The following is a 72,089-nucleotide window of genomic DNA, read 5'->3' as shown; positions in this document are numbered from 1 at the left end:
CACAGGGCCAGTTCCCTAACCTCCAGCCCACGACTGCCCCCAACTTGTTGCAAAAGAAATCAAATTTGCATGCAGCGCTTTTTATTACTCCACTAGTTAGCCAAACCAACAGCTCGTATTTTTGATACATCGTATTGTTCTCGATATATAAAGTGATCTGCGATGTGCTGTTTACATCACATATTTGTGTTGGCGAATTTTTCCAGCAATTATCATTGTTTACAACGGATAAAATAAAAGTCAGGAAGCAGGAAAACATTTTTACTGTATAATAGAGTTTTGAATCTGTTTATTGTGTGTTAAGCCTTTGAAAACGATCGTTTAACCAGGCTTTATGGTTGTATTAATGAGAAGCACCGTGCTCTGTAAAATCACGAGTATCAATAGAGGAGAAAATGAATCGAGATCACAATAATAGCTGGCTAAAGAAGAGTGAACGGTGGAACAAGCAGCCGTTTAAACAGCTGTTAGCGTTAGCATGCTATTTATGCCGGCTACAGTTCAGCTATAGTCGCTTTTCTCACATCTCCCACAGGAAACTTTTCCGCAAAAAGTGGAAGTTTTTTGTAAAATGTCTCTAAATGTTTGATTTTTTTTACGAGGCTGAAGTCAGCTTGTCACTCGCCGGCTTCTTGTGCGAATTTTCCTGTTCCACCTTAAACAGTGCCTGAGGTCCCAGAATGTGAATGCTGCATTATTTAAGGTGGAACAGGAAAATTCAGACTCACAACAAGCAGCCATTCACACAGCTGTTAGCGTTTATCAGCATTTAGGTTGGCTGTTTCATGAAACTTGAGACAGCTGAGTTGCAAGTGATTTGCTGGAAACCTAACATTATGCAACTCAAGTAAGGTTGCACGTAAATTTCATGTACAAAGCCTGCCAGGCTTAACGGTCACATCGGACCCTAAATGATGGAAATGCTTGTATGAAAACAAATTTTGACTTCGAGTGGTCCATCTAGAGAGGTTCTGTGTCCCTGGCAGAGAGACCGCCTACCACAGCTTAAGCTGAATGATAAAAGGCAGTAAGTTGCGATTATTCTCAGACTTGTAATTAAATTTGCGGTGCAGTTAAAACACTTTTAAACGCCTCTATGGCTCTCGTCCCAGACGTTCAGAACAAAACAAGCTAGAACGAGCTGGCAAGGCCTGAAATTCAAATGAAAGTTGGCAGCCCTTCATTATTTGCCCACATAGGAAATGTATTTTCTATTAGTGTATCACTATTTCTGAAAGTCTGTGCCCGTTTTGAGCTTTTTTCTTGGAAATCTGTCTTACGGATTTCAAACATCTGATCTGAATGACTCTCCAAGGTGGGTGATTTTAACTGTTAATCAAAAGCACATCCCTGACTGATTAATTTGGCGATTGGCATATGGCAGCGCCAGTAGGTTCTTGTCAATCTCAGCCAAGCAATATCTGTTGAGCGTTACAGCAGTTTAATGTTTACCGATGAGCCCCTGGCATCCCCATGGCCTTTTCAGAGCATGCCACATGGTGGGTCGACATAGGCCGTGCCTAGCCTGTGCCAGGTCTCCCAGCGGCAGATGCCTGGGCCTCAGGCCAGCTGTATAGCTTTCTGCATAGCATTAGCATAGCATAGCTCCATCCAGCCTTGCATTCAGCCATTTGTCAGCACTGATCCCGATCTAAAGCAGCGGCCTTAAGCTCCACTGGTCCCTCCCCCCTTTAATGCAGCTTGTAAAGCGCTTTACTAGCAGCAGCAACTCCTCTTAAACAAAATATGGCCCTATATCAATTGCTGACGGAGGCAGCATTCCCACAAAACTCTGATTACAGCAAACTGCTGCTTCCTCTCTCGCTTTGACCTTTTGACTGACTTCTTCATTATGGTAGTTCCTGAACAATGATGTTATGAAATCTCTAGCCGCGCAGTGGTTCCCATTTAAAGTCAAAGTCTTTAGGATATCTGTACACTGTACACAAAAGAGAAGAGTACAATACACAGAGCTCTTAGCAGCAGGGCAAATTACTGTGATTTCCATAAACCAGGGGTCGGCAACCCAAATGATAAGAAGAGCCATTTAATCCTTTCAACAAAAATCAAACCACCTTGAGAGCCACAGCATTTTATGTCCATTTTACCATCTTGACTGTAAATATGTCTCAGTATGTGCTGATGTGCTAGTATAGGCTAAAATATAATACAAACGAAAAGGCTCAGCTGTAGCCCCTTTTCTCACATCTCTGGCAGGAACTTTTCCGTAAAAGTGAAATAGATTCTTGAAAAATGTCTCTCGATGCTGGATTTTTAAACCTTTTACAAAGCTGAAGTCGCTTCTCTTTCCCCAGCTTCTTGTTCGAATTTTCCCGTTTGGCTGCACCATTTAAGGTGGAACGGGAAAAAAATTAAGCATGAGGATAATCCTCAAACGTTGTGGCCTAAGAGCCCAAGTCGGGAATGACTACAACTCTATGATGCTCTTGTTTACAGATCTATTTGGTACCAGTTACGAAACCTTTTTCAACATTACTGTTATTAAATATAATTTAATTCAGTTTGTTCTTTTTGCTGGTATTGAGGCAGCACAGCAGGGTGCTGGACCCAAGACAGCAGCTCCAAATGTCATACAGTCACCTCATAATTTCATTCCTAATGATCCTTATACCAGACGGGTTGTTTCCTGGAGCACCAATATTTTGACCACCTGGGTCAAGAGTAAAAAGTGTGTGTTTTCACTGCTTTTCTGTTTGAAGGAAGTGAAGTACTTCCAGTTCCCTGGAGAGCTGCTCATGAGGATGCTGAAGATGCTCATCCTGCCTCTTGTCGTCTCCAGGTAAGAGCACTGATCTTCTTTCAGGGGTCGTTCTCCAGAGATAAACCCTTTAATAAAGATTTAGTTCATGTATCTAATATTTCTCATGTTGAGATTGTTGTATAGAACTTATCATAAGAATATTTAACTTGCTTCTAGACACACTTTACTTGTTTCAAATTATTATATCAATTAGAATTATCTGACAATATTGGCAGATACATTTGCTTGTTTTAAGAAAAGATTAAAACAATAAATATCTGAAAATAGTGAGATCATTTTATGTCATAGAATCATTTAAAATAAGTAAAACATCTTACAGTAAGCATGCAACAGTAGAACTGACACTCTGCAAAAAAATGTACCTTTTTGAGTGAAATTGTCTTAAATCTACTGAATATATCTAATATGTTTTCATTTGAGATTGTTGTAAGCTTAGGATAAGATTATATAACTTATTTCTAGACATCTTTTACCCATTTTAAGTGATTTTAGTAAGTCAAATGATCTTACTATATTGACAGATAATTTTTGTGTGTTGTAAGAAATATGCATGAAACAAGCAACATTATCTGCCAATACAGTAAAATGATTTTTCATGACTAAAATCACCAAAAACTAGTAAAATGTCTAGAAATAAGTTAAATAATTTAATAATAAACCAACAATATGTAATCTTAGATATATCAACTAATCTCACATTTTTTGCAGGGTAAACGCAAATTTGTTTCTAAAATGCGTGTTTTTCATGACGATATTTTAATGTTTACATAAAAAGAGGGAAGGGCAAGTCAAGCCATGATATAATGGACTAGTTTTTAAAACATTCACGTCAAATCTGTTGTGAACAAAATGTATAAAATTAATTACATTGTTACCAGATTAAATTTCTCTGATAAACTGCAAAAAGATGGTATGTTGTAGCATGAAATTATGCTACATCTAGTGAATTTATCTAACATTTTGAGAATGCTCTAAGCTTATTATAAGATTATATATCTTATTTCTAGACATCTTTTTCTTTGTTTTGTGATTTTAGTAAGGAAAAGATCCTATTATATTGGTAGATAATTTTGTATATTGTAAGAAATATGCATGAAACAAGCAATAGTATCTGCCAAGACAGGAAAATCATTTCACTGACTAAAATCACCAAAAACAAGTAAAAAAATGGCTAAAAATAATTTAATCTTAGAATAGTAAATAAAATTAAATATATCAACTAGATTTGACATCATTTCACTTGCCAAGATACCATTTTTTGCAGTGAAGCTATTTCAGGGTGAAAATGGAAAAAATTAATTGAATTGCTGGATAAAACTTTATGGTCACTCTAGAATCTGTTGGGAAGATCAGAAAAAGTAAGTTGTCATGTTGCCAACATGCTGATTGTGGTCAATCGTTGTTGTGGACAAAGACTTAGGAGGAATAAATACATTTGGTAAGGTCACTTGTGGATAATGTGGCAAGAGGGTCACTGGGATCGCGGGTCTATTCCTAGTTCCTTCATCAGTCCAAGGTTTTCATTTCTTGGGAGTGAGGGCATTGGTGGAGAAAGGAGCTCAGGAGGACAGTGGGGGTGTCTAACAGCATCAAGTTGCTGTGATTTTGTGGTGTACAACTCACAAAAATAGGATAAAAGCACTCATATCGAATGATTACATGCTGAATGCTTTGTCAGAATAAGCTACTTAAATTTCCTGTGGCAGCAAAGACTAGAGAAGTTGATCCCTGCCCTTCCCAACACGCACACACTCACGAGATGCTGAACAGAAGGGCCAGGTGAGTGTTCCAGTTACCTGGTTTAACAGTCACTCACATAAACACACACACTCACTGTGCTGCATGGGAGAGTGGTTCATGCTCGTCCACGAAAGAAGGCCCAAAGTCAGAGCCCTTCGGCACGTGAGGGTCAAGCCATTAATTACTGCTAATCTGGGAGAACCAACTGCACACACCCTCCAGCCAAAGCCTCCCACCACAAGTGGGAAAGAAACACCGCCAAGTGCAATTAATCAGAGAAAGCAGCCACCTTGCAGTCCAAATATAGCATTGGTTTTATCAACCCAGTAACAAATGGAAGATAAACATCAGCATGGAGCTGCTGCATAGAAGAGCAACCCAACCTTGTACCTTTGTTACTTGTAGAGATACAATTAGGCTTGAACCCAACAAAACTCTGGCAGACCACAACAAAATCAGAGAACCAGCTGGAAGATTAAAATCAAAACCGTGACAACCATTCTGTCTGAACCCGACCATAGCCCAAAACATTTCTGATCCCGACTGTAGCCCAACAAAATTCTGAGTCTGACTGTAGCCCAACAAAATTCTCTCTGAACCAGACTGTAGCAGAAAAAAATTCTGAGCCCGACTGTAGCCGATTGTGGCCCAAAAATGTCTGTCTAATCCCAACTGTAGCCAACAGAATTCTGTCTGACCCTGACTGGTAGCCCAACAAAATTCTGTCTGAACCGACTGTAACCCAACAAAATTTTGTCTGAAACGACTGTAGCCCAACAAAATTCCGTCTGAGCCCGACTGTAACCCAACAGAATTCCAACTAAGCGTCACTGTAGCCCAACACAATTCTGTCTGTTCCGACAGTAGCCTAACAGAATTCTGTCTGACCCTGACTGGTAGCCCAACAAAATTCCATCTGAGCCCGACTGTAACCCAACAAAATTCTGTCTGAACCGACTGTAGCCCAACAGAATTCTGTCTGAACCGACTGTAGCCCAACAAAATTCCATCTGAGCCCAACTATAACCTGACAGAATTCCAACTAAGCGCCACTGTAGCCCAACAGGATTCTATCTGTACCCGTCCCTCACCAACAGAAGACAGATAAAGCAGGGGTAACTAGGTGGGAGAAGGACTATGAGAAGCCCCACTGAGCTGATTCCTGTTAAAGCAGTGACCTACGATAATGCACCTGGGTGTTTATCTGGGTCACTAGTATCAACCTGATTTATCCCTCAGACATAACACAGCACAGGCCAGGAGCTGGTCTCACCTCGGCCACTTTTTTCCCACAGCGACAACCGACAAATTAATCAAGTTGCATGCTAGGAGCTTAAGGGGCTAGTGCAGGGTCCTGCACACCATCCATGTTTCTGCACCATCTGCCCACCAACATGCATGGAGAGACCAGATTATAAGATGAGTGCATGGGGGCAAGCAAGCGAAGGCAGGTCAGCGTTCCATTATACCTCCTCGCATGTGTCATGAAAGAGTTCTATCAGTTGTTTGGGAGATGTAAACCTGAAAAAGTAAAAGTGATGTAAAGGTGAGCGTCTGTTGTTTGGCCACATGATATTTAAAGCTGGGTCATGTTATTAGAGCTACTTAACCTTGCTAGCAACATGGCCTTGATTCTGATGACCATCTTGGACAGGAGGGATTTGGAATACAGCTTGAGGCACAAAGCCTTCATTGTTTCTGTGATTCAGCAACATTTAAATAGAAGAAAATGCTTTTTAAATATAATATATTTAATACACTGATGATATACATTCCCAGTAACAGGGATGAACAAAGTCCGAAATATCCATTGTATTCTAACATAGTGCAAAACCATGTGCTAAGCTGAAGGTAAATTTTGTTGCTGTCCAAAAAACAAGTAACACTGAGATTAATAACTGATCACATTGATTTATCAGTCTACTCAGGCTTTAGCAGAGCTCAGTAACACTGAGATTAATAACTGATCACATTGATTTATCAGTCTACTCAGGCTTTAGCAGAGCTCAGTAACGCTGAGATTAATAACTGATCACATTGATTTATCAGTCTAATCAGACTTTAGCAGAGCTCAGTAACACTGAGATTAATAACTGATCACATTGATTTATCAGTCTACTCAGGCTTTAGCAGAGCTCAGTAACGCTGAGATTAATAACCGATCACATTGATTTATCAGTCTACTCAGGTTTTAGCAGAGCTCAGTAACACTGAGATTAATAACTGATCACATTGATTTATCAGTCTACTCAGACTTTAGCAGAGCTCAGTAACGCTGAGATTAATAACAGATCACATTGATTTATCAGTCTACTCAGGCTTTAGCAGAGCTCAGTAACGCTGAGATTAATAACCGATCACATTGATTTATCAGTCTACTCAGGCTTTAGCAGAGCTCAGTAACACTGAGATTAATAACTGATCACATTGATTTATCAGTCTACTCAGACTTTAGCAGAGCTCAGTAACACTGAGATTAATAACTGATCACATTGATTTATCAGTCTACTCAGGCTTTAGCAGAGCTCAGTAACGCTGAGATTAATAACCGATCACATTGATTTATCAGTCTACTCAGACTTTAGCAGAGCTCAGTAACACTGAGATTAATAACTGATCACATTGATTTATCAGTCTACTCAGACTTTAGCAGAGCTCAGTAACGCTGAGATTAATAACAGATCACATTGATTTATCAGTCTACTCAGGCTTTAGCAGAGCTCAGTAACGCTGAGATTAATAACTGATCACATTGATTTATCAGTCTACTCAGGCTTTAGCAGAGCTCAGTAACACTGAGATTAATAACTGATCACATTGATTGATCAGTCTACTCAGGCTTTAGCAGAGCTCAGTAACACTGAGATTAATAACCGATAATCACATTGATTTATCAGTCTACTCAGGCTTTAGCAGAGCTCAGTAACACTGAGATTAATAACTGATCACATTGATTTATCAGTCTACTCAGGCTTTAGCAGAGCTCAGTAACGCTGAGATTAATAACTGATCACATTGATTTATCAGTCTACTCAGGCTTTAGCAGAGCTCAGTAACGCTGAGATTAATAACCGATCACATTGATTTATCAGTCTACTCAGACTTTAGCAGAGCTCAGTAACACTGAGATTAATAACTGATCACATTGATTTATCAGTCTACTCAGGCTTTAGCAGAGCTCAGTAACGCTGAGATTAATAACCGATCACATTGATTTATCAGTCTACTCAGGCTTTAGCAGAGCTCAGTAACACTGAGATTATAACCGATCACATTGATTTATCAGTCTACTCAGACTTTAGCAGAGCTCAGTAACACTGAGATTAATAACCGATCACATTGATTTATCAGTCTACTCAGGCTTTAGCAGAGCTCAGTAACACTGAGATTAATAACCGATCACATTGATTTATCAGTCTACTCAGGCTTTAGCAGAGCTCAGTAACACTGAGATTATAACCGATCACATTGATTTATCAGTCTACTCAGACTTTAGCAGAGCTCAGTAACACTGAGATTAATAACTGATCACATTGATTTATCAGTCTACTCAGGCTTTAGCAGAGCTCAGTAACACTGAGATTAATAACTGATCACATTGATTTATCAGTCTACTCAGACTTTAGCAGAGCTCAGTAACACTGAGATTAATAACTGATCACATTGATTTATCAGTCTACTCAGGCTTTAGCAGAGCTCAGTAACACTGAGATTAATAACCGATCACATTGATTTATCAGTCTACTCAGGCTTTAGCAGAGCTCAGTAACGCTGAGATTAATAACCGATCACATTGATTTATCAGTCTACTCAGGCTTTAGCAGAGCTCAGTAACACTGAGATTAGTAACTGATCACATTGATTTATCAGTCTACTCAGACTTTAGCAGAGCTCAGTAACACTGAGATTAATAACTGATCACATTGATTTATCAGTCTACTCAGGCTTTAGCAGAGCTCAGTAACGCTGAGATTAATAACTGATCACATTGATTTATCAGTCTACTCAGGCTTTAGCAGAGCTCAGTAACACTGAGATTAATAACTGATCACATTGATTTATCAGTCTACTCAGGCTTTAGCAGAGCTCAGTAACGCTGAGATTAATAACTGATCACATTGATTTATCAGTCTCAAGGTTTACAAGACAGTAGTGCGTCCTGCTATGATGTACGGTTTGGAGACTGTGGCTCTGTCTCTGTCTAAAAGACAGGAGGCTGAGCTGGAGGTGGCGGAGATGAAGATGCTGAGATTTTCGTTGGGAGTGACGAGGATGGACAAGATTAGAAATGAGCAGATCAGAGGGACGGTGAAGGTGGAGCAGTTTGGAGATAAAGCCAGAGAGGCCAGGTTGAGATGGTTTGGACATGTGTTGAGGAGGAATAGTGGATATATTGGTCAAAGAATGTTGGAGATGGAGCTGCCGGGTAGAAGGAGAAGAGGTAGACCTCAGAGAAGGTTTATGGATGTAGTGAAGGTGGACATGGAGATGGTTGGTGTGAAAGTAGAGGAGGCAGTGGATAGGGCAGGATGGAGGCAGATGATCCGCTGTGGCAACCCCTAAAGGGAGCAGCCGAAAGAAGAAGATTGATTTACCAGTCTACTCAGGCTTTGCTGAAGTAATATTCAGTAAAGTAATGATATTAATCGCAGTGACACTGAGATTAATATCTCAGTATTGGTCAGATTATTTTTTGTTGATTTTATCATTTATAATCTTGTACAGGGAGCTAAAATATTGCATTTTACTGCAGATATCTTTATTTGGGAATAAAATTTTGGAAAAATCCTGGAAAAAAACAACAAATAAAACTATATAACACTTTAATTAAATCAGATGAATAAACAGTGAGTGAAATCTGCTAAATGTACCATTTAACCAGGATTGCCCAAACATTAGACTGTATGTAGCATCATAAAACGCCTTCAAATGGATCATAAGTGTATATACTGAATCCTGCAGTAATAAAGAAGAGCCTGAATTTGCTGATAATTCTACTTATTAGGGCAGAAAAAAAGACTGAGGGAAGAAAAGAACGAGCGACAGAAACATGGCTGCTAGGCACTGGCTCACTAATGAACTATGAAGCCTTTTGGTGATTTATGACTGCGGTTTCTGTAGCTGCTGCAGCCGAGCCTCTCATATACTTCCTTATTATGCACTTGGTCACATCTCAGCAGCACCTTACTTCACAGATCTGACACAGACACTGCTGTCATTCAAAGTGCTTCATATATGTGTTGTATATGGTTCACAAGTGGTTGCTATGGAGTTCCAGGTGGTTGATAGAGTGTTGCTAGGTTGCTGCTATGGTATCCCAGGTGGTTGCTTGGGTGTTGCTGTTTGTTATAGTATCTCTGGTGGTTGCTAAGGTGTTTCTAGGAGGTTGCTGTGGTAGCCCAGGTGGTTGCTAGGGTGTTGCTAACCATTTGTCATAGTATCTTTGTTCGTTGCTAGGGTGTTGCTAGGTACCTTCTATGGCAGCCTATGTGGATGCCTGGATGTTGCTAAACATTTGCTATCTCTGGTGGTTGCTAAGGTCTTCCTATGTGGTTGCTATGATGTTCCAGGTGGTTGTTAAATGGTTGCTGTTTTTTTATCAGGTGGTTGCTAGGGCGTTGCTAGGTGGCTGCTATGGTATCCCAGGTGGTTGCTTGGGTGTTGCTAACCATTTGCTATAGTATCTCTGAAGGGTGTTAAGGTGTTGCTAGGTGATTGCTATGGTGTTCCAGATGATTGATAGGGTGTTTCTAGGTAGCTGCTATGGTAGCCCAGGAGATGGCTTGGGTGTTGCTAACCATTTGCTATAGTATCTCTGGCTGAGTGGTCACTAGGTATCCCAGGTGGTTGCTAGGTCGTGCAATGGTTCCTCTATTTACTGACTTTTTAATTTCAATTTATCTTATAAAACTTAAGGCTAAGCTCATTATTAATGCTCATGATGGCAAGACCACTCAAAGACTGTCTAGTCTGAGGTAGATCTTTATGAGTCGGGCTAAATTAGCTAAATTTACTGAACGTTAATGACAACGACCGGCTACCACAGCATGAAGTTTAGCTTCCCATAAGCTCCCGATTTCTAAGTTTGTCAACCATCCAACAGTAGGCCATTAACTAATGTTAGCAAACTGAGGATAAGCTCTGTTGTCCCCCTACTCTCTATACAGGACACTACTTTAATCATGAAAGTATAATATCTACACCTAAACAATGCATTATACATTCATATATTGGAAGCTTTGAACCCCATGAATCCCTTTTCTTGCATCTCTGGCAGGAAAGCTTTCCACAAAAGTGGAACAGTTTCTTGTACAAAATGTCTCTCAACATTCAACTTTTCTTTAGCTTCTCCTTCACCAGCTCCTTGTTCAGTTTTTGCTGTTCCACCTTAAATGGTGCCTGAGGTGCCAGAATGTAACTGCTGCACCATTTAAGGTGGAATTGGAAAATTTGAATAGGAAGCTGCTAAATGAGAAGTTTAATTAATTTTTAGTGTTTAACAGATTCTCGTTTTAGATCGAATGTATCAGGAAACCAGCTGGAGTGATTATAAACACAAATAAGTCCTTGCTGGCTTGGCAAGACTGTTGTCTGTGTCGCTATGGTGACCAGCAGTCAGCACGCTGATCTTTAGAGTTTAATGGTGAATTAGCAGTTCTACATTAACTCCAGCATTTATTTTCAAAACTATGTTAGAACTAAGCCAATGTAAATACAGTAAAGTGTAAATACAGTCTATGGCACCGTTACAATTGGTTTTGTTGTAACTGTAGCACTACGCTGAAGATTGTCATCTCAAAGTCCAGCATTTTCTGCTGATATCAGTTGGACACTGACTCCGAAATCGGATTGGTGCCATCCCCAGGCGCTATGCCACAAAACGCCACAATCGATGACTCAGTGAGACTTTCCACTGGGGTGATTATGTACTTTTCTTGTTTGTTTGTCTGGACAGTTGATTGCTTTATCAGATGCATCAGGAAAGAGGAAGCTAATAGCTCTGAGTCACACCATGGCAATTAAACTCAAGCAACTCACAGTTCAGTCCATCACAACATTCAGTCACAGCACGGCTGACCGCTGTGGAGGGAAAACCCAGGCTGGAGGCCTGAGCAGGAACCTTCCCATCTCCAGGCAGGATTAGAGTAATGCTCTTGCGGAGAGAAGGTGCGGACAGTAAGCTCCAGATGGTCCAGAACTTCTGCTGCCAGGCCACACCAGGAACACGCAGGGTCAGACAGCATGGAACCTAATCCAACCTCTGACATCACACACATAAAACTGCCCGAACCTGCACGGTATGCATGGAGAACTAAGTTAGACTGGAGATGCAGTAAAACCTAAGATTTTAATACGTTTGAATATGAGTAGCATTTGACAAGAACCATGACCAAAAGAACGGCAAAGAAGCACAGCCTGTCCGGTTTAAATGGGGATCCTGTCTAATAATATACAGTACTGTTCAAAAGATGAAGCTTGTTTTTATTCAAATAATCCCACTTTTGTTGTATTTAGAGTTCTTAAAAACGAAAACCCAGAATGAAGCTCTCATAAAAATGAAGCTCTAATAAAAAGAATATAAGAATAAAGCTCTAATAAAATTAGCATCCAATATGAAGTTCTTACAAAATTAAAATCTTGAATACATTTCTAATAAAACAATATATGTAATGAAATTCTAATAAATTAATATCCTGAATAAAGTTCTAATAAAATTAATATGCAGAATGAAATTCTAATAGAAGTAATATGCAGAATGAAGCCCTAATAAAAAATTACAAAAATATTATGAATAATAAAATTAATATCTAGAATACATTGGTAATACAATTAATATGAAATTGAAGTTATAAAAAAAAAATATTATTATGAAAAAAAATCTAATATAACATAATTATATAATTGCAAGAAAATAAATATGAAGAATGCAGTTCTAATAAAGTTATCACCCAGAAAGGTTTCTAATAAAATGAATATCAGAATTTCTAGCTCTAATAAAGTTCTAATATATTTACTATGTATAAAGATCTTTTCACAGAATTTACTTAAGAAGAGCTAGTGTGAAATTAATGTCCCGAATGTAGTTCTAATAAAATCAATATCCAAAATGAAAATGTAATGAAATTAATATCTAGAATGAATTTAGTATTTCTAAAAATGCTAAAATCCAGAATGTAATTACAATAAAAATGCATATCCAATGAATTTATAACAAAAGTAATATCCAAAAAGAAATTCTAATAATATTAATATCCAGAATGCCTTGTACGGCAAAAGTGGTGATCAAGCCTAACTTGACAATAATAACTATAAACAGATTTCAATGACGGCGCATTATTTGTGATTTGTTATTGCATTAGACTGAGGTCAGACTGACTTCGGTGTAAGTGACTGGTCAGTTGAAACGTCCAGATTGCTGACACGCAGCCACCAGCATGCTCGCTTCAGCGGCTGCCCTAAAATAGGAAGCCCCTAAACTGGGCTGCGAGGTCATTATTGGGAGATCACTGCCACATTCACGGTGTCCAGGCTGAAGGAAAGCAGGCACACAGGCCGTCACTGCATGAAGAAGCACAGTTAGTGAGCTCACCCTGTGGCTGCAGGTGAACAGGTACAAAGCCCTTGGGACTGACAGGTACGTAGGCCTAGAGGCTTCACATCTCACAGTGCACCGGATGCACCTCAAACTCAGTGAATGGTAAGACAGGAGTGACGGAGACTTTTGTCGTGACAGAAGTTTGTTAATGAAGTTGCAGGTGTCACCAAACCTGCTGTGTGTTCATGGTGGCCTCGTGTCAGTTTCCACGGCCTTGAGTGCTTCTGACAGCGCTGTAATTAAGGCTTCTGTCAGAAACAGACGCGCTGAGTGAGAAGCTTTTAGTTCTACATGCAGTGGGTGCTTCTCAGTGACTGATCTACAACCTCAATTCCAAACAAGTCAGGACGCCATGTGAAATGCTGATAAACGCGGAGCCCTTAAGGTGACATGGTGGTTAAATTATTTTTATACATTTCTTTAAAATAATGTATGGCAAAATTAATGTATTGAGGACATGAGTTAAGTTTCTCCGATATTTTAACTCGTGGCCTCAACATATTAATTCATGACCCCAATATAGTAAATTATGGCTGCACTATATTCATTCGTGGCCTCAATATAGTAATTTGTGGCCTCATTATAAGAATGTGTGGCCTCGATATAGTAATGTGTGGCCTCAAGATAGTAATGTGTGGCCTCAGTGTAGTAATGTGTCGATGTAGTAATGTGAGCCCTCAATATAATAGTCTGTGGCCTCAATATAGTAATGTATGGCCTCAATATATTAATTAGTGGCCTCACTATAGTAATGTGTGTCCTCATTACAGTAATGTGAGGCCTCAATATATTAAATAGTGGCCTAACTATAGCAATGTGTGTCCTCATTACAGTACAGTGTGGCCTCAGTGTAGTAATGTGGTTGGTGGTTGGTCAGTGTAGTGGTTAACACCTCTGCCTTCTATACTGTAGACTGGGGTTCAAACACCCTACACTATACCAATAAGAGTCCTTGGGCAAGACTCCTAACACCTCCTTGGCCTCCCTGTGTGAAAAAATGATCAAATTGTAAGTCACTCTGGATAAGAGCATCAGCCAAATGCCATAAATGTAATGTGTGGCCTCAATATATTAATTCATGGACCTCAATATATAAATTATTTGGCTCATTATAGTGATTCATGACCTCAACATAATAAATTGAGGTCACAATATATTCATTTGTGGCCACAGTGTAGTAAATTGTGGCCTCAATATAGTAACCTGTGTCCTAAATATATAGTTTGTGGCCATGTATTATGAAAAAATAATTGCCATGTCACCTTAGGGTAAAAAAAAAACAAAAAAAACACAAAACCGCAGGTACAAAAACGCAGTACTGTATGTTTTAATGTATGAATTTCATTGTTTTTGTAAATACACACTCGTTCCAAATTTGATGCCTACAACATGTTCAAAAAGCTCAGATAGGAGGCTGTTTACCACTGTGTTACATCACCTTTCCTTAAACAACACTTACCATCATTTGAGGACGAAAGGCTCAAACTAAACCAGTTTTAAAAGCAGAACTTTTTGCTATTCTTCTGTACTACAAGTCTGCAGTTGTGCAACTGTATCAGGCCTTTGTTGACATGTTTTGAGCTTAATAAGACACGTTTTCAGTGGGAGGCAGTTCAGGATTTCAGGAAGGTCAGTCTAGTAGTGTTTACAGATATAGTATACTTAAAAAACAGATTAGGGTTACAATTTAATTAGATTTCAAAATAAAACAATGAGTTATTTTAACAATTACACCTTCTTCAGCCTCAATTTAACAAAATATTGGTTTTTAAATCAATTATGTAGAATTCCAAACACAGAAGAGCTCGTCCTCACAGTCATGTGTAAAGGGTGAGCAACATATCTTCAAAAAAGATTTTCTGCAATTTTAATTGCAATAATCTATGCATGACTGTATAACATATTATTTAAATGACACAAAAAAACAAACTGCAAATATTATAAAATATGTATTGAAAGGTCCCCAGGAGTCGTGTCACCGGTGTTACTATCTAACAAAAAAAATCTCTTATTTTGAAATAAAAGTCACACTGATGACACCACTTGACTTCCTTTTGCCTATTTTCTGAGGATCTATGAGGAAAAGCTCATGGTGAGTCCACAGTGTCTTTCAGTTCTCAGAGATTTTCTCATTCAGCTCATGATTTCATATGAAGCTTTTAGCTGACGTCACTGGTGTGACCGACTTTATGCTTAGTTAACTGTGAAAAATAGAATACAAATGGATTAAATTGCATATTTTAGTGGAGATTCCATGATTGACAACATTTGGTTTGATGCTGTGCAGCAGCCGTTTTATAAAATGCATTTGTAAAATTTCATGTAATCATGTAAATTTCACTGGTGTTCCCATTATTATGTGTGACTATGGACAGATAAAAAAGTGGACGTTTCTGTAGAATGACCCCACTTAATACCCCTTAAAATGATTTCAAATGAAATGGCTTTCAAACTTTACACTGGTAACAATTTGCATGGTCCTTTTTCCCTTTGGCCCAGAGAACACAATGACGATTATTTCCATAAACAATCTGAAAGCCTCACTCATCAGACCACAGTACATGTTTCCATTGAGCATCAGTCCATCTGAGATGAGCCTGAGTCCACAGAAGTCAGGAGCAGTTCTGAATGCTGCAGATATTTGACTTTCATAGTACAGATTAAACTAAATCAACCAATGAAGAGAGTTTATTGACATTGGTTTGCCAAAGCATTCCTGAGCCCATTCGATGGTATCCATTGCAATTACATGTTGGTTGGTTAAAGCAGTGCTGTCTGAGTGGTTTGAAGGTCACAAGTATTGATCTGTGGTTATGCACAGATAGTTCATCAGATTCTGTGGATCTTTTGTTGTTATTATGCACTACAGAGGGTGAAATGCCTAAAATACTTGCCATCACTCACTGAGGAACTGTTCGATTTTTTGCTGGTGCATTTTTGGCAAAGAGGCGAGATCGACCCACCTTGCTCATAAAGTATTCAGCCTTTCCTGGATGTTCCCTCTCTATCCAAACATTGATTGCATCAACTATTAAGGATGTTTTCAAATATTTCACAATGTTCCCAGTCATAAATTGCCCCATCACAATTTTGCTGTAGCCATCAATTTAAGAATGAGTGTATATTTACAATAAAACAGTGAAGTTTATAAGATAAAACATTACATATTCTGTCTATCTACTCTTTTTATTCAAATACATGTTAAAGTAAATGTATAAATCACTGCTTTTTGTTTTTATCTGCATGTTAACTACTGTCCCAACTTTTTTGGAATAGGGCTTTTATATGTTGATAAGAAGTAGGCCCTGAAGTGATGGGAAATTGGCAGTGTAATTATGAATCATTATATTTTCGATTATTTTTAATCCATTGGTTATACTATTGAATATCTCCTGTACAAGCAATGAACACTGTGCTGTCTATTTATCCAGAACATCTTGGAGAGATTGAGTTTGAATGCACTGGTCTACCTATATAATTGTTGTAGGTTGATTACAATATCCAATCATTTTTACAGTGTATATATCAGTAAGATTAAAGATTCAAGAGTTTTATTGTCATATGTACAGCAGAAACAGGCAGTTACACTGTACAATGAAATTCTTACTTTGCTCTTCCTCCATTCACCAAATTTAATCTTAATATAATCTTAGAAAAAAATGGAAAACATGAGAATAACACAAAAAATAATAGTAAAAAAGTTAAAAAGTAGTTTTACGTGCAAAGTTGAAGGAAAAATTAAAGTTACATGTGCAAGTATGGTGCTGTAGATGCTGATGTCAGTACATAAACATTCATAAAATACTGAAATTGGGAGTGAATATACCCAGATTAGCACAACAAAGAAATGACATATGTAACTATGTGCCTGTATTTGGTGTACTGCGATATTAAAAATTCGTGGTAGCACCACCGCAAACATTTTGAAAGAGCATCACTGCAATTCAATCAAACAAGCTGCAGTTTCACCTGAGATTTTTTTAGATATGCAGAGCAGCTCTGCTTTCACAGTGTCCCGCTACACTGTTCCATGGCAGCCACAGCACGGCAGAAGGAGGGGCAGACAGAGAACTGTTTCGCCCTCAAAAACGTGAAAGGTCTTGAGGGATTACTAGGGAAATGCAACCAACTTCTAAGACTGAACTTTGGAGGTGTGTCTGCAGATTCTTTGAGAAACTGAAAGTGAGTCTCCTGAAAAGAATGGAAGCTGTAATAAAGGCCAAGAGCACTAAATACTAAAAAAATGGTATATTGTGTTGTTGAGAGCTCGGTGTTTCTGTTAAATCCATTTTCTGCTTTTTTCCTGCTGAATAACTTTATGGCCGTTTTGATTGGACATTAATCCTGTGAAATGGTTACTGTACAAATGACAGAATGGCTGTATCCCTGGCAGATTCCTAATAACAAACACACCTTTGTTAACTATTGATTGTATCATAAAACAGACCAAACCAAATAGAAAAAGAGATACAAAAAAATTACCGACTTTATCAAAAGGCCTAGTTTTAACGGCCACTCTCGGCTCACTCATGGCACATCTCCTGTCTCTCCTGCTGAGCGGATGGAGTAATACCCACAACCCCCTACTATCAGGCTGTGCTGGGATATGTCTGTGGCTGGCTGGAGTCTTGTTGTAGATCAGTCCTAATTCTTCCAAAAGTTCTCAAGAGCTGTGCTGTACTTCCAGAATCAGCAGGAAAGTGGAGAAGCCCATTCACTCAAAATGATTACAGGGATGGCCTGTTTGGTCTCTCAGAGCAGAGTGTTGGAGGAGATGTACTGGCCAGCTGCCTTAGCCAGTGTTACTTGCTTTAACTTTTTCATATGGCTTGTTTTTCCCTGTAAAACAGCATTATCCATCACTCTGTGCCTTGATGTTGCACTGGTGATTCTTCACCCAATTATACTTGGAAAACTTCAGGCTCTCTGTACTACATTTCAGATGAACATACCCTTTGACTTTGGTTTTCTTTATCTGAGTAATCATTCGTTTAGGTCGACTTAGGTCAAAATGATAAGAAATTGTTGAAAGCCTTGCTGGCTGCAAGTAAGAAACCAATCACCAAAAATTCTGTAGAACCCCCTAAATAGTTTGACTGGTATGCCATTGTTCATAATATTTATATTATGGAAAAGCTAACTTCCTTAAGAATTCAGACTGACAAATTCTGTCAGATTTGGTGTAAGTGGCTAGTATATAAGTATATGCGACCAGAACTTATGTAGGTCTTTTATGACCTGCCTCTTTATTTCCTCTCCTCTTCATCAAAGAATATGCTAATCTGAAGGGAAAGTCAGACATGTTTATGTTTTTAGTTGGTAACCTCCCCCATTTGTTCTTTTTTTATTGGTATTTGTATTTTCCCTTCTTCATTTATAAGCATTATTGACATGGACGATATTATGTTTATCATAAGAAGAACAAAAATTGGGAAAAGAGGCTTGTGTGTATGTAGGTATTTATGTATTTATGTGTACATAAAAACATACACACATTGAAAGTAAGGCAGCTGAATAGGCCCATAGTGGAAGTGTCCTTGGCCATAATTGTAGTGCTAACTGAAGTACTGTTACAATTGTTTGATAGAATGTGAATTGTTTTATTTTCTCTATGTTCTTTTCAAAAGACTTTCCCCAATAAGAAGAAAATAAAAAAGAAAACCTCATCACTGCTGTGATCCTCTGCCACCATTTAATACATGCCTAAGTCATTGTTTCCCAGCTCCAGTCCTATAGCCCACCGTCACACCATTGGCCTACAACCAAGTCCTTCTGCAGCTCACTCAGCTTGGTTAGCATACGAACAATACAAAACTGGGCAGTGCAGGTGGACGGCAGATCTGGACCTGGGAAAAAACTGCCACATTTAGGTCCAACATCAGAGAAACTAGGCCTACTTGGAGGCTGCATCAAATTAGAACAGCCAAGGAAATCTGTATAGTTGGTTTTCAGCCATGGTTGGCTTTTGGAAAACAAACACCATTTGAAATCTGAATTCATACACTTGAATGCCAGCTGTGCCATGTGCCTTCCATGACTCATTTCATGTGTCAGTGACAACCAGAACCTCTAATCTGATGACATTTAGGGCCAAACACTAGGATGTGGCCATTGCTCAGTCATCAGAATTTCAGTAATTACCACTGGGACATTTTGGTGCAAAGCCAGTGTTCCATTTGTGCAGTCTGTTTCAGGATTTGGCTGATCTAATGGCAATTATCATAATCATAATTCTAAAATAACTGACACAATATTACAAACAGTTCAGAAGTTCACATCCTTCAGAAGTAAACCGCTCTGTAAACATCATTACACAATGTAATGCTGAAGCCCTTTATAAAGGTTTACATCTTTATTTCTACAGTGTGAAGAATATGAAGCTCAAACTCATGGAAGCTGGTGAATTTCCTTTAGGGATTATGGGAGTAATTCATTGAGGCTTCATTTCACTAGTTTTTAATATGCTCTCAACAACACTGACTCATCGCTCAGTGTGTCACACTTACATTATAAGAACGGAGGACAGGGCAGCAATAAATCCTAATTAGCTAGAAAAGTAAGGGGACTGTTTCAGCAGCTAGTCATGCATACAGACTGCATAGTTTGCAACCTAAAGGCCAGCAAATCGAATCTCATAGTTTAAAATATTACACAGTAATAACTATTTTATTATAAGCAACTTGTCAGACATATTTTATGCCAGTAGCAATGTTTAACTGGGCCTCAAGATGGAAGTCTTTTCACCCCAGTAGTGAAGTTTGACTGGGGCACAAGCCAGGAGACGTTTCACCCCAATACTGGAGTTAGACTAGGCCAGAAGCTGGCAGACTTTTCACTGGGGTAGCAAAGTTTAACTGAGCTGGAAGAATTTTCACATTAGTTTGAAGCAGAGTTTGAATAGGCCATGAGCCAGGAAATATTTCTCAGCAGTAGTTGAGTTTGACTGGGCCACAAGCTGAGAAACTTGTCATTGCAGATAACAGAGGTTTCACTGGGCTGTGATCTGAGAGACTTTTCACTGAAGTAGAGCAGTTTGGCTGGGCCATGAGCCAGGAAATATTTCACTGCAGTAGTTGACTTTGACTGGGCCACAAGCTGAGAAACTTGTCATTGCAGACAACAGAGGTTTGACTGGGCTGTGATCCAGGAGACTTTTCTCTGCAGTAGTGTAGTTTGACTGGGCCACGAGCTGGGAGACTTTTCACTGCGGAAGCAGGGTTTGACTGGACCATGACCTGGTAGACATTTACTGCAGTAGTGTAGTTTGACTGGGCCACGAGCTGGGAGACTTTTCACTGCGGAAGCAGGGTTTGACTGGATCATGACCTGGTAGACTTTTATTGCAGTAGTGTAGATTGACTGGACCATGACCTGGTAGACTTTTACTGCAGTAGTGTAGTTTGACTGGGCCATGAGCTGGGAGACTTTTCACTGCAGAAGCAGGGTTTGACTGGACCATGACCTGGTAGACTTTTACTGCAGTAGCAGGACCATGACCTGGGACACTTTTCACTTGCGGTAGCGGGTTTGATTAAGCTGTGAGCCAGGACAATTTTCCTGCAGTTGTTTAGTTTGTCTGGGCCACAAGCTGGGAAACTTGTTACTACAGATAAAAGAGGTTTGACTGGATTGTGATCCAGGAGACTTTTCAACACAGTAGCAGTGTTTGACTGGGCCACAATCTGGGAGACTTTTCATGGTCACGCTGTGGTTGACTGAACTTTGTGCTAGGAGACTTTGTATGCCAGTAAAAGAGGTTGACTTTCAACAGTGTTCTTTTTTATAGACTAGCTCATTTGTTATGTTTTATAGTCATTTTACGATTAATAAGTGCCCACAAAAGGAAAATGGGGAATTACATTCACCGGTCACTTTATTAGGTACAATTATTAGGTTCAGTTGCTTGTTAACACAAATAGAGAATCAGCCAATCACACGGCTGCAACTCAATGCATTTAGGCATGTAGAGGTGGTCAAGACGACTTGCTGAAGTGCAGACCGAGCATCAGAACGGGGAAGAAAGGGGATTTAAGGGACTTTGAACGTGGCGTGGTTGTTGGTGCCAGACGGGCTGTACTGAGTATTTCAGAAACTGCTGATCTACTGGGATTTTCACGCACAACCATCTCTAGGGTTTACAGAGAACGGTCCGAAAAAGAGGAAATATCCAGTGAGCGGCTGTTGTGTGGACAAAAATGCCTTGTTGATGTGAGAGGTCAGAGGAGAATGGGCAGACTGGTTCCAGATGATAGAAAGGCAACAGGAGCTCAAATAACCAACCAAAATCTCTGAGGAACGTTTCCAACACCTTGTTGAAAGTAGGCCACAAAGAATTAAGGCAGTTCTGAAGGCAAAAGGGGGTCCAACCTTTTACAAGCAATGTGTACCTAATAAAGTGAGTCTATTTCTCTCATATGAGAGAGATGTAGGTCTACTAGGCCCATGACAGTTCTTATTATTATACCAAGAGGCGTTGGCAAAAGCCAATCTATAAATGAATAACTTTTTCCAAGAAATGAAAATTGACAGAGAAAAGCTTAATGGGTGGCAGCGTCTCATTAGAGTGACTAAGGATTATTCTGTGTAGCAGAGTTATTAATATTCCCTATTACTGACCATATATTTCTCAACTTCCTTCTCAGTTTGATGTCGGGACTGGCAGCCCTGGATGCCAAGTGCTCCAGCCGGCTGGGCATCATGACCATCTCATACTACCTGTGGACAACCTTTGTAGCCGTAGTTGTGGGCATCGTCATGGTCATTATCATCCACCCGGGTGGAGCAGCACAGAAGGAGGACGCAGAGGACAGCGGAAAGCCAATCATGAGCTCAGCGGATGCACTGCTGGACCTCATCCGGTGAGAAATCACCTCCTTTTTTAATGATTCAAGGTCTACTGACCACCTCAACTCTAAAGATCTAATGAGGCTTTACATAACAGTTTCCTATCAGTTACTGGATACTTCAGAGTTGTTTGGGATAATAGCCTCCATTCAGAATGTGGGGCCAATCATATGAGGTAGAGTGGTTTGTAGAATCGTGATAGTTGCAATGATATCCCACACGGGCTGGAGATGTCCCGCATCATTGCAGATGCTCCACCACTTCACCCCTACATTTTTACACTCCCTTTCATGTCAGTAAAGTACAGTACTGTGCAAAAGTTTACTCTTTCATTTATTTAATTTCCAGTCAAAACGGTTGATAATTACAAATTTGATTTTAATCAGAAAAAAACAGAAAACATATTTAACAGCAAGTTTCACAAAAGCCTCAACAATTAAAGATGTCACATTTTCCAGTGTTTATTGCGTCCACAATTCTTACCTTTATTCCAGCTTCCAGTCTTTTCAGGAGACTCACTTTCAGCTCCTCAAAGAATCTGCAGACACACCTGAAAAGTTCAGTCTTAGAAGCTGGTTGATGATTTTCTGAAGTAATCAAACCCATTCAGTGGTGTTGAGGTGTGGACTCTGGGGCGGTCAGTCCATCCTTCAGCTTCTTTGTTTGATGTGTCCATCTCCTTTTCTCAGTGAGTTCTTGATTAGCTGCACATCCTTTCAGACCCACAGCGCTGAGTGGTCTTCTCACAGTGGAAGGATGGACAGAAACACCTGTGGATGTTTTTAGATCTGAAGCAGCTTGATTTTCTCCTCTCTGTCAAATATGAAAGCTTTCAGTGCCGTTTATCTGATGGGGGCAGTTTTGGGGTCTACCAGGTCCTGCTCGGTTGTTACTAGTAGGTTACACAAAAGCATTCCTCGTTCCTCCCTTAGAGTCCCATTCATTTTCACCCCATCCCCAGCCCTGTTTTTTCTTTGCCCAACAGCCACCAAACTGCATGTACTCACTCAGGGCAGGTCCTCAAACAAGAATCCACAGCCACACTGACCCGCACTCCTCTATGTGTCGTTTTTTCATCCCCATAGACTCCCATTCATTTTCAACAGCATGTAGCTACCACTTGGCAACTCCCTACGAACAACTAAATACACACCCCATACACCATAGGAACTACTAGCAGCAATTAAGGAACCGCATGGGATACCATAACAACTGCCTAGCAACAATTTATCAACCACTTGGGATACCATAGTAACCGAATAGCAACAACCTAGCAGGAAGTGGGAACCACTGTGCAATTCTGTAAGGAAATGCATGGTTCTAATTGAATTTATTGACAGCAAATTAATTAGCAATTATTAAAGGTAGTATCTTGTACATTTCATGGGGTTAGTTTTTCACCAAACGTGGACCTTCTTAAGTGCACGTCTCCTTCCCAAATGTGATGGAGATGGAGCCCTGAGTAGAGTAAGTATTGTGGGTTCTAATGAAGCCTTGCACTCATGCTAAGCTAATTAGCTGCAGCAAGAAGAGAGCAAAGGGATCAGCTTGTCCTTGACATGGCACAGTCCCAGTGTCATTGTGTCACTGTTCCAGTCGGTCAGTAGGACATGCTAGTAGACTTCCTTAATGGCTACTTGCTTTTAAGCCTTTCATATCAAATGGAAAGAAATGAAGAAAGACTCGAGGAAGATTAATTAGGCATTCGAAGAGTGTGTCATGAAGGATTTGGAAGGAATCCTGCTGCCGCTGAAGCCCTTATTGATCAAACCGCACTAAACCCCACTAGTCTAGAGATTTAACTTTAACTTTAACCTTCATTTTTACTATTTATAGTGTTTATAATGTTTATACTGTTTCCCGTTTCTATTACTGAGTGCCTTACTCCTGTTACTCTGCTGCTGCTGTAATACTGTGAATTTCCCCGCTGTGGGACTAATAAAGGATTATCTTATCCTATCTTATCTTATCTTATCTTATCTCAAACAACAGTGAATTTAATGAAAAATGACCTACTTCACACTGAATGAAATGGTGCAGAACCAAACCAAACACTTGCATAAGGCCACACAAGGTGAGGATACCTCATGCAGCTTCGGGCTCAGTGTTTGTGCTTCTGAAGTGTGGAGCGGATTACGCAGCTTCCATCTGGGGAGAGAAGGTTAAGAGTTTAAGGCACGGAGGCAGCTACGTGAAAGGCCCTATAAGAAAAGGAGGCTTAGATGTGGCTTTGCCTTGCGGTGGTGGAGAAGAACGGACTTGTCCTGTCCCACCTGTCACAGCCCCTGTGTATGTGTGTATGCAGCGGAGCGTGGCCCCGTGTCACAGGAGCGTGTGCTCAGAGTGTGAGCCAGGACCTAATTACTGCTCCTTACTGATCTGAGCCATATGGCCCTCATGGAAGTGATGTCTAACGACTTACCGCTGAGTTTAGCTTCAGTGCGTAGTCCATTACTGGAGGTCTGTTGGGGAAAATGTTAGCAGCACGGCTAAACTATCCAGTCATGGACTGAACCATCCACAGGTTCAGTCGGACCATCTGGAATACCAGAACTGCTTGACCCACTGTCATTTCTAAGGCAGTCCCATATAAATTCACTAGACACCACCCAGGACAAGTGACATGTGATAGGCAAATACTGTGGTACACATACACTCATCGGCCACTTTATTAGGTACATTTTATTAGGTGCTAGTAAAAGGTTGGAACCCCTTTCGCCTTCAGAACTGCCTTTATTCTTCTTGGAATACTTGCAACAAGGTGTTGGAAACGTTCCTCAGAGATTTTGGTTGGTTATTTGAGTTCCTGTTGCCTTTCTATCATCTGGAACCAGTCTGTCCATTCTCCTCTGACCTCTCACATCAACAAGGCATTTTCATCCACACAACTGACCGCTCACTGGATATTTCCTCTTTTTCGGACCGTTCTCTGTGAACCCTAGAGATGGTTGTGTGTGAAAATCCCAGCAGATCAGCAGTTTCTGAAATAATCAGACCAGCCCGTCTGGCACCAACAACCACGCCACGTTCAAAGCCCCTTAAATCCCCTTTCTTCCCCGTTCTGATGCTCGGTCTGCACTTCAGCAAGTTGTCTTGACCACCTCTACATGCCTAAATGCAGTGAGTTGCAGCCGTGTGATTGGCTGATTAGCTATTTGTGTTAACAAGCAACTGAACCTAATAATTGTACCTAATGAAGTGGCCAGTGATTGTACCTTGACATGTTAATGACCCAATGTATCCTTAATGTGTGGGCAAATGTGACTGTAAGGGACTGGTCTAGAGAAAAGCTAAGGGCTAAAAATAGTTCCCAATCCAGTCCTGGCTTCTGTATTCTCCTTTAGTTTTGATTTCTCTCAGTGGTTCTTCTTCATTGTCTTACAGTCTTGAAAAAAGATGTTTCTTCAAGGCTTGATGGAGAATGTGTTTATATTGTTCTATGGAAAATGGTTTTATACAGCAACAAATAGGATTCTGTCAAGCTTACAACAGTAGAAGAACCCTTTTTGGGCTATACAGAGCCATTTTAAAAATATACAACACATTCTCCATCAATCTGAAGAACTATTTCAACATGCATAGAACCATGGTCCTTTAATTGTTCATGGCTCTATATAAAACCATTGTCTTTACTAAAGAACCCTTGAAGAACTAGCAAATCTTCCTCATGCTCCAGTTTTCCTGTCCATCCTCGCTGGGGGCTCGTCCGGGATTTCTGGATGAAGATTTTGTTCGTAAAAAGTTTCACACAAATAAAATACAAACAGTACAACCAGTACATTTTGATTCTGTTGGCCACAAGTCCTTGACCTGATGGTTTTTGCTGTCCCCATAGCTCACAGAATGTGCTGATAAGCCAGGTGAAAAAAAATCTATGACGTTGGGTTAGGTTTTTACCAGGTTCCATGAACAAGATCCATGCTGAAAAAGTAGCTTCAGAATGCAGGAGGCCACAGTGATTTCGATGATTTTTAGTTTTATGAGTGATTCTTCAAACATAGCACATACACTATATTACTAAAAGCATTCGCTCGTCTGGCTTCACACGCATATGTAATTGAGTGACATCCCATTCTTAATCCATAGGGTTTAATATGATCTCGGGCCACCCTTTGCAGCTATAACAGCTTCAACTCTTCCGGGAAGGCTTTCCACAAGGGTTAGGAATGTGTTTATGGGAATTTCTGACCGTTCTTCCAGAAGCGCCTTTGTGAGGTCAGACACTGATGTTGGACGAGAAGGCCTGGCTCACAGCCTCCACTCTAATTCATCCCAAAGGTGTTCTATCAGGTTGAGGTCAGGACTCTGTCCAGGCCAGTCAAGTTCTTCCACACCAAACTCCCTCATCCACGTCTTGATGGACCTGCTTTGTGCACTGGTGTGCAGTCATGTTGGAACAGGAAGGGTCCATCCCCAAGTTGGGAGCATGAAATTGTTCAAAATCTCTTGGTGCTGAAGCATGAAGAGTTCCTTTTACTGGAACTAAGGGGCCGAGCCCAACTCCTGAAAAACAACCCCACACCATGACCCCCCCTCCACCAAACTTTACACTTAGCACAATGCAGTCAGACAAGTAACATTCTCCTGGCAACCACCAAATCCAGACTGGTCCATCGGATTGTCAGACGGAGAAGTGTGATTGGTCACTCCAGAGAACTCGTCTCTACTGCTCTAGAGTCCAGTGGCGGCGCTTTACACCACTGCATTCCACGCTTTGCATTGCGCTTGGTGATGTAAGGCTCAGATGCAGCTGCTCGGCCATGGAAACCCATTCCATGAAGCTCTGTATGCTGTTCTTGAGCTGATCTGAAGACCACATGAAGTTTGGAGGTCTGTAGTGATTGACTCTGCAGAAAGTTGGTGACCTCTGTGCACTATGCCCCTCAGCATCCGCTGACCCCGCTCTGTCACTTTACGTGGCCGACCACTTCGTGGCTGAGCTGCTGTCGTTCCCAATCGCTTCCACTTTGTTATAATCCCACTGACAGTCGACTGTGGAATATTTAGTAGTGAGGAAATTTCACGACTGGACTTGCTGCACAGGTGGCGTCCGATCACGGTACCACGCTGGAGTTCACTGAGCTCCTGAGAGCGACCCATTCTTTCACTAATGTCTGTAGAAGCAGTCTGCAGGCCTAGGGGCTCGGCTTTATACACCTGTGGTCATGGAAGTGATTGGAACACCTGGATTCAATGATTTGGATGGATGAGTGAAAACCTTTAGAAATATAGTGTATATAACTTCAGTTTTGTTACTCTGACAGTTAATTATACAGTCTCTGTACCATTACTCCAGAAAATGATTAATGTTATTTATACAATAATATACAAATGACTATACAGTTCCAGCTTCATATGGGGAAGTTCTGAATCATGTTTTTTATGCATCTACTGGAAATAATTGTACAACCCCACATGGTAATTGACCTATTAAACTTGACAAAGCCTTTAGTTTTGTTTCCTGAACGTTCTTGTTGCTAATAGGGGCCTATATTTATTAATCGTTTCAGAGTCAGAACACAACAGTGATTTTAGGGCTTATGTATTCATAATCAGTACATAAAGGGCACAAACTGTTCCCAGATCAGCATTCTTACTGACAGGTTTGACAAACATGGGCTGAGATGTGAAAACTGTTAGCACTCAAACATGATGAGATAAAGGGTTTTTGGTATTTATACAGGATGTTATTGAAAGATTCTTGATGGAAATTACTTTTTGGTGGTGATTCTGAAAAATATAGACAAAATAAGGTCAGTATTAAGATGAAACTAATATATATATAGATAGATAGATATGTGGGTTATTGTTAGTGTCAATGACTTTATATAAATTTGATTTCTGGTTAGACTATGGTTTCAAAAAAATTCTGTTCCTTCAGAGGGAACATTTGTAAAGATATAGAGATGACCGGATTCAAATACTTCCTTTAAATCCCTGTTCATTCTGTTTCTGGTAGCTACACGGTCACAGATTAACTAACTGAAAAATAATATTTCTTCTTTCTCTTCAACAGCAACATGTTCCCTGCCAACCTAGTGCAAGCTACATTCCAGCAGGTGAGTTCCATTACCAGATACTATTTACAGACAGGTTAAAATCAAAGCACTGAAGCTTAAAATGTGCAGTTTCATTTCCAGTCAAAACGGCCATTTATGTTAAATATAGAAACATACATTTACCATAAAGTTACATATTCTGCATTATTTGTGAGCATATTGCAGTATTTATTGTGTCCCTCTTTACCTTCAGTCCAACTTCCGTTCTTTTCAGAAGACTCACTTTCAGCTCCTCAAAGAACCTGCAGACACACCTCCAAAGTTCAGTCTTAGAAACTGGTTGATGATTTTCTGAAGTAATCAAACCCATTCAGTGGTGCTGAGGTCTGGACTCTGGGGTGGTCAGCCCATCATTCAGCTTCTTTGTTTGATGTGTCCGTCTCCTTTTCTCAGTGAGGTTCTTCTTGATCAGCTACACGTCCTTTCAGACCCACGGCGCTGAGTGGTCTTCTCACAGTGGAAGGATGGACAGAAACACCTGTGGATGTTTTCAGATCTGAAGCAGCTTAATGTTCTCCTCTCTCTCAGAGATCAAAGCTTTAAGGGCTGTTTATCTGATGGGGGCAGTTTTGGTGTCTACCAGCTCTTCCAGGTCTTTGTTAGGAGATGTTTTTGTAGCTTTTAATGTAGCTGTTTTTTCACTTTGACTTTCACCTTCCTTGTGCAAGTGGGTCTTACATCTTACATCTTGATCTTACATCTAATCATCTTCAGATGATGAGTACCTTGTACATCATGGTTGTTTTGACTGGAAATGTCAAAAGTGAAGGGCGGTCTCTGATTTCTGCACAGTGCTGTGTATGTAGACATGAAATAAAAAAGAATGGATAAATTCATTAAGTGAACTTTTCTATAGAGACATTTACGTATCTGGATTAAGAGCGGTCAGTAAATTGTCCATATCCAGTGCATTCTAGATACACAGTTGGAGAGTGAGGGAAGAATTGGTACTGTTTTCATTTCTGTGCATTTATAGCCATATATATTTCAACTTTGTGTAACAGTAAAACAAACAGCGTAAGTGCTGGTTCCAAATCAAGAGCATTAAAATAGTTTTTACTCTTTTCGACACTGTACCTACCTTGAGCTATCATTGGCTATGCTTACATGCAAAGATTTCTACCATACCGATTGAATACACTTTGATTACAGATTAAGACTGAGGTGTTTACGCTCCCTCTACTCAACAACCGGATGGAAAATCTCTGTTTACATGCTCACTACAAGTAATCCAATCCAAAATTACACTCATGCATAAAGAACCACCTAGTGTAGATGTAACCATGACAGCGAGCATCACGAGTCCAGTCAGAGTGAGATGAGCAGCAGTGAGCAGTGATTGTGTTTTTAATCACTTTAAAATGACGTCAGACTCAGGAAAACGTCCTTCACACGTCCTTATTAAAGAAGGCCGAGAGGAAGACGTCGTGTTCTGAGACACATAAGCTGGACGTCCGTCCCACCGCCGTCTTTTAAAGATCAGAGCATGAACTTCGTCTCCTCTGCAGACCAGTTTCTGCTCCGCCGTGTCGAACGGTATAAACTCTCACTGTGACGCGACGCACATGCAGAACGGACTTAAACTTTCCGATAGGGAATGTAATCGGATACAGGCGTTTACGCTGATATTATTCTTCTATTTAACGGATTATTTACCCACCTCGTTCAATCAGAAAGACAGTGTATTCTGAATGGCCTCAATCAAACTCGTCTATTCAGATTAAGGTGTTTACATGGACATATTCTATTCCGTTTGAGCTATTAGTCGGATTGTTACTGGATTATCAGGCTGCGTGTAAATGTGGCAAAATTTTTTGCTTTGACGTCATTGTATTAATCTACCTGAAGACTCCAGTGACCTTCAGAAAGAAAAAAAACTAAGCAGATGCTAAAACATACCCAATCTAGTACGGACACAGAAATCGCAAGAGTACAAGAACACCCAGCAATGAGACCCGCTGAGAAAAATAACTGTAGTCAAGCATAAAAAGCACCAGACCAATGAATAAAAGCCTAAGAGAAACTGAAGAAATTCGCTCAGGGTGCAGGAGCGAGGTAGACCACACTACAGGGTGTATGCCCTCATAATCAAAAAGAGGACGCCCAGATCGCAGTAAAAAGACATGAGAGATGAGATGATGAGAAACCAAGTGAAGAAAAGACTATGCACAAAGTGCTCTGAACTGCCTGCTCTAATTTGTGGCTGCTGGGTTCACTGAACTGTGCTTCCCTGAACAGCAGGAACCCACATGACACTGCGAGTACAGAACTGCGAGTATAATGAAGCAAATGTACCACTGAAATCAGAAAGCTGCACTAAAACCAAATGCAGGGTTTTAGGGGATCCTAGCTTTGATTATTATAAGATGTAATAGATTTAATCATATTTTTTCCTGCTAATTCTGAATGCTAACTATGGTTTATGTTAGAGTTCCACAGAACGGACAAACCAAACTCTGGCTCTAGAGCCGCCTCTCGCATTTTTACATTGAAGCAGTGGCCGAATTTGGTGGTGCTGTAGCTCCAGTTGGAAGACGTAGAAAGAAGAATCGGTGGTTGTTGCCGGCGCTGGCTGACCATTTCGTGTTGTGAGAAGTTTGAGAACCAAAAATTTGTCAAATGGAGAATCATATTTATTATTTAGCACAAGAAAACGCGAGAGGGGGAATCCTTGTCGTCCAACAAGCGAAAGATCAGGTTGAACCTTCTTAAACTGCCAAGAAACATCATGGATTTAATGAACTGAAAAACAAATGAAAAACTAGGTCAAAATATAAATAAATAAAATATATAATAAAATAATTGTGCAATATATAAGTATATGCATTTAAATAAACAATATCAAAATAAGAAATAAAAAAGTAATAATATAAAAATAATAATATGGTAAAATCAATAATAATGATATTTTAGATTAGATTTAGTTTTATATATTTATGATATGCTACATATATATCGGTGCTGTCGGAACAAAACCTAGTATCTCCAAGATGGTAACTTTACAGGAGAAGGAAAAACAGACATTACTTTTAATGTAAGTCAATGGAACCAGACGGTTTTTCCATGTAATTGTGGGCCGTTTCTTTTGGTCCGTTCATCATGAAATTTACACACAATGTAAAGAACAACAGACATTTTCAAATTATGTCAAAAAAACTGAAAAACAACAAAAATGGAGATACAAGGTTTTGTTCCGACAGCAGCGATATATTCATATATGTATATTTATACATTTTCTCTATTTATATTCATAAATTTGAGATATTTCTAAATAAGACAAACAAAGTTGCTGTGCACTTCCCAAACACTTCCATTACTAAAGGAAAGGGGTGAACTGGATTTATAACACAAGACAAAATTAAACAGATTGCAGTTCAGTTATGGTTTATATCCATTCTCTTGTTTTCAGAATCGTTGGAAGCCAAATTTTTAATTGAAAATAAAATTTGATTAATCGCTCAGCCCTGACATGAATTTCTCTGACAAACTAAAACATTCCCGCACAACATGACTGGGACCAAAAATTCCTAGCATGAAAATGACATTATTTATGCTGCATACCTGATCCACTGGAAACCAAGGCAAGTAGGAGATTCTCAAGGGCTCAGACTTTTCCCAAGTGGTTAATCCATGATTTCATTTCAACATAGAGGCACCCATGGAACCACATTTGTTTACCATACACTTTGTGCATGATGTCAAAAAAACACACAGGGAATTCTTGGATAACGGAAAATTAAAGTTTGTCATTATGTGCAAGAATTCTGATCAAACTGCACAGAACAGCACATTTTCATGTCATTTTCCGGGACTATATTAATAGAGATCTGACACAGCACGCATCGACTTTTAATATAAATGAAGCGCTACCCTAACAGCTGTTTAATTCGTACGCCAAGACTTTTAAAGAGCTTTTTATAAGCACACAGCAGGCAAACAAGTGTGTATCTTACAAATATCTTACTGTGAATGCTTTTTTTCAAGTCATACCAGCTGATGCATGAACGTGGGAATGGTAGGAGATACCAAGTTCGAAAATTCTGAGCTGCCACTTGTCTGTAAAATATACACCATTGAATTAATTCAAATCAGGTTTCTAGATTTTATAAATAAAAATCTATTTTTTCCCCATAATTCTGAGAAATACAGAAACTCAGGATGCTGCTGGGTAATTGACAAATTCACTGTTGATAGAATTTTAAGCTGCTGTATTTATGCCATTATGTATCCTATCCTTTTGGTAGTATCGCACCAAGAGCATCCCCATCCTGAAGCCCAGGCCTACAGTCAGCCAGGACTTGATGGAGACCACCACCAGGCGGGTTTTCATCTATGGCATCCAGGATGACAATGGAACCGACATCCAGAACTTTTCTCTGGACCTGACGCCACCTCCAGACGTGGTATTCAGGACGCTCCCAGGCACCAGCGACGGGATGAACGTCCTGGGTATCGTCATCTTCTCAGCTACAATGGGTGAGTGAATAGGCCTACCAACTTCTGTGAGGTTTTCTGCTGTTTAAAGGCAGTTGTGGTTTGCCTCACCCAGACAAAGCCAAACTTTCTGTTCCATAGAGATTGGTTCTAGTTGTTCTCACTGACTCACTCATCAACAGTATGAAGTCAGTTCCATTGATCCTGCTGAAATCCTGCGCTGACTCATTTATTTGTCACAGTAGCCTAGAGACGTCTCTCAGTCTACTCACTTAGAACTGAATGCAGTTTTACATGTGACAAATTGCTTTGCTTGTGCAATGTATCATCATCTGCTTCAGGCAGCTGGATGTCTGTCACAACTCAGTCTAACAAAGGGGAAACATGACTGTGGATTAGCAATTAGCCACAATATGCCCATCAGAGAACATATATTCTGAGAATCTGTTCCCATTTCTGACATTCTCTCCAGGACAGACATGAAACAAAAAGCACTGAATCAAGGTCACTCCGGCTTCTAACCACAGTGTCTTTCAAACAACCCCTACTGACCGCTCAGAAAAAATGAATTTACATAAAACAGCACTGAACATTTCTTTTTTTGAGTCCTAGCTTTATTGCCGAATTCCCAGATTCCCTTAAATGCATTCAGTACCCACCTTTCTAACACATCCACATGCCATGCGTTCTGTATTTTAGGCATCATGCTGGGGAGAATGGGACCCAATGGCAGCGCCCTGGTCAACTTCTGTCAGAGTCTGAATGAAGCCGTGCTGAAAATTGTTGCCATTGTTATCTGGTAAGGACCGGCTCTCTTGATTAAGGACTCGATAATCGATAATAGATCTCCATGCTTTGCACCCTTGCTCCATAAAATTCTCATAGATAGACTTGAGAACTGGTTTGGACTCTTAGGAACCGTCCTAAAATGGTTCAGTTCATATGAGAGAGTTCCAGTGACCTGTGGTGTGCCCCAGGGTTTAATTGTTGGGCTGCTGTTATTTAATTTACACATGCACCCTTTTAGCCAAATCCTTCAAGACTGTGGGATATCTTACCACAGCTATGTAGATGACACTCAGATTTACTTTACTCTCTCCAAACAACTATTGTCCCCTTGACTCACTTGAGTGCTTTAACCACTAACTAACAGGATGGGACAAAACTTTCAGAAGGAAAATAAAGATAAAACAAAGATTGTTTTATTCAGGAATAGCAATCAGAGGCACATACTAGCTGCCTGTCTGGATTTGAGAGCCCAAAAATATACAGAACCGCTACTCTGTGTGATATTGTCCGTCTAATTCCAGAACAATGGCCATGGGGGCTGATACCTTTTGAATCTCATTCACAGGTACTTCCCGTTTGGGATTGTTTTCCTGGTGGCTGGGAAGATCTTGGAGATGGATGATCCCTCAGCCATGGGGAAGAAGTTGGGCTTCTATGCCATCACTGTCGTCATGGGACTAATTCTCCATGGCCTCTTCATCCTGCCTTCCATGTACTTCTTCATCACCAAGAAAAGCCCCATAGTCTACATCCGAGGCATCCTGCAGGCCCTGCTCATCTCACTCGCCACTTCTTCCAGGTGAGATCGCGCATAATAATACATAACAAACCAGTTTCAAAATGTACCTTTCACTCCATTCCATACAGGCCACGCATGGAAACCAGTAAATGGTCTTAAACGCTGGAGTTAATGTAGAACTGCTAATTCACCCTTTAACCCTGAAGATCAGCACAGACTGCTGGTCACCATAGCAATGCAGACAACAATATCACCCAACTAGTAGCTAAAGAAAAGACAAAGAGAAAGATTTAAGACGAACATCGATAATTTGGAGACGAATGGACTCATTTTCTTTATAATCACCCCAGCTGGTTTCCTGCTATGTTAAATCTGCAATGAGGAACTGTCAAACACTAAAAAGTCATGAAGCTGAAGTCGCTTCTCAATCGCCAGTTCTTGTTAGAATTTTCCAGTTCCACCTTAAAAGGTGCAGCTGTTACATTCTCAAGCATTTAAGGTGGAACGGAAAAATTTGAACAAGAAGCTGGCTTCAGCCTCGTAAAAAGTTTTACAACTTTGACAGTTTCCTAAAAGCTTCCTGCCGGAGATGTGAGAAAAGCAGCTCTAACTTCTAAAGGACAGAGAGAGGCTGCTAAGTGGTCATTCACAAAAGAAACACGGCTGCTTTCGGTCCATAAAACCACACAAGTGGACCTGGAAAAATACAAGAACAGTGTAGGAGTTGGGCCCATTAGACATGAGTGTAGAAGTAAAATGAAAGAAAAAAAGACTGAAGAACAGAAAAACTCACACAAAAATGTAAGAACACTGTAATTCATGTATAAGAGTGAACAGAGAGAACCAAAATAAGCGCATTACACTAAATCACAGCATGTAGTGGAGCTCATTTAATGGTCCTCTAGATGAAGTGTCTGTCTCTGATCTGCCTGTGTGCATGTGCTCTGCTGCAGCTCTGCCACACTGCCTATCACCTTCAAGTGCCTCCTGGAGAACAACCACATTGACCGACGCATCATCCGCTTCGTGCTGCCTGTGGGTGCCACCATAAACATGGACGGAACGGCGCTCTACGAGGCCGTGGCGGCTATCTTCATCGCTCAGGTCAACAATTATGAGCTGGACTTTGGCCAGATCATCACCATCAGGTACGTCTGCTGTCTGAACTCGGCCAATCGAAGTGCGAGATGATTTAGACTTGCGAGACTGAAGAATGGCTGCTTACATATCGATTCTGGGGAACTGGCTAAAACCTTAAGGAACTTTGCGAACTGAATTAATTCCTCAGCGCTCGCTTAAATGGCTTTGCATTGTTTTGGTGACAGGAATACAGTACAGGACTGATTGTGGCCTTACAATTGGAGCGCAAAATCCATATCAGATCCTGCGTTACTGTTTCATCCTGTCCCACCACTTTAATCTTCACTTTCCTCTGTTGTGTCTGTTTACAAAAAATACATTCGTATTTTAACGGGAATTTCAAAAGTTCTGCATAATTCAAGCACAGACTGAAAAGTCATTCAGAGTGAAATGTGAAGCTGGTGAAATGCCGTTTTCGGGAAAAACATAGCGAGATTTCTTTCCAGTGGTGGTGATAGGAACCAGGGGTCTTGATTTCTACACAATATTTTATTTACAATCCAAAACCTAAAATGAACTACTGCCTTCTCTCCACACTCATTACCCATTTAATCAGTTGTTTTGCCATATAAGTGCGCTTCCCACCTTCATTAATGGTCAGGACCCCACAGGACCACCAGAGCAGGTATTATTTGGATGGTGGGTCATTCTCAGCGTTTTTAAATACTGTGTCCACTCACTGTCCACTCTATTAAACATTTCCACCGTGTCGGTCCACCTTGTACATGTAAAGTCAGAGACAACAGCTCGTCTGCTGCTGCACAGTTTGTGTTGGTCATCCTCTAGTCCTTCATCAGTGGTCACAGGACGCTGCCCACAGGACGCTGTTGGTGCACCATTCTCAACAAAGACAATTTAGTCATGTAAACTTCTAAAGAAAATAGCTTGGCATGATTTTATGTTTGAAAACTTTAAAATAAAAACCATTTTGCGAAATAAGGCCAATTTAAAAGTGCACAACTCACTGAAAAGGTTTTGTCCGCAAGTTCTTACTTCCTCAAATATCAGGTGGCGCAAACAAACGCAAGTGACTTTTATTTTGGCATGTGTTATTATTATTATTATTATTATTATTATGTTTATGTACTTGAAAAAAAGGTTTAAACTCAAGTTCAGGGACAAAGGTTTCTACAGTGTATATGCCAGTTTAATTTGATACTAGTCTGAAAAGTCAGGTGGCGCAACCGGTCAGTCAAATGGTGCAATCAGAAGCTTTGGTAACACTCATTATATTTAAGATAAAAAAACGCACAGAGATGTAAATACAAATATGCAGGTATAAAAATGACTCATATGTATGAATATGTGAGCTGAATGTTGCACTGGCATTGAGTTTAAGTTTCATGCTGACTCATGTTAACAGTACCCCAGTCTTTGGTTGGATATCCCAATATTTTTAAGTTCATGTCACACCAAGGCACATCAATTAAGATTAAAATAGCTTTTTTCCGGTGCAAATCCAAGTAAAACATTTAAAAGGCTTGGGCAGAAGAGTAAAAACTACCCATGTGTAACTTCGTCAGAGTGCACTTGATAGTGCATGTAAGAGTGCCTTGGTGTGAAGTGAATTCTGAGTACTTGGAACAATCTTCATGACCTTAAAGGACAAAAAGGAACGAGCTGCTAGGCAGCTCAGCAAGTTATGAATTGAGAGAGGTCAACAGAGCTGGAGAGGTCAACTCCAACATAAACAATAATCTCTGTGTTTCTCTCTTCCAGCATCACAGCCACGGCGGCCAGTATCGGTGCTGCAGGAATTCCTCAAGCCGGTTTGGTAACCATGGTGATTGTACTGACCTCGGTGGGCCTACCCACAGATGACATCACGCTCATTATTGCTGTGGACTGGGCCCTGTAAGTAAAGTTTTTGGAAATTGTGTAAAACACACAGAGCCTACACGTTTTCATCCAAGACATTCACCAAACAATGTGTCCATCTTTATTTCAGGGACCGGTTCAGGACCATGGTAAACGTGATGGGTGACGCTCTGGCCACGGGGATCATGGCGCACATATGTAGGAAAGACTTTATTAAGGAGGGTGAAGAGGTAAGATCCATGTGAACATGGTGAGGAAAAATGCTGTCACTTAAGTACGCTACATGGCCAGAAGTATATGGACATCACATCCATATACCTCAATTCAAAACCATAGGCATTAATATGGAGTTACACACCTCTGCTCTGCTAGAAGATCTAAAACTCTTCTGGGAAGGCTTTGTAGTAGATTTTGGAGCAAAGTTGCAGGGATTCGCTTCAATACGGCCTTCCAAAACTGTTGGAAGCACTCAACTTTGTAGACAATAGCATTACGGTTTTCCTCTGTTGAGCACAAAATATGAAAACAGCTAATTATTCCTCCTCCACCAAACTTAACAGTTGCCAATCTACATTCAGATAGGTTTCGTTCTTCTGCATTCGCAGAACCCTAAGATTGCCAGATGGTGACGCATGATCCATCACTTTAGAGAACGTGTTTCCACTGCTCCAGAGAGCAATGGGGTGTGCTTGGTAGTCTGGAACTCTGTAGTGAGTGTAGCGACCGAGGATAGATAATTTTTACACACCTGGCAACCTATTTCTGTTGCCTTTGCAGCCGAGCAAAGGTATCACAGTAACAATGCAGAACAGTTAGGGCAGCTCTATTAAGGCAGTACTTACCAAGGCAGCTCACATTTGACAAACTAAGTGACTGGAAAGGAGACAGTGCCACAATGAAATTCACTGAGTTTCTCAGTCTGACCCATTTTATTGCCTGTACTTGTCTATGGAGACTGCATATTCGTTTGCTTGATTTTATGCACCCGTTATCAAAAACCTTCCTCACTAATTAGAAGGGGTGTTTACATACTTTTGGCTAAGTAGTGTATTAAGTGTTGATATAACTCAGTGGTTCCCAATCCTCATCCTGGACATCCAGAATATGTAGGCTTGGATACTCCAGGACCCAAACTGGAAACCACTGATTTAGATCGATTTTCTTTCGCTAGCATTTCAGTTCTGGAAATTAAACATACGTGTCCTCTCCTGACGTCCTTACACATAGATCCCTCTCATTTGTGAAACTAAGCCCATGATCAGTATCCAGCAGATGATGTCCTACCAGAAAAACGGCTGCTTCCAGCCTCCTCCACCAGGCCCCCGAAAGCAGGAACCGCTCTCTCCAGACGTGGCCCGCCTCATGCAGCTGGAAGAAGGCATCAGGCCTGCGGACAAGAAGAAATCCTCGCACTTGTCGCCGCGTCACAAGAGGGAGAACAAAGACCAGGACCACTGCACCATCGACATGAATGGCCTGGAGACCAACGTCTAGACTTCCTCAGACCTGCTGGGCCTGAGAAGACGGTGCCTAACGTGCAACCTCCCCCTCCGAGTAGTAAAAGACACGACGGGCTGCTGGGACAGAAGCGTCCAGCTGTTCGTTTAGGTTTTTTGATGTCCATAATTCTTTCACAATGCAAGTGCGAGTGCTGCCATTGGTTGGATCTCCCGGGTAAGAATGTAATTGGACTTTGTAGGCTTTAAGGAAACGTCATGAAAGCAGGGATCGAGGGTTGCGGAACTCTGGACCTACCTCTGGGATCTACTCTGGCCGCTCAATATCACAGAGCAATTATCGTGGGCTCATTCGGCTGAGCCCAGTCCAGGCCTACCCATATGGGGAGTGGTCTGTATACGTTGTGGGAGTGCCACAAGAGGAAAGGACTATTGGTATGTCAGCCCACTCATATCGAACATGACAGCTCCTGCTTGGGACAAGGCCAAACAAGATACACTATTGTTTTTGTCTTATAAAGATATGTTGAATGAGATATTTCATACGTTGGTGACTGTTTTTTCCACTTTTGGGGGGATTTTTATAACCTTTTCATTTGTTGGCTCCTCTGTTACAAAAGGACGAACGACTGGTCTTCTTGAAGTGGGCTACTGGGCGGCTGCAGGCCTCTGCAACCTCATGCCTGAAGAGCTACAGTGTTTGCCGGCTTTTGTTCCAGTCGAGTGGAATAATGCCATAGGGGTGTTGGAATACAGTGATGTACTGATCCACAGGGTTGAGTGACGAATGATTAAATGAATGTATCTTAGGTTAATTAAATTACTGCAATTTGGTCATAATATATTTTATGGTTATATGGCAATAAGCAAAACTGTTGAATTGACTAATGTACTGTATCATAATAAGGCGAAAACGATGTATCGCACCAGCACCGTGAGTTTCGAATCTGCATCATGTCACTGTTAAGCCAATGTTTGCTTGTTTGCCCATTCGGAAAAAAAGTTCTGCTTCTAATACAGAAAATACAACCAGGTTAATTTGGAACAATGTACTGCAAACACAAGTTCTTCGGGAAGACGGTTGCCTGCACTGCAATGATGATGATGATGATATCTAGCAAGTGAAACAATCTTTAATCCAGTCAATATATTCTTCTCATTTTGAGATTGAGAGTTCTACAATTATATATTTCTAAACATTTTTAAACTTAAGTCTTTTTATCTAGTGATAGTCACCTTTTTCCAAGCATCATTTCTTGAAACGATCTGTTTATAGAATAAAACAACTTGTCTAGATGACACTGCTTAAAAAGGCAACATTTAGAAATAAGAATTGTCTTATAATATTATTACAAGCATCTCATAATGGGGATATTAGATATAATGACTAGATTTTAGATGGTTTCACATGCCAAGACGCACTATATGTCTAAAAATACCCAGACACCTCTTCTGATTCACACAGATTGTATAGTCTTCGCTTCTTCAAATGACCATGTGAACCTGAGGTCACTATGCTTAATGCTATGCTTGATCAGTTTAAAGGGGGGATGTAGCCCCCCAGCGTTGGGCTGGGTTCTCTGGAGTGATGAAGCTCCATCCAATACCTTTTGATTCTGAACTGACCATCCAACATCTGTTCCCGACCTCATTAATGCTCCATTAAGGGGGTGTCTACAAACTTTTGGACATCCAGTGCACCTTTTTCCTGCAGTGTTCTGCTGATGTGCTTTGTGGCCACCGTCTGTTCAGATTTCAGAATTATTACTGAAGCGGAGAAATCAGGCCCATGTGGAGCTCGGGCTCTTAATAATGATGAAGGATCCCAAAAAATTAAACTATTATTAGTATGTGTGAAAGTGTGTTCATTTGTCCTTTCCGATTATATCTGGACACGGTTACTTTGCCATAGGCTACCAGGAGGTTTCCGGAACAAACTTTTCCATTTGTTGTCGTTCTGTTTATTTATTTATTTATTTTTTTTACCTTTTCTGAAGTCGCCCCAGGTCTGGCTCCCCAAAGGGAGAGAGAGAGTTCAACAGCATTTCAGTGGTAAACCAGCACTGATAACTAATGAAAACCTGTTGTGTCTTTTATGCCAGATCATGCACAGCATGTGATCACAACCCGCACACAAGCTCAACATCAACAAAACCAAATGATCCTTATTTTGCATATATTTTTGCAGCATCATCATCATATCATATAATAATGACAACACTTCAGATGCACCATCTCGTGCCGCTTTGAAACGTAATCACCTGAGATTACGCTTGAGAAACAGACAACAGATGGGGAGGGTTTTAGGTGGAACACATCCTCTTAACAGACAGACTGACGGAGAGGCAAAAGGAGCAGCGAGGTACTAGACAACAAACCAAAAGAGATACTGACAGCTACTGAACATAAACGCTAGAGAAAAACCTTAAAACTGATGCACTACTGGAGTCCAGTAAGCAGAGAGTGCCTGTTCCTATCAGCAGCAATCAAACAACTAGACCCACTGGGTGTAACTGCTTGTGAGAACTTGCTTTTAATCCGTCAACATACCACTTCAGAACTTCTACAACATTTTGAGATTCACACATCCTGATGGCGGCGCTCAAGAACCCCCAAAACGCACCTCCAAGTGACTACAGCCCATGTGTCAAACACAAGGCCCGCAGGCTGGATCAGGCCCGCCACACAATCCTATCCGGCCAAACGAATAGATTGGTTTAAAAGACAGAGCACCTGGGGAAATTTACATTTTGAAGATTTTAAGTATTCATGTTTTTGGTAATGTCATTTTTGCATATCTTGAATAGACAATGGCCAGGTCAGGTTACTTTTACTGGTTCATTGCATGAAGTGTCAGGCGCAAATGTGATGCATCCTGCCCATGTATTATATAAGAAAGCCTCTGAGGTCGTGAGCAGAACGTGCTCATGCGCATTTGATCGCACAGAAAGTAGGCGGAGGTATTGCATGTGAGGCTAATTTCATATTCCCCTTGATTTACTAACGTTTGAACAGTAGCAGGGACCTGTTTTGCTTGGATTTCTCTCTTTTTCAAAACCTGGCAGTCTCAAACGTGTGTTGCTGGGAGACCAAAGGCATGAGACATTATCTCAGTCCCAAATGGTGCCCTGATCTCTGACTTCAAAGCTGTGTGAATCTATAAGGCAAGAAACCACGAGGGTACTTGGTCTGACCACATGCATTTGGGACAGACTCTCGGAAAGTGCAGCCTTTGTGTGAGGCACGTTTTAAAAATATTATTTATACAATTTTAGCCACAGCAAAGTAACACTCCCGTAGCATGTTTAGTCATCTGTTTTGTTGTTTGTGCCATCATCTGTATCATTTTAAACCTTGTCCCTTCGAGTTTGCTTTATTAGCTACAGCCTTAGTAAATCTGGTCATTTCAGATGCATAGTGAGCGAACGTTGCTCCCCCATCAAGGTCCCATTTCGCGAGGCACGTCTTCGTGTTGGTGTTAAAGAAACCCAGTGACTCTAGTTGCCAGTCTGAGTGGACAACGGGTTGGCCAGGGTTGGCAGATGCAACCAGTTTGGATGGCAGGCTGCCCTGGGAGCGTACATTGGTGGGGGATGATAAGCAGAAGCTATAGAAGGCAGAAGGCTGTGGGCTGCATGGCCACATGGCCAAAAGAAACAATTCTGCATTATAAATTAATATAAACAGCAAATCTCTTGGACGGATTCCACAACGGCCTTAACGCCCACCAATCAAATCATTCAGGGAGTTCATTGCAAACTGGAGCACAATCTATGTTAAAAAGGGTCAGAATACATTCATTTTCAATGACCGAATGCATTTGACAGAAAAGTGAAAATTCTAGCAATCGTGTTAGCAGGTACGGTTAAATCTAGCCTCCTGCTTTCATCATGGAAATGCCAATTCTTCCCTTGGAACAATTACTGCTGCTCATCTTCGGTGGGTCAGGGCTTAAGAGCAGAGTCAGTCATTTTTCCATCCACTTACTGTGCTTTTTTCTATTTTATTGGAAGCCAAAATCCACAAATACAGGTAGGAGAGTTCTTGGCTGAGGGGCAGCTTGGCTTCTTGTAGTTTGACAACTTAGCGAGAAGAGAAATGAGTAATAGCCTGCACCTGTTTCACATTTACAACTATTTTGTCCTACCCCCAGTGCAAATTTGTTCTATAAAATTCTCAAAAACCAAACCTTTTAAACCCAATAAACCAAATCACTGCTGCTGGAACAAAACCTCGTATCTCCAAAATGGTGACTTTACAGGAGAAGGGAAAAAAAAAACACACTTTTCTTTTAATGTAAGTCAATGGAACCAGACGTCTTTCCAAGTCATTTTGAGGTGTTTATTTTGGTCCAATCGTCACAACATTTACACACAATGTAAAGAGGAACAGGCATTTTCAAATCATGTCAAAAACGGAGATGCAAGGTTTTGTTCGGACAACAGCGAAATATCAAAACGCATTACTGCAGCACGTGGCTTTCTGAGTGTAAATGATTTGTACAGCTCTTACACGAGAGGTTTAAATAAAGGAGGCAAGTCTTATATTTTTAGGAAATATATATTAAAATTACATTTCATAATTTTTGTACACTTACAATTAGACAGACAGACGCTCAGTGCTGCACAAAAGTCAGTAACACCCTTCAGTTATTCACCTCCCAATCAAAACAGCCATTAAATGCACATCATCAAGTTTTCAGGAGATATTTCTGAGAAGACGAGATATGAAATAATCCTCTGGTATAAGGAAGGAGGAAGTTCTTCCTTAGGAAAAGTTTCCAAGTTTCCAAAATGTGAGTCTCGAACAACACTGAACATATTTGGATGCAAAACCAGCTTCTAAGACTGATCTTTGGAGGCATGCCTGCAGGTTCTTTGAGGAACGGAAAGGGAGTCTCCTGAAAAGAGTGGAAGCTGGACTAAAGGTAAAGAGGGACACACTGAACACTGAATAATGAAACATTTAGTTGAAGCTTTTGTGTGATTCTGTTAAACATGTTTTCTGGGCATTTAATAGCACTGAGAAATGGATAAATTGGGTTTTAACTGGAAATGAACGAGAAACAAAACGAAGGGTGGGTCTCTGACTTTTGCCCAGCGCTGTATATCCAACATCTACACAGAATCCAAGAGAAACTAAGCTGATCATCTGTCATGTCAACTTCTTTAACGGTTCATTCCAACACCTCAGAATGTGGTTAATTCAGACGTATCGTTTCACATTAGAAGACTACTGGGTTACATAATTCATTAAGGCTACGAGTCATGAATTTCAGAGATAACCGTAATGACTATTCTCTCCATTAGAGGCACATTATGCAGCATAACGGAAGTCCATATGCGACTAAACCTGAAAATGCGTGGCCGTTATACAGCTCTGTTATATAACTCCAGCATTAATCCACTGAATATACATTTTGAGGAAGAACATTGTGCATTTAACCTACCTCCGGAATACTTCTTTGTGATTTGTGTGTTCTACAGTCGTGTTTCTGGGTTCGGTAGGTCTTACATGCCATCATGGACCATCTGCCATAGACCATTAAAAATGCCATCTTCGTGTAACATTTACAATTATTTGAAAATGTACGCATTTCATCAAAAATTCAGCAGGTTTGACAATTAAGTGCGAAAAGTTGTTTCTTATTGCTGTGGTTTTGGAAAGAAGATCACCATTGGCTTGAGTTAGATGGACGCGGCCACTTTAGATCTCAAAATAGTGTCTTCGATCTTCACAGTTTGGCTTTTCCTGGTGTCAGTTGTAGATTCTGCAGCTTCATGGCCATCCCCATATTCCCAGTGATCTTTAGCTTGCCTTGGAAGAAGGCCTTCGGATGGATGTGTCGGGAGACAGCAGCAGAGAAGAAAGGAGGACAAAAACGGTCAAGACAAAAACTGGTACAATTGGCATTGCAGTAAATGTGGTACTGACAGAGCCAGTTTATGAAGAGCCTGGCCACTTCCTATTTCCCCTGTTATATCAAAAACAGGACTGCTAAATCAGCAGAGGGCACCCACGAGGGAGTCCTCAATGAATGGGAGTGAATGGAACCAAAGGGCTAAAAACGAAAACGTTAAAATAGTTTCTAATCACTCGCCCAGAACGTTTCTTTAAATTTTAGAAAGTAGAAGGATTTCACTAAAAAAAAAAAAAAAAAAAGAAAAAAAAAAAAAATCTCACCGGTATGTTTCCTTTCTTCTACAGCAAACGGGATTTTGGGCAGCAGGGGGCGGGCTTTACTGCTAGAGTGGGATGATTGATGGGCGAGCGGAGCAACTCATTGGCTGTTCTTGCTCACTGATGTCATGAACATACATGAGGCACCGTTTTAAACTCCTATAACTTGAGTTTAAAAGCTCTTAAAAATAAAACAGCGGTGTTAAAATGGTTTATGCTGTTCTGTGTTCAGAAAACTATTGCACTCTTTTACATTAAAAACGCTGAAGCATTTATAAACTGTTTAAATATTAGATATGGAGAATTGGAGCGTATCAAATATCAACCCATTCATTTTGGACTCACCCGGGAGCGCCCTCTAGTGTATGAGTAAACCGGAAGACATTGCAGAGCGGGAATTCTCCTCTCTACAAGTTCTCTGGTACTGATACTTGGGCTGTGTTGATTAAAGAGTGGCTACACTCAAGACCTTTCTTTTTTCAACACTAGCTGAAATGCACCGTTCTGTAATAATAAGATATACCAGTTTTATTAACACATCTTTCCAAACAGTAAAAATGGCATTTTAATCGCGGTCAGTTCTGCCTCAGCAGGGCCCCTCTGGGTCAACTCTGCTGTACGGACACGTCACAGTAAGCAAATCAGTCAACCAACGTTACCACCCCCCCCTGACGATGCCCTACTTGTGCCCAGAGCCATGTAGAGAGATGGCTCTGCTCGTGCTGCGCTCGAACATGATTCAGCCATTCGACGAGCGAGAACATCGCCGTTTTGGATGTTTTTCCATTTCTATCGTCTCATCACATTCAGCCTGTTTAGTTTTCTAGTTAGTTATTATTGCCAATTCTTAGTTACTGTATTAGTGGATACTGTCATTTTTAACCTTATACTGAAACATTCACTGTGTGATTAGGTGACCTGACGGACCAATTAAGTGAGGATTCCTGCAATACTCCACATGCACAGCTTGCAGAATGTAAGGATTCAGGGCCACTGCAGCAAACCCTGGGTGACCAGTGAGGCAGTATATGACCCCAACCTGCTCACATCTGTGAACAACCTGTTTGGTATGATACAGCCTCCCTGTTTGAATCAAACAGGCAGTATAAACAGAGCTAGGCTGGGATGCTGGTAACGCTGGAGAACAGCTGGTAGAAGCGAACCTGCTTAGTTTACAAAGGTTGGGTTTGCTTTTTCTTCATGAACGTTTAACATACATTGGCCACCACCCTACTGCAAATGTTCTCAACACACGAGAGATTTGTACAGGGCCCATAAGAGCACCTGTACAGAAAGAAATGACACCCTAATGGCCCAACAGAAGTTCGTTTTTCATAGCTTGATGCCAAACTGAACGAAGCTTAGACAGTGTTCAAAGAAATCCACTGTATTTAATCAGAATCAGGTCAGCACTATGTTGACTCCTCAGCGACTTGAGCCAGTGGCTCATACTGGTGAGGCTCAAGAGACCCTGCCTGATCAGATACACCTTTCCTCGTCAAAGAAGGACCTCGAAGTTGCAGAAGTGCCGTTTGATCGTCACTCTCCATATTTTCTAGTAGCCAACGTAGGCTAGCTCTAAAAAAATACTGCAACCCAGCCCACCCAGTCACCCAGTCACCCTCGCAGCCCTACCTCCAAACCCGTAGATCACTGCAGTGCCCCTCCCAGCGCTCCCCTCCCATTTTTGAGCATCTTTCAAAGTTGAGCCAGGGGTGGAGTCAGCTGAACACAGTGGGGTGCAGTTACACTTTAAAATTTACATTCATTTCTAATGAACAGCTTGCTGGTTTATCAGTGGTGACGTGCATGCAGAACGTTTTCAGGCTCACATTCCGGTCGGAAGCTCAGCATAAATGGGCACAGACACATAATAAGCTTAACACGTTTCGGGGAATTTGGCACGATTCCATCACATAGAAAAGGCCCAACTATTACTGACAATGATGCGCAGATGATAATTCTATAAAATTGTCCTGGCAGGCTTGATCGTTACTAATGGAAGCATCTGTGGCCTTCAAGCCGCACTTATAGAGCAGCGCTTTACTGTGGTAGGTGGGCCACAGACATGGGCTAAGAGGGGCTTATCCTGCATCCATTTCAATCCGCGCTCCCTCAGTGAGCCAATACAGTGAGTGATAGAAGTGCTCAACAAAGATTTAATCAGTTTGACAGCACTCACAGTCTGTGGATTCAGCTTCCCGGTCATCAACTCAAACAGATCAGCATCTGCCATGGAAATGGTGCAGTCGGCTTTTTTCCCTGGAACAAACGACAAAAGACGATATACACCAACTTTAGTAAGCGGAAATCTTTTGTTCAATAAAGATACAAACTACTGATCAACATACTTTAAACTATAAATCAATGAACATCAGTTCAAGCATGTTTAGCTTCATTTGGAGTTTCGGAAGCTTACGCTCAGTCCCAATTTCACCCCTCGCCCCAACCACTCAGCCCCAACCCCTGCATTTTGCATGTTCACGTCTAGCCAGTAGGGTGTCCTGATTACTGTTAAGACAGAGGGGCAAGGCAAAGCGTCAGGGTTACATGGCCCTCAAAGCTCCAAGCAACCAAAGAAACCCACAAATGTGAGAATTTTCTCTATTAAAAAATGTAAGTAAACATTTTGTTTTCTCAATGTCGTTTCAATGTATTATGGTCCTTTTCTTCACAACAAGCATAAAATCACTAATAGCATCCTGATGTCTCAGTAGCTAGCTAGCTAAATTTCTTGCTCCACCTTAAATGTCTGAGGCGCCAGAATGTAACTGCAGCACTACTTAAGGTGGACGAAAAAATTAGAACAAGAATCTGGTGAATATCTGACTTCAGCTTCATATCACTGAAGAATTAGTGGTGGGTGATAATAAATAATTGCCCCCCTCTCTGAAGGTGTATGATGCCTTAAATGTAACTAAAGCCCAGCAGTGAGGAGCTGACCTTCACCCTCCTCTGCTGTCCCTGCAGACGGGCAGAGTCGCCTACAGAGCAGCGCTGGTAGCTGTTAATGAAGTGAGGCTCTTTTATTGGAGGGTCTCATTTCAGAGGGAAGATCTCAACCACTGCCCTGTAGCTCAGTTCCAAGGGGAATAGAGACACTCAAACAAGGGGTAGGGGTAAAAATAAGAAATGGGGTTGGGCCTTAGTCTTGGGTCTTTTCTTGTAGACTGCCCTTTCAGCGCACACCACAGGTTGTCAGTTGGGTTCAGATCTGGAAACTGAAAGGGCCGCTGCAAAACCGAGATTGTCGTCCTGCAACCATTTCTGTGCAGGTTGTGATGTGTGTTTGGCTTCATTATCTTGCCGAAAGGTCCACCCACAGCCAACTTTCAGCCTTCTGGCGGATGCGGACAGATTTTGGGCTAAAATCTCTTGGCGTTTAGTGGAATTTATTATGCCCTTGAATTTACTTGAGCCCCTGGACCACTAGCAGCCCAAAAGCATCCATGTATAATTTAATATAGTTAAATTTTTTTTTTTTTTTTCCTTGTTTCTTGAGCAGTGCTATTAATTCTGGGGTCAAGTGTATATTATTTTGGAATACTTACTACTCACATTTCCAAAAGAAAAAAAACATACTTTTTACTCACTTGACCTTCTTACTTGTTTGTTAAAGGTTTCAATGATCAGTAGATGTTTCTCTTTTTTCCAGCAGGTCGCTCATGTTTTATATTAAAAAAAAAAAAAAAAAAAAAAAAAAAAAAAAATCAGCCAAATTCTTATGATTTTAAAATGAAAGTCTTTCCAGAACCAATACCACTCATTAGTCACCACATCACCGCATACTTTTATACTCCATAAGTATTACTTTGTACCACTTTTATATCGTATGTTTGCATTTTTTTTTTCTGCCAGTAATTTTTTGTGACTGCCAGTGTATGAAATTCTCTCACGGGGTTTTACTACACTTTGTAAACAAGCTTGTCGGTGCCCATTTCTAACATTTCATGATTCACGTTTGTTTCAGAATGTAGCAGAAATAGAACTAGAAGGAGAATATGCAAGTGTCCGTCATGTGGGTGTCACTGCGATACTAATTAAAATGAAGTTTCTGTCACAGGAGGTGGTCGACTGGAAAAGAGAAGTGTGTGCAGGTATTAAACGACCACAAGAAAAACCTCTGTACTGTGGAACAAACGGTCCCCAGAACTCTCTACTAGCTTTTCAGCAGCATGTTGAGCAAAGCTCAGTTCTTCACAGGTGCTGCAGTACAGCTTTATTATGGATGAGGGTTTTGGTTCAAGGCAGAAGTTTCCTTCTGTTTGTGAAATGTGTAGAAACAACAAAACAGTTTCTTGTTCTGCCCTGTATTTCACTCATTTGCATGTCTGTTTTTTCATCAAAATGTCATTAAATTGTAATTTAAGTCTTCGTTTGAAAAGCGCATCCCTGCTTTGGATTCTGGGAGAGTTATAATTAAACACTGCCCATTAAACAAACCAATTAGACATGGTTGGCAATACGCATTCCAAATGTCAGTAGTTGACTTGGTTTGTAAAGAGAGGACTGTACCACATGCCACAATGTGTAATGTGAATTTTAATATGCATGCAACCCTTTTTTTATCCCTACCCCTTGTTTTCGAGGGATCTCTTGCTGCTTAGAACTGAGTTACGAGGTGTAGTTGTTAATCTTCCCCTATGAACTGGGACCCTCAAATAAAAAGAGCCTCACTTCGGTGGGCAGTCGTGGGCTGGAGGTTAGGGAACTGGCCCTATGACTGTAAGGTTGCTGGTTCGATCCCCAGCGCCGATAGTCCATGACTGTCCATGAGGTGTCTTTGAGCGAGACACCTAACCCCCAATTGCTCCCCGGGCGCCGTGGATAGGGCTGCAAGTGTGCTCACTGCCCCCTAGTGTGTGTGTGTGTGTGTGTGTGTGTGTGTGTGTATGTGGTGTTTCACTTCACCGATGGGTTAAATGCGGAGGTGGAATTTCCCCGTTTGTGGGGTTAAAAAAGTATCTCTCAAGTTCTGAACAGTACCAGCGCTGCTCTGTAGGCGACCCTGCACGTCTGCAGGGACAGCAGAGGAGGGGAAAGTTCAGCTCCTCACTGCTGGGCTTTAGTTACATTTAGGGATCATACGCCTTCAAAGAGGGGGCAATTATCTATCATCCCCCCCCCTAATTCTTCAGTGATGTGAAGCTGAAGTCAGAGATTCTCATTTGAATATTCCCGCTGTACTATTTAAGGTGGAACAAGAAATTTAGCTTGCTAGCTACCGAGACATCAGTGTGCCATTATCAATTTTTATGCTTGTTATGAAGAAAAGGACCAAAATACAGTGAAGTTACATTAAACTAAGATAAAACGGTGGTTATCAGAATTTTTAAGAGGAGAAAATTCTCATATTTGTGGGTTTCTTTGGCCGCTTGTGCTTTTCTCTCATAACACTCCATCCAGAGGGCGTCTCTGAAAAACATCAACAAAAATTGGGACACCCTATCCCTAGGCATGAACATGCAAAAAGGAGGGGTAAGGACTAAGTGGTAGGGAAAAGGCATGAAAAGGGACTGGGTCTAACTGTGAATGTTCTGCATCAAGGAGTGGTCCAAGATTCCTCAAAACAAGTGTTCTCCAACCACAAAAAGTTACGGAGAGTTTTATTCTTGGTTCACAAAATAATAGTAATAGTGGCTGGTGCCAATATTTTTGAGCCTTATGTTCTCAAACATAACCTGTGTTACTAAAGACAAGATATCTTGGTCACAAAATGCAGTGTAAAAATAAAAAATATGCAGCTTATTTCATTTTTAAAGCCCAAAATACATCACACCATGCATGCGTGGTTCATTAAATACATTGACTTTGCATTTTCAGTAATAATTCCATGCCAATAATTCTGGAGTTGACTGGAAAAGCAAAGCCAAAACAACTGCTGAGCACTTTCATTTAGTGACCCTTATTAGTTCCACATTGGGGAAATTTTACCTCCGCATTTAACCCATCCGTGCAGAGAAACACCACATACACACTAATGAGCACACACTAGGGCGTAGTGAGCACACTTGCCCGGAGTGGTGGGCAGCCCTATCCGCAGCACCCAGGGAGCAGTTGGGGGTTAGGTGTCTTGCTCAAGGGCACCTCAGGTCATCATCCAACTGTTTAATCAAGCAGTCCAGGCATAGCTTTATTAGTGGGCGAACGAGGCCAACTAATAAAACAGACAAATGTCTTCACTTCTGTTCACATTCACAGCCTTCCAGGAAAACTATGCCCTCATGTCATAGTGCCATGACCACCTGCTCTGTACCAAACGTCAGGCTGCACCAACACCCCCCCGATGCTCTTGTTAACCCTAAAGGAAAAATATAAAGCTCACAAACCAGAGTCGCTGTCCACCGAGCCTTTACCATGCTTCACATCCACGACCCACAGTGCTTCTTTTCCGCCGGGGCCGTTTAGCACTTTAAAGGCGAAAACGCCGCCAATTTTCTTCACAAAACTCTCTCCCTCCTGCACAAAGGAACATCAAGACATTAAAGTCTGCAGCCAAAGTGCTTTCCACCTCACTGGACAAGACTTCGTACTCTTCACAGATAACAATTACGTGCCGTCAGGTAATTGCCAGCAATTATGCATTTGAAAAAAATAGAGGGTAAAAAAAAGGACCTGCATTTCAATATAAAACTGATTACATTAGCTAAAAATTCTTCTTGTGATTTGAATGATTACTATGACACACCTTCTGAGAATTCCAGCCATTTACCATCTTTTTCTAATCATTATTTTACAATTATGTCACCAGTCAAAACCGAATCTTTTTCCATTTTATTAAGGACATTTTGACCTAAAGGCTTCCACTTAAAAGTCTTAAAGTTGTTCCCAAGCTCTATTTGAGCTGGGTTAGTTTTACCCGGGGGAGGTTCAGTTACCTGAAGAGATCAGGGATTTCAGTCCAGCATGACACTGAAATGTCTGCATTTCTTGCTAAGCCTTAAGTACCTTCTATTATTTGCCAAGCCCAGAGCTCCTGCAGTACTAGCGGTCCTGTTCTAATCGAAGGCAGTGCAATGTAACCGTAATGTAATCTTAAAACCTGCTAACAGACAACAGCACATCTTTTTTGGCCGACCAGGAGAGAAGGCTGGCCGCCAAAATGGACTGACTTGGCACCGTTCCTTTATGCTTCAAAACAAGACTGCGGTAATCTGTGACCATTTTTAGTGATCAGCTAATTAGAACGTGAAGGAAAATGAAATGCTCGTCTTACTCCTATCTAATATCTCATATCTAATATCTCATCTCAGAAATATCTTTACTGGAAGTTAAATAACTAGGAGGTGGTCTCTGACATTTGCACAGTACTGTGTCAGTTTGAAGTATAAACCCTTCATTCCTGGTCAAATGGCTGATGTGATGTCAAATTGGCTGAAATGAGTTTAAAGCCTAGTACAGGCGTGAGCAACATGCGGCTCCGGAGCCACATGCAGGTCTTTTACTGCCCTGTTGTGGCTCCACAGCAGATTTAGATTGGTAGGTAATAATAAAATATTCCTCCTTTACAGTAAAATAAAGCTCGGCTGATCCTTCAACACAGTTTAACAGTAAATGGTCTTAAACGCTGGACTTAATGTAGCCTATATCTGTTTATTCACCAACCATTATTTTAACCATACAGATTGGCACACAGACTGCTGGTCACCACAGCAACACAGACAACAGTCTCGCCTAGCTAGTAACTAACAGAAAGACGAGAAAGCTTTAGGACGAATGTCGATAATTTGTTTCCTGATACGCTTAATCTGCAAAGAGAAACTGTCACAACGCTAAAAAAGTCGCGAAGCTGTAGCGAATTCTCCCGTTCCACCTTAAATAGTGCCTGAGACGCCAGAATGTAACTGCTGCACGGGGCAATTCGAACAGGAAGCTGGCGAATGAGAAGCGACTTCAACCGTGCAAAAATCCAACGTTAAGAGACATTTTACAAGAAACTACTCCACTTTTATCGAAGTTTCCTGCCAGAGATGTGAGAAAAGCAGTTATAGCTGAGCTAAAGCTTAAAGAAAGTCTGTCTGCGTTTTTGTTTATATCAAATAGATTTTTTAGTCTATACTGATATTTTTTGTCTTATACTAGTTCATTAGCACATACTGAGCCATATTTCTAGCCAAGAGGGTAAAATGGAGATAACATGTTATGGCTCCAAGGTGGTTTGATTTTTCTTGAAAGGACAGACTGGATCTTCATAACATTTGGGCTGCCAATCTGCCAATACTCTCCACCATAGAAAGCATATTTAAAAGCACTTTTCTCATCATACATACATGAAAAACAGACAAAAAAGAGAAAAAAAAACCCAAAACAAAACAATTCCTCTTAATGGCTGATTCTTTCCTACCTCCTTCAGCCTCTTCTCAATTTCCTTAAAAACTGCGTGAGCTTTAAATCCCTCCAGATCAGCCGCAGCACTGGTGGGCACTGCAGCTATCCTTGAGCTGGGAAAACATACAAAATACCGGACAGATTTTCTATGAAATGTGACTTTGCGGGGGAAATAGCGCGACATGGACAAAGTTCAAGGCCCTGGAGATATGGCGAGCCTCCATCAAAGTTGATAGTTCAAAGATTAGGCAAGGGGGAACCTTCACACCAACGACTGTAGCTGAAGTTCAGAAGACAGGATGACCTACTCACTGCAAAACCTAGTACAAAAGAGCAAAGAAACTGTTGCCCTGCTTTGTACAAATATAAAACAGGTGTATAGAGATCGAAATGGAAATTTATCATGAAAAATTCTCTCATATTAAAGGTGGCACTGTTGAAAGGAATGGTCACCAAAGGGTGAAGATATGTTTGGTGCCTGAAGTTTGCTTCTTTAGTTCTGCACTGAAGCTACAAGCCTAATAGAGCTACCAAGTAATGGAAGTCTGTGTCACCCAAACATTTTCAGTTCTGTTATAACAGCTTTGTATTTACAGCACAAAACTAAAGAAGCAAACTCTGGACACCAAACACGTCTTCATTCATCGGCTGCTTTTGGGATAAAAGAACATTCAATACATCTGACTTTTGAGTGAACTGTCGCTTTGACCTTTTCAAACCGAGACCACCGGTGGGTCCAAAACGCACTTGGTCATGTTCTTCATAACGTTCATACTCCATAAGCTCCATTCAGAAGCTGGGCGTCGTGTGAGGCTGTAGCTCTTCTCTCCAGTCTAATAGACGGTGATGTCATTTTAAACCCTTATAATAAAAGAAGCTGAACTTTGTTTTTCTACTGAAAGTCGACCCGTTTTTCCCCAAATCTGGGCTCTAAACTATAAACAGAGGGCGTCTCTTCAGTGATCTGCTCTGGAAACATCACTTTAATAAAATAACACAAAGAGCGTCGGAGATTTTTGGCTTTCAGTGGTATTCAGTCAGATGAAAACCTTGTATCTCCATTTTTGTATCTCTTTTTTAGTCTTTGACATAATTTGAAAATGCCTGTTGTCCTTTACATTGTGGGTCAATTCCACAAAGAATGCACCAAAATGACTTGAGAAAAACTCTGGTTCCATTGACTTGCATTAAAAGTAAAGTAGATTTTTTTTCCTTCTCCTCCAAAGTTACGATTTTGGAGATATGAGGTTCTCTTCAGACAACAGAGATCTATTTTACACAGTTACTGAATAATGTGCCTTACGATTTGGTCATGTAAATTCAGACGGACCAACCAAAACATACCCTGGTGAACATCACTATAATATTACATGGCAGTCTATTAACTGACTCATCCTTATGGGCACATAAACAAAACCTACTCACAGGTCTGATTTTCAATAGTAATCTGAACTCACTACAGCAAATACATACACTTCATATTAATTACATATGCCAACTTTATCAGATGCTATGCGTCTTAAATGTACAGCAATACGAATAACTGCTCACCTCGCTTCCTGAGGGAATCCCATCCTGTAAAGTGTGACCACCACAGCTCCACCGAGGCCGATATTGTGCTGCAGGGCGACCTTTGCCCCAGGGACCTGCCTTTTACCAGCCTCCCCTCTTAACTGCCAGCACAGCTCTGCACACTGGGCCAGACCTGACCAATTAAACACACCACAGATTTCTAGGTGAAGTTCAAGCACCTGAGATAGACTGCAGCAATGAAACACGGCAGAGTTTATTCAACCTGGAGAGAAGGTCAAAGAGCCATGAAAGTAGGCCAAAGTATCACAGCAATCAGACAGCAGCGATAACATGAGCCAGTCCAGAGTAATCGTTACAGGCATGCAGCATAGTATAGGACTTTACAGGCATTGAAGCAGAAATGAGTCCAAGACGAAAACCTTTTAATAGCGACTTTGTTAGCTTAGTGAGTTCAGCTGCCTTACTGAGTAGAGGATATTCTTCATGAAAGTAACTTCGATAAGTGAATATAACTCTAGACCATACGTTTCATATATAGAACCTAACAAATGTGCTACAAAAACAGCCTATTTTGACTTAAATGTCTTCAGGATGTCACAAATAACAGCACGTTTACATATATTCACCTATTTGGCCTACAGCGGTTTAGCCCCGCCCACTCACACTAAAGCCATGAGTTTCAGCCTGGACTCCTTTTTGAATGTTAACTGGTCTTAACCTCTCATGTTCCTGGGTATGTTTGGGTTTGTCCATCTGAATTTGTGACCGAATCGTAAGGCAAATTATTCAGTAACTGCATGAAATAAAATAAATAAATAAAATAAATTACATGATTTATTGTAAAAGCCCCTCAAATGAACAGAACGTGTGTTTTATGATCTACACACATCACTACATGCTTACAATTTACCACTGAAAGCCAAAAATCTCCGTCGCTCTTTGTGTTATTTTATTAAAGTGATGTTTCCAGAGCAAATCACTGAAGAGACGCCGTCTGTTTATAGTTTAGAGCCCAGATTTGGGGGAAAAACGGGTCGACTTTCAGTAGAAAAACAAAGTTCAGCTTCTTTTATTATAAGGATTTAAAATGACGTCACCGTCTATTAGACTGGAGAGAAGAGCTACAGCCTCACACGACGCCCAGCTTCTGAATGGAGCTTATGGAGTATGAACGTTATGAAGAACATGCCGAATTGCGTTATGGAACCACCGGTGGTCTCCAGGAGTTGAAGAGGTCAAAGGCACAGTAACAAACAGCCCATTTAACTCAAAGGGACAAAGCGAGGCTGGAAAAAGGCCATGTAAAAATTAACAATGGTTCACAAAATCACACGAACACTAATTGGACCTCAAGCGAAACTCAATAAAATGCTTAACACTGGCCATTTAAGCGAACGGTCAGATAATACATACGGACAAGCAGTTTCAACCTGGTTTAAAAGTGAATTAAGGTGTTAGGTGTGTGTTCCACCTGGCTAAAGAAGCCCTTCTGCGACTCAAATCGGATGAACCACTTGCAGAAAGTGTTTCCACAAACTCACAGAAAAGTCTGCAAAGTGCACAAAACAGCAGCATTTATAAGGCCAGCTAAGCCCAATTAATCTTCTACTACACCAAATTCAATTCCAGCCTACAGAACTCAATTAAAGCCCCACAGTATTGACATTCATTTCGAAGAATGGCTCGTGTGCTAAAACAAAGCACGGAAGCTGTAAACAGAGAACTTTACTTCATGCATTTGTAATGCATTGCCAAATTATAACTGAATGAACGTTCCATGAGGCTTAAGCCTGCGTTCCATCTGAATCCATCAATGCGCCCACGTTACGTCAGCCAAGGCTCTTATTAACTGGGCTTGTCAAGAATGCAATACTCTGCATTAAAATAATAATCCACACACCGAGGTGTGGCATGTTATACATTTCACATTTTTCATGCATTTTATTATTTTCTTGTGAAAAGCAGTCACAACTTTTACATCATTTTCCATCCTCTCTTTATCCCTCTAGAATTAAACAGGCTCTTAAAGTGCTGAATCACAGAGCACACAGTGTAAAATAATAAAATACTTGTATGATATTGAAATTATACACCCAGGCCAGTTTTTTTTGAGGATTTTTGTTAGTTTTTTCCTCAATTTAGTCCTATTCAAATCCACCCACTAGTTAGGACTCCTCCAAATCACAATAGCGCCAGCGCACGGAGGCCAAAAGCGAACACAAGCAACCACGAGTCATGTGAACCTCCACCCCATCTTTTCGAACGCAACATCACTGGACAGCTGAACATGCTTGGAGGAGAACACTAGTCGGCCGTTCTGTTCCATCAGCTATTAACCTTTTAAACTCCTTGGGACCACCGGTGGTTCCAAAATGCACTTCATAACTCATATTCTTCATAACTTTCATATTTCATAGCTACATTTAAAAGGTGGGTGTCATGAGGCTGTAACTGTCTTTTGTCCAGTCAAATAGATGGCGAGTTAATTTTAAACCTTTATAATAAAAGAAGCTGAACTTTTTCTACTGAAGAAAAAACAGAGCTCAGAGTCTAAAGCTACGGTCACATTACAGGCCTCGCGGCTCAGATCCGATCTCTCTGCCTCGATGGTTCACACTCGTTTAGGTAAGTGATTCAAATCTGTCATTAATGTGATGAACTGATGTCCTTAAACGACCCTCATGAGCTCGTCCTACGCAGTAACGTCACGTGACTGAATCACTGCATCATCAGCACAAACTAACGAGCAGAACGAGCTTCGCTGAGAAGATCATTAACTCTGATCAGCTCTCAGCTTCGTTATTAGAGCCAGACGAAGGAGGAAAAGGTGAGACGAGCTGCTTTTCCACCGTTTACAGGCTTTAACGTCTGTTCAGCGCTGTTGCCATGGTAACGCTGAATGATGGCGCATGCAGAGCGGAAAAAAAGGACACATGAAGGTCGCATGGCTTACGGTTACGTATCCGATCTAGGACCGCTTATAAGAGTGGCTCAGGTCGGACTTGAAAAGGTCAGATGTGTCCACACAGCCCTGAAAACATCAGATCTGAGTCACATTAGGGCCAAAAAATCAGACCTGTGCCACTTCAACCTGGTAATGTGAACGCAGTCCAAGGTCACACCCAGGTTACTTTAGGTTTGGTACATGAAGCTAAAGAACCAAGTTTCTCATAAAGCAGCTTTCTCTAAGTTTTAGTAGCAACGATCAGTATTTCTGTTTTTCGCAGTTTAACTGTATAAAGTTTTGCGACATCCACTGAGAAATATCTGACACACAGCTGGTCAGTCAGTCTACAGTCTTGATCATCAAAAGGAATGGAAATGTATAACTGGGTGTCACGTTAATGGATTCTGCTTTGCATTGTTTTTGTACATTTCTGGAAGGCTGCAATGACCCACTAGTTTCCCAGCAGCCAGGAACAGTAGAACATTTAACTGTTTGCAGACTGTCTGCAGCAACAACACCCTGCATCACTTCAGAAGGAATGGGCGGGGCTAAACCGCGTTCACAACTGTGATGAACTGGAAACAAGACAGTTTCTACAGCTTAGTGTTCACATATGGACTGTACGGACTGGGGACAGAATAATATTTTTACATTTGAATAATCTTTAATATAGTAAAGCATTTCTATTAAGTCTTAAGATATCTGTTCTCTCCTCAGTCCTGCAATACTGTACTTCTAAGCTAGAGGAGAAAATGCTGGACTGGTAGAAACTTAGCACCCTCTCCTAATCCTCCCGAGTCCTCTGCAGGCACTAAAGATAAGTTTTTTTTTATCCCGTTTGGCTAATGGGTTTTCAGTTTTGCCCATCATGCTGTCAAAAGTGGGCCTTAAGAGTAAAACCTGTCAGTATAAGCCTGCATTCCCAATTCCTCAGGACAGAGGAACCATGAGGACAACTGTGAGAATGAATAACCGAGCCAGTGAAGTCGAAAAGCCAAAGGCTTAAAGATGTGACAGATTCAGGAACACTGGCAATAGAAGCTTTTCATCCATTCAAGCTGGACTGATGGATTCGGACTGGACATCGGATACCAGAGGACCACATGTGTATGTTTTCTTTAAGGTGAAGAACAACCAGTTCTCCTCTGATAGTTAGGAGAATGAAAACAAAACTGAGGTCAATACAACAAAAAAGTTTGGCTTACATCCTCATACTTTTAAAGAGGCTTTCCAACTGTGCAATTTCCATTTGCAGTATAATGCGCATTAAGAAATAAGCAGAATGTGATGTTTGTGTTACGTTAACACATCACTGGCAAAACAGAGTACTGAAAATATAATAAACAGATGGACAGAAAAGGGGGGGAAAGAAAGGAAGGAAGGAAGGAAGGATGGATGGATGGATGGATGGATGGATGGATGGATGGATGGATGGAGAGAGAGAGAGAGAGAGAGAGAGAGAGAGAGAGAGAGAGAGAGAGAGGAAAGAAAGAAAGAAGAGAGAAGGAAGAAAGGAAAGAAGGAGACAAACAGAAGAAAACAGAGGGAGAAAGAGAAATGAGAGAGGAAAGAAAGGAAGGAAGAAAAAAAAGGAGATTGAAACAAAAACAGAAAGAAAGAAAGAAAGAAAGAAAGAAAGAAAGAAAGAAAGAAAGAAAGAAAGAAAGGAGATGGAAACAAAAACAAAGAAAGAAAGAAAGAAAGAAAGAAAGAAAGGAGGGGAGAGAGAGAGTGCAAAGAAGGAAAAAAGGAGACAAACAGGAAAACAAAGAAGGAGAAAGAAATGAGAGAGGAAAAAAAGGAAGGACGGAGAGAGAGAGAGAGAGAGAGAGAGAGAGAGAGAGAGAGAGAGAGAGAGAGAGAGAGAGAGAGAGAGAGAGAGAGAGAGAGAGAGAGCGGGGAAAGAAAGGAGGAAAAAAAGGGAGACGAAAACAAAAACAGAAAGAAAGAAAGAAAGAAAGAAAGAAAGAAAGGAGAGAGCGAGAGCGAGAGCGAGAGAGAGAGAGAGAGAGCGTGAGAGCGCGAGAGAGAGAGAGCGAGCGCGAGAGAGAGAGCGAGCGCGAGAGAGAGAGCGAGCGCGAGAGCGCGAGAGAGAGAGAGCGAGCGCGAGAGAGAGAGAGCGAGAGCGAGAGAGCGCGAGAGCGAGAGAGAGAGAGCGCGAGAGAGAGAGAGAGAGAGAGAGAGAGAGAGAGAGAGAGAGAGAGAGAGAGAGAGAGAGAGAGAGAGAGAGAGAGATTTTACTGTAGAGATGAAAAGGTCTGAGACTAATGGAAATGGAAACGTCATTACAGCCATTAAAACTATCAGAGATTGTAGGAACAGACGTAACAATAAAAACACAAACATATGAACTCATATATACGGCTTTTAATCTCAGCTCACTGACCGCTTAATACCCCCCAGCCTCATCTGTCCAGCAGTGAGGAAGAGAGAGACGGAGAGACGTTCAGCAGAGCCCAGTTTAACAATAACTCTCACAGCCAGGCGGCATGAGGGAACTGGAGGGATGAGTTCTACCAGCTGACTGCGTGGCTCCCCCTGCTGGTGATGTTTTCTACACAGACTTCTAACTACCGGGAATATTTATGCCTCAGCCCACGCATTTTGAAAACCAGTTTACTCATGTCTTTTATAGTTATTACTACTACCTGAGCACTGAGCAAATCTGCCTTAAAGCATTTCAGGAAAAAGAGTCTCAAATGACTGATCGACTGCCTACAGCACTGCGTGAAAGGCACCTACACACATTATGTAAAACCATTTATCTTGGCAACAAGTCTGTTCTTGCTTGTAAAGTCACTACAATAAATACTTTTTGCTGTTTATATTTATGTCTTTGCATCTCGTGAGCACGCTAGAAGGACAAACTTTGGTTCTAGACTCTCCTGGACACCCAAACCATGACATACAACAGCACACTTGATTTAACTTGAAAAACTGATTAGATTAACTGGATGCATTTCCTGAAGGAAATACAGACTGTTTGGGCAACTTAAATGGTTCCCTCTTGTCGCTAGGCGGTTATTATGGTATCCCAGGTGGTTGCTAAGGTGTTGCTAGGCGGCTGCCACGGTGTGTGTCAAACACAAGGCCCGTGGGCCAAGTCAGGCCTGTAATACAGTCCTATTCATTCGTATGGGGAAAAAATTTGGATCAAAAAAGTCGCATACAAGCCCGAATAATGCAGACAGACTAATCCGGCAGAAAAATCAGCATAAAAAGAGAAGAATAGTATAAAATGAAGACTAACATAGCTGTGCTTTGCAATAAGAGGTCTGACATTGATGTATGTAAATGTCACTAGGTTGTATCTATCTATTAATTAATTAATTAATTAATTAATTAATTAATTAATTAATTAATTAATTAATTAATTAAATTTATTCTGCTTACAGCCCAGACGAAGAGCTTTTTAAAACATAAGTGCCTAAAGCTTTGGTACAGCGCTGATGTGACTATTTGCTAAACTACAGCCTAACATGCTGCATGTTCTCCTCACGTTATACAAAAACAACAGAACCGTTCTGTTAAGTCGCTTCTTTTGCAGGGAAGTCGATCTGTACCTGTAGCTCCAAGCGGGTGTCCCTTTGAGATGAGCCCTCCGCTGGGGTTAATCACCCACTTCCCCCCATAGGTGTTGTCCCCTCTGTCGATCAGCTCTCCAGCTTTCCCTGGGAAGGGACAGAGTGGGTGGACGGCATTGGCGTTTTATTCTAACATTTTATTTACACAAATACTAGACAATCACATTTTACCTTTATTTACATATGATTAGTAATCCTGGAAGATTATAATTACTGCTGTAACATCTCTGACTGGGTAACACGGGTTACCGCGTGGTTTTCTTTTTAAAGGTAGTTCGCACACCTTGCTGTATCTTTTGCATCCCCTATGGCGGACTGGGTTGCTAGATCCAGCCTAACATTTGCTTAAAAGCCACTTACTAGAAGTGAAATCCCTTTCTCCCACAACTGCACCTTCAAACTAGGCTGTGCAGCAGTCAACTTTAGAGTAACTCGCATAACTCCAAGACAAACACTTCGGCGGGCACACTGGTATTAAGTTCAGCTTATCGCTGCTGTCGGGATCTCCATTTTAGTCGTTTGTCATTTGTCCTACAAAGTTATCTCTCTGGAGATACGAGTTTTTCTTCAGACAGCAGCAGACATACCGAGTCGCGCCAGGTACTCCGGGTTTATAACAGTAACTACACACAGCTGGGCAGAGATAAAATAATAGTAACGCCAGGCCTCTCCGTCTCACCCTCAGGGCAGAGGCCGAGAGCCTCGTAGGTGATGAGCTCGTTGGCTGAGAAGCAGTCATGCAGCTCAATGACGTCAACATCGGAGGGCTTCAGACCTGCGGCTTCAAAACACTTCCTGGCTGCGAGGCGCGTCATGTCGTAGCCAACCTACAGAGAGGAGGAGTGAAAAATTCTTGGCAATGTGCACACATTTTTATTATTGAGTGAAAAGATAATTCAACATCCGCAACAAAAAATAAATGAATAAACTAATAAATAAATAGAAAAAATTCTGGGTTTGGTGGTCATCAGGAGAACGGTACTTGTCTGACTGCATTGTGCCGAGTGTAAAGTTTGGTGGAGGGGGGATCATGGTGTGGGGTTGTTTTTCAGGAGTTGGGCTCGGACCCTTAGTTCCAGTGAAAGGAACTCTTAAAGCTTCAGCACCAAGAGATTTTGGACAATTTCATGCTCTCAACTTTGTGGGAACAGTTTGGGGAGTTTGGCCCCTTCCTGTTCCAACATGACTGCACACCAGTGCACAAAGCAGGTCCATAAAGACGTGAATGAGCCAGTTTGGTGTGGAAGAACTTGTCTGGCCTGCACAGAGTCCTGACCTCAACCCGACAAAACACCTTTTTGGATGAATTAGAGCGGAGACTGTGAGCCAGGCCTTCTCGTCCAACATCACAAATGTTCTTCTGGAAGAACGGTCAGAAATTCCCATAAACACACTCCTAACCCTTGTGGAAAGCCTTCCCAGAAGAGTTGAAGCTGTTATAGCTGCAAAGGGTGGGCTGACATCATATTAAACCCTATGGATTAAGAATGGGATGTCACTCAAGTTCACGTGTGTGTGAAGCCAGATGAGCGAATACTTTTGGAAATATAATGTACACAGAAAAGCATATTGTGACATAATTTATAACTATAACAATAAATTGTACTTGTTTTTATTTATCCTTATTTGTCTTATTTATTAAGTTAGATAATTATTTATAATTGATATATTAGTACTCATTTTTTTGTTATGCTTTCACCATTTAACTTCTCAATCCCTGATCTCTGTATCGGCTCGGGTACATCGTAAATGAGGGTCTCCCTCAACGTACTCAGAGATTAAATAAAGGTTGATTGACTGTTGAAGCGGTTCATAGAGCTGGATTTTCTCCTCATGTTGGCAACAATTTGTAAAGAAGAAACTTTTGAAAAGTTGTGTTTAATACAAAAATAAACACATTAAGTTGAAAGTACGGAGAACCCAACCAAACTGGGAAAGAGGTGACACGTCACACCTCTAACAACTTATCACGATACTAACAACATAGTCACATTGCCAATCGACAAGACAGCCAAGTTGATGAAAAGTCTAGATAAAGGGCCTCCTCTACGTACCATCTTGATGCAGCTGTTCTCCTCGAAGGTGCTGGCGAGGTCCGTGGTCATCTCCTGAGCAATGATCTCCACGGCTTTACCCTGAAGCCGGTGCCTCCTCACAAACGCTTCACTGGCCAGCACTGCTGCTCCAGCTCCATCAGATGTAGGACTACAAGATCCAGCATTCAAGACAGCTTTAATATTTTGGTCTACGTCAAGTACTTAAGAAGCAATAGGAGGGTAAATCTGTGGCTCCACAGTGACTTGATTTGATTAGAATTCTTTAGGAAATGAATCAATGCGTTGTCACATTTCACCACAATTCAGTTCAACTCGATTAGTATATTGGTCATAATTACTGAGAATTGTTTTGGGGGGAAAAAAAATGCACATTCTTCTTTATATTCTTTATAATATATTTTAATCAATTCAAACATTGTAAAATCGATAAGGTTGAATTGCCTTCACAGTCACCAAACGCTGTGCGGTGTGTTTGTGGTTCTTAACCCTCGAGTTTTCCTTTTGCTCCAACAACTTAAGGCCCCCAGAGTTATAACATCTCAAAACCAACACAGCTGAACCCCCACCTGACTGACGCATCGCGATTTAGTCCCTGTGTACTTGTGTATCAATCACATTACCACCACAGTGTGACATTCATGATTCAGACACAATTCTTACAAAAAGGTGCAGGTGACTCACCAGCACTGTAAAAGTGTGAGGTACTCAAAGACTTTGCGGGACTTCATCACCTGGTCCAGACTGTACTCATCCTGGAACTGAGAATAGCTGAGATTGAGCACAGGAAGGGGGGGGGGGGGGGGTGTACACGTACACACACACACACACACACACACACACACACACACACACACACACAAAAGCAAGGTTATGAAAGATTTTGTGGGGTTGTTTCCCCCCCTCCCCTTTTTCTTTCCTAATTCAGGAGCTTCACACTAAGATAGCTTGCACAGAGTATAAACAGCACAAACCATTTAAACACCTCTACAGTAAAACTACGCTTCTGATCATACTCAGACAAAAAAAAACACAAACCGTGAAAACAGGAATGAGTTTGGAAGCTGATTGATTTGGCGGCTCAAATGCCAGTTTACACATTTAACTGTCGAGCAAGCTAAGACAGAAATCTACTTGTGTGCAAATGAAACCAACTTCATGTATCATCTCAGTTCTGACAGGCCAATACTATAACTGGAGGTTTGCTGAATGATGACCGTGAGCTGCCGCCGTGCTGCATTTGGGGGAAAAGGAGCGGTTCTCTCTCAGAATTACATGTTGGCAGTAGACGTACATCCCCCCCCCCACACCCCCACCCCCCAACCCATGACCTGGATCATTTCGGTCACCGATATCATGACGTTTCACCCCATGTCCTAAATTCATTTCTAACTCTACGCAGTTAAATTAAGGACTTGCAGAACCTGCATTGTAACGTTTCTCAAACTTTCACAGAGTACTCAGGCAGCATTACTGCTACTTTTCTATTATTCCTCACATTACCTTGTAATGTGGCCTCTGACAGCAAAGTTTAGTCTACCTTCTCAATTTTTTGAGACTCATCTCTATCCCCAAAAACAGGGGATAACCAGGGGAAGCCAATTTACTCTCAGCTCATTATCCAGAAACAGATGGCTTGAAAAATAAAAGACCCTTAGGGAAACATTCAAGCATTTTTCAACCTGCCACATGTGTATTATATTGTCAATTAACACAGACACTGTGTGGAAAACTCAGGACGTCTCACAGATGCCAGCAGGCCCTTCCTCAGATCTGTCAATAAATAATTAAGTGAGGCATATTTTGGTACAAGACATTATTTTAGGTACAGTTGTGGCAGAAAAACGTTAAAAATTGGTGAAAGATTCTTCAACCCGTCCATTTTCCCCGTTATCTCCCCAATTTAATCGTCTCCAATTCCAGCCGCTAGTTAGGACCACAGTGCTAGGGGGGTGAAGGCCAGATACCGCTTCTTTTCGAACTGCCGCTAACACAACGTCACGGGACAGCCGAAGGCGCTCGGAGGAAAGCCAAACCGCCAGATCTGCTACATCAGCTAACAGCCGCCTGCGCTGAGCAGCATCGTGTTGAGTGATGGGAGGAGAAGGGGTCCATCCTGCCCACCCAGAGAGAGCGAGGCCAGTTGTGCTCTCTTGGATTATTTACATCACCAGGGATCGAACTGGCGATCTCCTGATGACAGGGCCTATGATTTGTTGACAGAACTTACGGGTTGTTGGTTGAGTGCTTGTGGTTCTTCCAGGCAATTTTGGCAAAGTGTTCTGGTTTGGTGCCTAAAACAAACAGACAACACACATCACATTTAAATACTAAAGTCCCAGAAGTGCATCACCGTACATTACAAACCAAATCAATATTTTGAGGTGTCCAATAGAGATTTTAGCCACCAAAAACACCACTAACAGCTCGCATCTGCCCATTCCTCAGCCAGAAAATATCACCTTAATATCAGCAGAGCTGCTTAAAGTGGTTGAGCCTTTTCATCCCATCTTAAATTTTCACAGAATCTTCCCCCGGAAGTCCATTTTTAACTTTTGAGCGATTTTATGTACCAAGAACAATCAAAATTCACCTTTTGCATAAACCTTTTGCGAAAACTCTTCATCCCTAAGAGTTAAACAGGCTGTTTTTGTTACTGTGCCTTTAAGACTGATGTATGTAACTAAGCACTGTTCTGATTGGCTGCCCCATACTGCACCTCGTTTGGAATAGCATGTAAAGGACAAGCCTTTACGTTCACGCTGAAATCCTCAGAAAGGAGGGAAACAATTCACTTTAGCCACTCCTTTGAGATGTGCGCACTCTTTGGAAGGCTTCCATCATATATTCGCTTCCTGGCAGCCATGAACAGCACGACATTTGTTTCCCTTCACTTTAAATTCCAACAAGAATTCAGTGATAACATTATACTGTATATAGACACGTATACATAGACGCTGCATTGCATCACGCCTCAACATCCCAGCCATACTGGTCCAGGCAACTTGTCATAACTGTCAGAAGACTGAAATGGAAAAAAAAGATGTATTTGGATATTATAACATTATATGAAGAAGCTGTGAAAGCTGACTTTTATCAGATATCACAAACTGAATTGCCATAATCAAGATTTTCATCTATATTGGCCTTTTTCTCCACACCGATTTGAAATGTCAAGCTACTCGTGTCAGCTGAGCGATATTATGGACCCCAAAAAGAGAGTTGAGGAGGTAGTGGGACTTAGCTTGAACGGTTTTCCGTCAGTGAGCCAATTATTAGTGCTCAAATTATGCACTTTTATTTTAGTATTTGTAGTAAATGAACTGTGTTCTGACCAAGAGAAGGAAAGCTAAGATGATGGGGCCGTAGGCAGAACGATGAAGCTGAATTTGGCTTCGTATTCCCCAGGTTCTTATTCAGACTTTACGCAGCTAAACTGCTGTGGTAATATGTAAATGAGTTCATGGCTGTGATGTCATACGGTTGCAATGCCAACTCAAAATTAGCTGCTTTTGCAGCTTAGTTTCTATATATGAACTGTACAAACTGAATAAGGGATGCTTTAAAATTTACACATAAAATAAAAGGATTTCAAATAAAGTCTTCCTTGATACGGCCGCCTTAATAGCGCCACCTGTTGGACAGTGTGGGAAGAGCTCAAAGAGAAAAGGAAAGCGAAGAGAAAAGTGCCCAGGATCGTACCATACTTCTCCATGTGTTCTCTCCCGGCATTGCCAAACATCTGAGGTGCCGCTGGAGCAGCTGCTATTCCGTATCGATTGATCATGACTTCCATGTGTTTGTCCATAGGGCTGGTCCTGTCCATGTACTGACAGACCACAGCCTCAGTCAGACACTATGAGAGAGACACTGCACCAGTTTCTTACTGAAGGCAAGAGCTTCCATCTTACCTTCGTGGACAAGGAGCCCCTCTCCATCTTCTCAAAACCCAAGGCAAGAACACAGTCAGCTAAACCTGCACAGAAACATGAGAAAAGGGGACTAAAGCTTGTACGTGAAGAAATCTGGAACATTTATGATATCGGCAAGTCATTAAACACTCCAGCAGCACTGCCATGTCTGATCCACTCAGACCAGCGCAACACACACTAACACCACCACTACATCAGTGTTACTGCAGTGCTGAGAATGACCCGCCACCCAAACAGCACCTGCTCTGTGAGGGTCTATGGGGATCCTGACCACTGAAGAACAGGGTAGCAAAGTATCAGAGAAACAGATGGACGATCTACAAAGTGCAGCTATACAGTAAGAGGAACTGATAAAGTGGACAAGGAGGTGGTCAGAATGTCATGCCTGATTTCTGTAAGAACATCTGATGCCTCTACATCTAACCCTTCAGCTGCCAGAACTTGAAGGAGAACTCCAAATTGTTCAAAATTTCTTCACAATTCAATCGTTGAGATGCAAACAAAGAATTCTGGTACACACTCAAAAGTTCTTCAAGGGTTCTTTAGTAAAGAAAATGGTTCTAAATACAGCCATGAACACTCAAAGTACCCTTTGCATAATTACATCACAAGTGTTCTTCAGATTGCTTCCAAACGTGTTCTGTGCGGTTCTACATAGAGCCTTTTTGGGAAAGGCTGTACATAGCACCAAAAAGGGTTCTTCTATTGTCAGAATGTCAAGCTTTTGACAATAGAAGAACCCTTTTTGGTGCTATACAGAACCCTGTGCAAAGAGATATACAACAGATATACATCTCCATCAGTGTAATGATGCACGATGCACTATGCTTTAATCACGCAAAGGGTTCTTCGAGTATTCATGGTTCAATATAGAACCATTTTCTTTACTAAGGAACCCTTGAAGAACTTTCTTTTTAAGTGTGTAAAATGCAAATACAGCCATTTTATTTATTCCCCCAAATAACCAGTGAACTTGCATGTGTATTGTTTTTATATGCAATACTAATAATGATAAAATGAATAAACCTGAAATACGGTATTCTTTGGGAACTTCTATGCCTCACAATGCCCTGCGTGCATCTCTCCACCATGAACTGAATTTAAAAGACCTCAAAATGTCTCACGCCTCAGCCGGTGTGTTCATGACCATTTCATGTGATGAGGCTTGTTAGGAGTATTAAACTCTTAGGAGGTCTGGTTCCCATCACCTCCACTGTAAACAATTCTGATTCCAAGTTTCTCTAGAACGGAGCATTTGAAATGAAATTTATGGAGCAAAAGTTTATTTACACAATTTCCCCCTTACCTCAAACGCAGCTGATCAGCCACGACATGTTTGGTGTCTAAAGTTTGTTTCTTTAATTTTTTTAGTGCTTCAAAACTACAAGCTCAGCGTAGCTGACCTGTAATGGAAGCTTATAAAGTCTCCAAACAGCATTGTGAAAACTGCATGCCTAAAATGACCATATGCTTGCCTGGCCAATTTGCCAAATAAGTTCAAATAGACTTAAGTAGTTTCGGACACTGTGCAGTCAGAAAAAAATAAGATACTAAACGGTCACTGGGGTGGTTCCCTCAAGGGGACGTCTCAGTACCTTTAGTCAGGGAACGTAACTGAACCATAATTACCCTAGAAATGATGTTTTCTAAGCTGCACTGACTCCACACACCCCATCTCGCCTCCAAGCATTCGGTTATGAGAAGGTACAACAACGTACTTTTTCCACCTGGAAAAAAACTTAAAGGTCCACAATCAGACCTTAAAACCACTGCTGCACCTTTGAGGGAACATTTACAGTGTTTGTACCTTGATGAACGAGAAACGTACCTGCACAGAACCTTTCTAACAGTATATGACAGTGTAATCTACACACACTGTGTTGTTAGTATTGACAGAGGTTGAAGCAAGCGTGAGATGATTTATGCATCTGCATGATAAATGGCAGTGCAGACAGTATAGCTACATCAGCCTCGCAGCTCCAGCGCAAAGCTAAAGAAGCAGACTTCAGACACCAAATGAACGGTCATCTACTTCCGAGTTAAAGGGACAGGCTGTGCAAATTCGATTCTTTCACTGAACTTTGCCTTTAAGCCACATGTGTCAGACTCCAGTCCTTGCGGGCCAAGACACTGCAAACACACCTGATTCAGCTTGTCGACTAACTAGCAAGGCCTTCACGAACTGAATTCGGAGAGTTAGAAGAGGATAAATGCTTATATCCGCAGCACTTTGGCCCAGAAGGTCCCCAGATTGACATGCCAGCTTTGAACTCTCCTTAGGAAATTTTGCCCCTAATACGACTACATGAGCAGCGCACCTCCCTGGATGACCTGACGGGCCATGTAGAGCGCCGTGGAGCCAGTGGAGCAGTTGTTGTTGACGTTGATGATGGGGATGCCAGACAGACCCAGGCTGTGGTAAATCGCCCTCTGACCACAAGTGGAGTCACCTACAGAAAGACAAGCAAAGAAGCCTCGTTTCTCAAGACAATTTCAAGTCATATTATGTAACCATTACGCTTGCATGGTACAACAGCGCACCGTATACGTAGCCCACGCAGGCTTGCTCCACAGCAGAGTACGGAATTCCAGCATCCACCAAGGCTTTCTCCCCTAAAATAGATTAAAGTGAAGTCAGTAAGTCAGGCTTTTCTAGGCGTAGTTCTCAGCTGCTTGGATTGAGCAGTTTGTAATAATAAGACAAGACTGCACCTGCTTCTTTAGCCATCTCTGGATAATCTCCATCTCTGGCCCCCGGTTTATCAAACTGCAAATACAGGGAAAAAGGTATAGTTTTAGTAGCAGACAAAGACAAACACACTGACTTTATTTGAAACCCCCTCGCCTGTCTGTGAACCGTAAGAGACTGTAGCCCACCTGCTGATCCACAATGTTTCTATATAGAAAGATCACAGTTTTCAAATCGCAGCAGCTGCAAATTTTAATTATAGCCATTATGGTCAACAACACTGGTTCTGGTTCAAATTTTCAGTTGGGGGAATTGAGTCTGATAACATAACAGAGCTTGTGAAGCGCCTGCAGAGGAGAAAGACATCACAGTTTGACATGCTACATTCAGTGTTCAAGTCCCAAACCAGAAAACCTGCACAATTTGCATCTCCTGCACAATTTGCATCTCAAAATAACAGGCCTGGACCTTAAGCTACAGAAGATAACTGGCCTATATTCTACATTTTTGTATCATAGTAGTATTTCAGTAGGTCCACGTAACATTTGTATGTGGGTTTATGCATAAATCAGATTCACATGACCACTATCCAACCTCTTAGTGTGCCTTTAAAACCGGTGTATGCAAAGGAGCTCTGTTCTGATTGGCTGTCCTGTATTGCACCTTATTTAAAAGCAGTCCAGGCTGAAATACTCCTTATAACTTCAGCATGAATAGGCGAATGCATTAATAAATTAGTTGGACGGAAGTTGTGGTTTAGCGGCTTAGTAGGTAGGGTGCGAAACTTATTAGTAATGGGGGGAAAATTTGGTTTTCCATGATATGGTCCTCAGTCACCATGCCGGTCAGAAAGATGACATTTAGAGATTTTCCCCAGATCGTTCCGCTCTAGTAGCACCACCCAAAAAATATTTGGACAGCAGTGGCTTTGTGGTCAGAAACTGACCAATAATTAGTGGAGCAAAGGGGGGGGGCGGTACACCTATATAGACAGATAACCTGTACTGTGCAGCTGAAGGCAGACAGTGAGTGGAAGAGCAAGGCAATACTGCTCTGTGAACTAAGACCTACTGCCATGTAACAGCGACAACCTTGAACTCTGTACTCAGATAGTTACACAATACCAGACCAACGTAGGACTTTTAGACTAACACATTTCGACCAGAACACATTTCATAGATTTCAGATAACAAAAAGTCACAAATAACTCACTTATTTTCTTATTCTGTTGTATAAACGCAGAGATATTCGCTATTCACCAACTTATTTTTCGAATTTTCCCGTTCCACCTTAAGTAGCGCAGCTGATAACGCTCTGGCACCCAGGCGCCGGAATAGAACAGCGGCACTTTTTAAGGTGGAACGGAAAAATTACAACAAGAAGCTGGCGGCCAGCCTAGTCTGGTACCTCAACATATCCAGCTAAGCTAACTAGACCTCAACTTCAGTTTAGGACTATTAGTTTAGGACAACTGTTAGAAATTCCTAAATAATACAGTGTTGTTTTGACTAAGTTAGCTAGGTTAGCTAACAAGCTAACACTTCTGCAAGACACAAGACGAGGTCATTTGTGCTTCAGCGAAGTTTCGCTACTTTAGCAAGACAGCTGGCTATATGCGATAAATAGTGGGGCTGCATGAGAGATAAGAAAGAGGTTTTTACCTTTGTCATCCCCACGCCAACCACAAAAACTCTGTTCTTCACTGGACCCATTTCTCCCGTTTGCTTCTGACAGCGCTGCTCAGTGTGGACTGCAGGCCGATAGGCAGGGTTGCCAGATCGATCGTTTGGACCCCATTCACTACTTAAAACCCGCCCAGGACATTGTGCATTTACCTTCCACTTTACTAGAAACACCCACCTTGTACTTTTTACTCACTGGCCACTTTATTAGAAACACCCGCCTTGTACTTTTTACCCCACTGGCCACTTTATTAGAAACACCCGCCTTGTACTTTTTACCCCACTGGCCACTTTATTAGAAACACCTACCTTGTACTTTTTACTCACTGGCCACTTTATTAGAAACACCTACCTTGTACTTTTTACTCACTGGCCACTTTATTAGAAACACCTACCTTGTACTTTTTACTCACTGGCCACTTTATTAGAAACACCTACCTTGTACTGTTTACTCACTGGCCACTTTATTAGAAACACCTACCTTGTACTTTTTACTCACTGGCCACTTTATTAGAAACACCTACCTTGTACTTTTTATTCACTGGCCACTTTATTAGAAACACCTACCTTGTACTTTTTACTCACTGGCCACTTTATTAGAAACACCTACCTTGTACCTTTTACTCACTGGCCACTTTATTAGAAACACCCACCTTGTACTTTTTACTCACTGGCCACTTTATTAGAAACACCTACCTTGTACTTTTTACTCACTGGCCACTTTATTAGAAACACCCACCTTGTACTTTTTACTCACTGGCC

General features: G+C 41.2%; 2 protein-coding genes across 4 annotated transcripts in view; one reads left to right on the top strand and one right to left on the bottom strand.

Annotated features, from left to right (window-relative positions):
- slc1a7a (solute carrier family 1 member 7a) overlaps positions 1-39,541 on the top strand; it is a 42,121-nt gene extending 2,580 nt beyond the window's left edge. The window contains exons 2-11 of one of the 3 annotated variants that reach the window (XM_017703337.1): positions 2,721-2,800; positions 21,761-21,976; positions 27,979-28,021; positions 32,266-32,497; positions 33,155-33,254; positions 33,810-34,043; positions 34,937-35,131; positions 36,843-36,977; positions 37,072-37,171; positions 38,193-39,541. In XM_017703337.1, the coding sequence (XP_017558826.1) occupies positions 2,721-2,800; positions 21,761-21,976; positions 27,979-28,021; positions 32,266-32,497; positions 33,155-33,254; positions 33,810-34,043; positions 34,937-35,131; positions 36,843-36,977; positions 37,072-37,171; positions 38,193-38,435 (1,578 nt within the window). In that variant the 3' untranslated portion in view covers positions 38,436-39,541. Of the gene's footprint in view, positions 1-2,720; positions 2,801-21,760; positions 21,977-27,978; positions 28,022-32,265; positions 32,498-33,154; positions 33,255-33,809; positions 34,044-34,936; positions 35,132-36,842; positions 36,978-37,071; positions 37,192-38,168 lie in introns of all 3 variants that reach the window. The other 2 variants (XM_017703336.1, XM_017703338.1) reach the window with 2 other exon arrangements.
- Positions 39,542-42,939: 3,398 nt separating this feature from the next.
- scp2a (sterol carrier protein 2a) lies at positions 42,940-71,462 on the bottom strand. Its single transcript, XM_017703395.2, has 16 exons — positions 71,307-71,462; positions 69,669-69,723; positions 69,498-69,569; positions 69,275-69,406; positions 66,936-67,000; positions 66,727-66,853; positions 65,255-65,318; positions 63,709-63,795; positions 63,025-63,175; positions 61,650-61,797; positions 60,950-61,057; positions 54,458-54,611; positions 52,923-53,019; positions 50,908-51,037; positions 46,761-46,840; positions 42,940-44,228 (listed from the first exon to the last, which is right to left on the bottom strand). Exons 1-16 carry the CDS (start codon positions 71,355-71,357, stop codon positions 44,133-44,135), a joined length of 1,617 nt encoding a protein of 538 aa, XP_017558884.1. The 5' UTR covers positions 71,358-71,462; the 3' UTR covers positions 42,940-44,132.
- Between the last annotated feature and the right edge of the window lie 627 nt (positions 71,463-72,089).

Source organism: Pygocentrus nattereri, chromosome 2 (genome assembly GCF_015220715.1).
Source record: "Pygocentrus nattereri isolate fPygNat1 chromosome 2, fPygNat1.pri, whole genome shotgun sequence".
In the NCBI taxonomy this organism is placed as follows: domain Eukaryota; kingdom Metazoa; phylum Chordata; class Actinopteri; order Characiformes; family Serrasalmidae; genus Pygocentrus; species Pygocentrus nattereri.
Note: the sequence above shows the minus strand (reverse complement) of the source record. Positions and strands in the feature narration are given on the sequence as shown.

Bases quoted from the DNA above. Each gene is read 5' to 3' on its own strand.
- scp2a (XM_017703395.2), bottom strand. From the start codon at position 71,357: ATGGGTCCAGTGAAGAACAGAGTTTTTGTGGTTGGCGTGGGGATGACA. The intron at 69,570-69,668 runs GTGCAGTCTTGT...AATCTATTTTAG, and splicing joins AGAGATGGCTAAAGAAGCAG to GGGAGAAAGCCTTGGTGGAT. The intron at 63,796-65,254 runs GTAAGTTCTGTC...GCTCAATCTCAG, and splicing joins AAGCACTCAACCAACAACCC to CTATTCTCAGTTCCAGGATG.